The 60,948-nt window shown below is 48.4% G+C and overlaps 1 long non-coding RNA gene across 4 annotated transcripts; it reads left to right on the forward strand.

Annotated features, from left to right (window-relative positions):
- The first annotated feature begins 12,850 nt into the window (after positions 1 to 12,850).
- On the forward strand, positions 12,851 to 59,189 carry LOC147916375 (uncharacterized). Of its 4 annotated transcripts, XR_015553041.1 has the most exons (8): positions 12,851 to 14,407; positions 24,318 to 24,426; positions 27,254 to 34,406; positions 35,387 to 35,518; positions 40,185 to 40,319; positions 40,983 to 44,633; positions 46,253 to 46,420; positions 58,946 to 59,189. It is a non-coding gene; the product is annotated as an uncharacterized LOC147916375 (long non-coding RNA). The 4 variants fall into 4 exon arrangements; XR_015553038.1 differs by having other exon boundaries at positions 24,318 to 34,406; XR_015553040.1 differs by having other exon boundaries at positions 24,318 to 34,406; positions 46,253 to 46,394.
- Positions 59,190 to 60,948: the final 1,759 nt, after the last annotated feature.

Here is a 60,948-nt window from a genome sequence, read left to right on the forward strand (position 1 = left end):
TTCTGTCCTGAAAATGCACATATAAGAAAAGTGGAAAAGAAGAAAGATGGGAGAGCAGTTATCTCGGGGTCCAACTCAGGAAGTTAGAAAAGGAATGGCAGAGTCAACCCAAAGAAAGAGGAAGGAAGAAAACAAACAAGGAAGACTAAAGAAATGATTCATGGGATTAAAAACTAGAATGAGAGGGGGCCAGCCCCGTGGCTTAGTGGTTAAGTGTTCGCGCTCCGCTACTGGCAGCCCAAGTTCGGATCCCGGGCGCGCACCGACGCACCGCTTCTCCGGCCATGCTGAGGCCGCGTCCCACATACAGCAACTAGAAGGATGTGCAACTATGACATACAACTATCTACTGGGGCTTTGGGGAGAAAAAGGGGGAAAAAAAGGAAGAGGATTGGCAATAGATGTTAGCTCAGGGCTGATCTTCCTCACACACACACACACAAAATAAAATAAAATAAAATAAAATAAAAATAAAAACTAGAAAGAGAAGCCAATATCAGGATTAATGAAACCAGAAGCTGGCTCTTTGAATATCTCCCTCCCACTCTCTCTCTCTCTCTCCTCTCTCTTCTCTCTCTCTCTCTCTCTCTCCTTTCTTCTCTCCTTCTCTATCTCTCTCTGTCCCTGTCTCTGTCTCTCTCTCTCCTCTCTCCTCAATCTCTCTCTGTCTCTCTCTGTCTCTTACCTTCACTCTGGGGAAAGCAGCCACCATGTTGGAAGCTGCCCTACGGAGAGGCCCAGGTGGGAAGAAACTGGTGTCTCCAGTCAACAGCCAGGTGATGGAGCCTGGAAGTGGATCCTCCCGGAGTCGAGCCCGCAGATGACTGCAGCCCCAGCTGACACTGACTGCAGCCCTGAGGAAGAAGCACCAAGCTGAGCCACACTTGACTCCTAACACACACAAACTGTGAGATGATACAAGTGTGGTGTTTTAGGCTGTGAAATTTTGGGTTAATGTGTTATGCAGCAATAGATAACTGATATAAACTACAAAAGTCATCATGTGGCAAGATTAAAGAAAAAATGAGGAAAGAAGGCATTATTAAACAATATTAGGAATGAACCAGTAGATATAACCACAGATAGAACAGAGATTTTAAAATCAATAGAAAGCATTATAATCAATTTTTGCCAATAGATTCAAAGCTTAAATAAAATAAACAGTATTTTATTAAAAAATACTAAGCTTTGGGCTGGCCCCATGGCTTAGCAGTTAAGTGTGCGCACTCCGCTGCTGGTGGCCCGGGTTTGGATCCCGGGCGTGCACTGACGCACTGCTTCTCTGGCCATGCTGAGGCCGCGTCCCACATACAGCAACTAGAAGGATGTGCAACTATGACATACAACTATCTACTGGGGCTTTGGGGAAAAATAAATAAATAAATAAAAATTATAAAAAAAAAAAAATGCTAAGCTTAGGGGGCTGGCCCAGTGGTGTAGCAGTTAAGTGTGTGCGCTCTGCTGCTGTGGCCTGGGGTTTGTGGGTTGGGATCCCGGGTGCACAGTGATGCACCGCTTGTCAAGCCATGCTGTGGTGGCGTCCCATATAAAGTAGAGGAAGATGGGCACAGATGTTAGCCCAGGGCCAGTCTTCCTCAGCAAAAAAGAGGAAGATTGGCATTGGATGTTAGCTCAGGGCTAAATCTTCCTCACAAAGAAAAAAAATACTAAGCTTAACTAAACTCACTCAAGAAAAAATAGAAACCCAAATAGCCCAATAACCACACACAAAAACTGAATCAGTAGTTTAAAGATCTACCCCCACCCAAAACACCAGATGCCGATGGTTTAAAGAAAAGTTCTACCAAATATTTAAAGAGCAGGTAATCCAAATCTTATAAAAAGTGCTTCAGAGAGCTACCTAAATAATCTTGAGAGATCAAACCAGATAATGTTAAAATGAAATTTTTACAAATATAGACTAATCACATTTAGAAACAGAAATACAAAACTATCAAATAAAATATGAGCAAATTGAATCCATCAATATGTACAAAAATAATAATTATGCCAAATTAGGTTTATTCCAGGAATGTAAGGATGACTTATCATTGGAAAATATATTAACCTTTAACACGTTAACAAAGCAACGAAACTTTTCCATTGAATCATCACAATATATACCACAAAAAATCTAACACATTTTTTTGTTGAGTTTAAATTGACATAACATAAAACTCTCATAAAACATTTCAACCATTTTAAAGAGTACAATTCAGTGGCTTCCAGTGTATTCGCAATGTTGCGCAGCCCCCACTCTCCGATTCTAGACTATTTCCGTCACCCCAAAATGAAACCCCTTACCCATTTAGCAGTCACTCCCCACCTCCCCTCCCCTCAGACCCTGACAATCATTCATCTGCTTTCTGTCTCCATGAATTTGCCTATACTTAACATTCCATATAAACGAATCTTACAATATCAGCTTTTTGTGTCTGACTGCTTCCACCAAGCACAGTGTTTTCAAGGTTTGTCCATCTTGTAGTGTGTCAGTTCATCATTCCTTTTTATGATGATTAAAATTCTACGGTATAGATATACAATTTGTTAGTCCACTTATCAGTTGATGACATTTGGGTTGTTTCCACTTTTTTGGCTGCTTTTTTTTGGCGAGTTCAAGCCACTTATCTTTAGAGTAACTGCTGATGAGGAAGGACTTCTGCCGTTTTCCTGTTTGTTTTCTTTACGTCTCACGTGCTTTTTGTTCCTCGATTCCTCCGTTGCTGTTTCTTTTGCTCAGGTAGATATTTTCTAGTGTAACATTTTGATTCCCTTCTCATTTGTTTAACCATATATATTTTTAGTTTTCTCCTTGGTAGTTGCCCTGGAGATTAAAAGTAACATCTTAATTTATAATAATCTAGTCTGAATTAATACAAATTTAGTTTCAATAATTTATAAAACTTTGCACCTATATAGCTGCATCTCCCTTATGTTGTTTTTATCACAAATCACATTTTTACATGCTGCATGCCTGTCATGGCTTTTAATTAGTGGTTTACATAACTGTCTTTTAAATCAATAGGAAATAAAAGAGGACTTAGAAACCAAAAGCACAACCATACTGCTCTTACACTTGGGTTTACCAGTGTCTTCATCTCTTCATGTGGGTTTGAGTTACTCTCTAAGGTCCTTTCATTGCAACCTGAAGGATTCTCTTTAGCATCCCCTGCACGGCAGGTCCACTAGTGATAAATTGTCTCAGTGTCTGCTTATCTGGGAGTGGCTTAATCACTTTGCTGGGCATTGGATTCCTGGTTGACAGGTCTTTGTCTCAACACTCTGAACGTGTCACCCCACTGCCTTCTGGCCCCTGCGTCTCTGAGGAGAAGTCGGCTGTTATTATTACGGAGGACCCTGATGTGAGTCAGGATTCTTGCGACGCTTGGTTTCCAGCAGCTCGATTATTCTGTGTCTTGGTGTGGACCTCTTTGAGTTTGTCCTGCTTGGAGTTTGTCAAGCTTCTTGGACGGGCACATTCGTGATCTTCATCAAATACTGCTCAGCAGGGCCGGCCCCGTGGCTTAGCAGTTAAGTGCGTGCGCTCCACTGCTGGCGGCCCAGGTTTGGATGCCAGGCGCGCACTGACACACCGCTTCTCCGGCCATGCTGAGGCTGCGTCCCACATACAGCAACTAGAAGGATGTGCAACTATGACATGCAACTATCTACTGGGGCTTTGGGGGGAAAAAATTAAAAAAAAAAATACTGTTCAGCAGCCAAACTAACTAATACACGTAGAATCATATATGGGATGTGACCCACAGGCAGAGGAGCGCAGCCCTGGACAGTGCTGTGGGCCTGCAGCAGCATAAGCAAGAAAGACATCCTTTTGTTTTAAGCCATTGATATTTGGGGCACAATATAACCTGGCCTGACTATTGTCATTTATCATTTTCCAATGTTGTTGTTCTAATCAAAACATGAACAAAGTATGGGGCTAGTGATGGGAGAACTGAGGGGTGATTGGGGAGCAGTTTCCGTAACAAGAAGGAGTTGCCTGGACAGGTCCCTCTTGACAGAGGCTCTGGTCCTTGTTTGAGGACGAAACAGCCCAAGGTGACCCCGTAGGACCCTGTAGGGAGGGGGTTAGGGCGACCACGGAGGCAGAGATGGGAGCGATGTGGCCACAAGCCCAGGAACGCCAAGTGTTGCCAGCCACCACTAGAAGCTGAAAGAGGCAGGAAGGACCCTACCCTGGAGCCTGCAGAGGGAGTGCAGCCCTGCCCACACCTTGACTTCAGACTTCTGGCCTCCAGACTGTGAGAGAATAAATTTCTGTTGTTTTAAGCCCCCTGGTTTGTGGTACTTTGCTGCGGCAGCCCCAGGAAGCTCAGACAGACTTTAACCTCTTTTATAATCTTTTTTCTTAATTTGGAGGGATCTTTTGGGAACAAATATCTCTTGTAGTAAAAAACCACATGTGTGGATTTCATCAGCCCTCTTCATTTCATGGTTTCTGTTTCTTCTGTGAAAATCACGGAGAAGTGAAGGCAGCACTATTGAACCAGCACCTGCCTTATGGCTGCTGGTGGTGGCGTCACTTCTGGTTCTGCATGTGCATGTCTTCACTGCTCTGTGTCCCTCAGCATCACTTCTCTCCCTGAATATGTGCCGAGTGACGTCCACAAGGACGGCCACCAGACGGCCCGGCGAGATGCAGACAGGGGACAGTGAGGGATTTGTTTGTTGCTTTTCCAGTTTTTTGTACTTTTCTATAGTTCTTGGGTTGTTATTATAAGATTGCATCATTTTTATAAAAACAATGCCATTTAAGCCGATTTAGAGAACTAGAACAGCACTGAGTAGCTACAAGTGTGGAGCATAGACCTGGGGGAGGCAGTCAGTCATTTGGGAGCGAGCTCCGGCAGAGGCCCCCTCTCTCTCCATGGTAAGTATTATTTTGTAACATTTCTTTGATTCAGGAATCTTGAGAGAAAACCACCTTTAGCTGGTGTTCTGGTTTCCTAGGGCTGCCATAACAAAGTATCCACAAACCAGGTGGCTTAACACAACAGAAACTTATTGTCTTACAGTCTGGAGGATGGAAGTCTGAGCTCAAAGTGTTGGCAGGGCCGTGCTCCCTCCGGAGGCTCTGGGGAGGGTCCTTCTTGCCTCTTCCAGCTTCTGGTGGCCCCAGGCGATCCTGGCTTGAAGCTGCAGCACTCCAAGCTCAGCCACAATCGTTATATGGCCGTCTCTCCTCGTGTGTCTCTCGTCTTCTTATAAGGACACCAGTCACACTGGATTAAGGGCCCCCCCTTTTCCAGGGTGACCTCATCTTAACTGATTATATCTGCAATGACCCTCTCTCCAGTTAAGGTCACTTCCTGAGATCCTAGAGGTTAGAACATCAACACATCTTATTAGGGGACACAGTTCAATCCCCAACACCTGGTTTGGGGTCAGGCGTGTCAGATACCCTTCTTGCTTTCTCAGCTCACCCACCTTCCATTGGAGCTGGTGGAGACGACTGAAGACCCACTCTCGAATGATCCTTCAGCTGGGTGTGGAATTCTAGCTGCGTGTTCTTCTCCCTCAGCACTTGGAAACACTGCTCGCTTGCCATATTCAGGGTTCCTAAGGAGAAATCTGCCATCAACGGGATTACAGTTCATTTGTGGACAACGTAACTCTTGTCTATAGTGGCTTTCTTAGATTGAATATGTAGCCTCAGTTCATTCATTAAAGAACATTAATTGGGCACCTATCATGTGCTGGGCCTGCTCCAAGGGCTGGGTGTATAGCCGTGAACAAGGAAGACGAGCCCTGCACGTGGAACTGACAAGCCACAGGGCAGAAACAGGAGAGCCACACCAGTAAACCACGTCATGCCAGGCAGAGACAATGGCCATAAAGAAAAGATGGTTGGGAAAGGTGCCAGAAAGAGACCAGGTAAGGCAGGACAGTCTCTCTGAGTAGAGCCCCACACGGAGTGAGTGATGGAGCCTTCCAGAGCCAACAAAGCTCCTTGAGGGAGGGCTCATGGCATCACATCGGGTGAGAGGTTGTTCCTATGCTCTTTGCTCGATTATGAGCTGTCCTGTACAGTCAGCAGGTCCTGTCAACCTGCCGATCAGGGTTTAGGAGTCTCAGAGGACCTGGTTCCTTCAGGTCCTGCCCCTTCGTGCAGCCCAGTCCTGGCAGCATGCCCCGTGTGTGGATGCTGGAGCCACTTTGTCTGTCTTACTTTCCACCTCTTTATCTCCACATGTTGGGTTCTAGAGACATTTCTCAGGGTGATTGTCTAGCTCACTGCTCTGCTCTCAGTTACAGTCTCCGATCAGCCCAGCTCTTTTCAAAAAATAATTTCCGTAGACAAAGGATTCTTCACCATGCCAACCTGCTCTTGTCTTGCAGGCGTAACTCCTCCTGTTGAACAGCGTTTGGGCAGTCGGGGTGGGAGGTGAGTTAGCACCCAGAACACTGGTCCCTACGGCATGGATGCTCCCAGGATCCCAAGGGTTTCCAGCTGCAGCATTCTGACTGTCTCTCCAACCCAAGCTTCCCCTGGCCCAGTGGAAGGAAGACCCCTCATTGTGATCTTGGCTGGCAGAGGGAGCACAGAGATCAGCTGGCCTGGCTCTCAGTCGATGACCCTGCCATTCCTTAGGCCCTTCCTACTCCAGGCTCAACCTCCACCCACCCCTGGCAGAGACACCTTCTGACTTGCCTCACTGTCTTGGCCAACTCGCTCATGCCCATCCTGGGCTTTGCCTTCCTGCAGCTATCCCCCTCTGCAGCTTCCACTGGCTTCCTAGGACTCCTTGGAGTTGGTGCTTCACAGAAAGTGGCCCATACTGTTTTTTGCCACAGTCCATTCAGAGGGGACCCAGAAAGGCTGAAAAGCATGGGGTTGAGGACGCAGTGGCACTGACCAGTGGAGGGCCAACTTACGGAGCATGGAGGATGGCAGGTCAGGCCTTGGCCAAAATGAAGAGGGTGGAGGGTCCTCCAGAGCCTCTGGGGACCATTGAGGTTGGTCTGGTGGGAGGGTAATGGGTTAGGTGGAAGCCCTTTCTCACTGAGCAAAATTGGCCTCTCATCCTCAAACAGGAACTGTGGGGAAGCGATGCATGCAAACGGCCTGTGAGCATGATGTCAGGTCTGACCAGGAACAGAGAGCCACTGGGTCCCTGATGTTAGGAAAGAAGTGAATCTACAGACTCAGGAGAGCTGGGAGTGCTGAGGAAGCTTCCCCAGGTCCCTTGAATCCTCACTTCCCCATTTGAAGCTTAGACTGTTACTTGAGATAATATCTGAGCCTTCTGTGCAGCAGTGAGGACCAATTTGACCAAAAAGGATGCTTACAATGCAGGGAGCACTGATGATGCTGAAATCTCTGAAGAAGGGCCCTAGGGGCCCTAGGGCCCTAGGCCCTAGGGGAGCAGTGTGGCTCCCAGGAAGCTGTCTTCCCTGGGTGGACTTCAGGGTCTGGGGTGGATGGGGGTGTAGCCAGCTCTGGTAGCCACTTCAGCAAACGAGCAGGGTCCAAGTAAGAGCCTCTCTCACCAGAGCCCGTGTCTGAATGAAATCCTCCACGTGCTCCCCACTAAGCCTAAGGTCTTTAAAACTGTTACTTCTCATCTCTGCTCCCATTCTCAACTCCAAGATTTTGCCCAGATGATTTTCCACTTTTCTTTACAGCACATCTACATCCATTTTCTTAAGAATCCTATGGAGCACTCCTGTCACCAGGAGGCTGTGGATCACGGACTCCGAGCCCGATGCCAGGTTTGGTTCTAGAGCCTCCACTTACCAGCTGGTGCCCGTAGCAAGGAGCTCATCTCTGCACCTGCTTCTCCTCGCTTGGGAAATGGAGACTCTGGTAGCACTTTCCTCTTGGGTAGTTGGAAATTAAGAGAACAGATGTAAAATGGAGATTATGCTCAGCCTTCCTCATGGGTGATATGGAGGGTGAGATCAGTTATGGAAATGGAAGTTATCACAATCTCTTCCCTGTGGATTATTGGGAGAGTGAAGCTGATTGATGGAAAATGGACAGATTACAATGGCTCCCCCACCAATGGGACGGTGAAATGGGTTGATGGAACACTGAGATTAGGATATGCCTTCTCTGTGAAGGCTTGAGTGGAAGAAGTGGTTTGACGTGTAATTGGGATTATGGTACATCTGCCCTGTGTGGGGTTGGGAGGTTGAATTAGATTGATGGGATAAAGAGATTATGACTTGCTGTCCCCGTGGAAGGTTGGGAGGATGAAGTACATTGATGGAAAGTGGAAATTATGACAAACCTCTCCAAGGGCATGGGGAGGATGAAGAGGGTTGAGAGAATATGGGTATTTGATGGTGACTTCTTCGTGGTTGGTGGAAGGTAAAGTGGGTTGATGGAAGATGAAGACCCTGACAAACTCTTCCCTGTGGGGGGTTGGGAGGGTGAAATGGAAAATGTAGGTTATGACAATGCCACCACATGGAGGTTTGGTAGACAATGGAAATGATGACACTTTCCCCCTGGGAGAATGGGAAGGTGAGGGGGGTTGAAGGAAAATGGAGATTATGACCACACCTCTCCCCACATAGCCAGGGAGTGGCAGTGGTGGAGAGAATGTGGTGACTTGATCCCCACAAGGCCCTGAGTGGGGTCTACACAGGACCGTATTGACCTGCTTGGAATGTACAAGATAGGGAGAGCAGGGAGGAGGGCTGTCTGCACTGAGGCTTGAAAGATCAGCAGGAGTCTTTGCTGGTCCAGACACAGAAAGGCCTGTAGGGGGTAGGGAGAGCCCACTTACGCCCTGGCATGACTGGCCCCCAAGGCTGCTTCTCTTCTGCCTTTTGGCCAGTCCCAGCTGAACACCAGCATCCTCACCTCAAGCCCTCCAGTGCTGCCCAGTGACCCCCAGTCTCTCTCCTAGGGTCCACCCACACCAGCAGCATCTAGAGACCACCTACCAATCCCTGATGTCTCCCCCACCCACCGCCTAGCTGTGGTTGAGCCAAGTGGGGCAGAGCTTAGACTCCTCATGGGGCCCCTGGGTCTGCACCTTCTCAGACTGTGCCCACAGTCTGTTCCACTTGAGAACTTCCTTGCTACTCGATCCCCCCTCCTCAGTCATCTCTGCCCACCTCAAGCTCTCAGCACCTATCCTAATTGCCCCATATGCAGCCTCCCCTAATAGCCTCACCCGTCTGGGGCCCAGCCCCATAGGATCTGCAGCCTGTGTCTTCTGGAGGAGGGGATGGGCATCTCCAGCCAGCAGACAGGAAGGTGGGGTGCAGTCGCTGTGCATCTCCTGAGCCCCTGCTGGACACTGGACAGGCTGGCAGACTGCCCCATGACCACTTTCATCAGCCACCTCCAAGAATGGAAAGTGGAAGAATGTGCTCAGCTAGCAAGGACCTGGGTGAAAGGAATCCGGAGTTACTTGTGTGTCCACCTTGGGGCCGTGATGGGCAAGGAAGTGGCCTGTGGATGGCAGGGAGCCAAGCATTTTCATGTGCTCTTCATGGGGTTCTCTCCACGGCCCCTGGAGCTGGGTCTCTCATTAGGCCCACTTTCAGGGTTGCAGTGGTCACCTGCCTGAAATTATACAGTTGAGCAGAAAATCTATGCTAGGGCCTTCTGGCTGAGGCCCTCACCCTTGCTTGGCACTGCCTGTGCTGACCAAGAGCATCTTGACCTCACAGAAGCAGAAACACCAAGGCTCATGAGGCTACCGCTCAGCACGCGTGAGCATCTTCCATGGGAGGGGACCATGCTCAGAACTGGGGATACAGAGGGGAACACAAACGGGGCTGCCTGCTTTCAGGCTGCTCGGTGTCATGGGGAAGGGAGACACAAATCAGATGGACCCACAAACACATATATGATTACAATTGTGATAGGACAGTGAAAAAGAAGTCAGGGGGTCTGAGCCAGTGGGGGTCTAGGAGGGCACTCTGGAGGAAATGACCGAGAGTGGACTGAGGGCAGGACTAGCCAGGAGGCCGACACTCCAGGGTGAGGGAGGAGCACATGCGTGAAGGAGATGGGCCGGTTCTGGGAACTGGAAAAAAGCTACTGCAGCCAAAGAGGAGTGGGCTTTAGAAGTTGTGAACGTGGGCAGGTGAGGAGCCCCATTCCTGGGACCACAGCAGCTGATCGGGAGATGCAGACCTAGCAGACCCCTTCCCTGGGGAGCTGTGGAGTGGGGAGGGAGCCCTGGATAGTCGGGGATCAGTGTATCTGCATATAACAAAAGTCCACATAACAATGAGAAAAAAGAACGTGAAGTTCTTCTCTCTCACGTAAAGAAGTCTGGATTCTGTGTGCCAAGATTAGGGCCCTGTCTTCATCTTTCTGCCCCATCACCCTCTGAGGCTTCCATCCTTTATTTATTTTTTTTTTTTCTATTTCTTTCTTTCTTTTTTTTTTTAATTTTTTGTTTATTGCAGTAACATTGGTTTATAACATTTGAGGCTTCCATCCTTGAGGCGCCACCTGAGGGGGTCCAGCCATCACATGCACTCTCCACATCTGCAGGAGGAAGAAGAGATGGCAGCGAAGGGGCTGCTGCCTCACTTCCAGATCCTCCTCAGAAATCCCACAAGGCCCTTTACTCAAAACTTAGTCACATGGCCTCACCAAGGCTCAGGGGAGCCAAAGACTCGTCTTCCTAGGACGGGTGTGTGGCTTTGTAAGGAAAAGAAAGGAGAGAATGTGTGCATCAATACGACAGAGCTGCCTGAACAACTGCCAACACTTTACTGGCTTATCCCAGGACAAACTCATCTGATAGTTTGTAGAGGAATTCCAGGTCTGTAGCCAGGCTCCCTCCTGCAGGGATTGGGGGAAACACAGGCCCTTCATCTTTGGGAGCCACCCTCCTCTGGGCCAGGCCTAGACTTGTCCTCTGACTGCTTTCACAGCAGTGACCACAAGGCGTACACTGAGTCGTTCAGGTTCTTGATCTCTCTCTGGCTCTAGTTTCTGTTTTTGCTTGTTTTGTTCTATTTTATACTAGTAAAGATATTGGCCTGGGTGAAGGGCTATGCTCTGTTGATGGCCCAAACTATAAACCATTCATTACACACTTTCATTCCTTACACATGTTTAGCACTGACTATGAGGTAAGCAACATGCTAGGACACTGGAGGATACGAACGGAATGAGATATGACTCTGACCTACAACGGCTGATGTCTCATCAGGATAAATACAAATCTTGGTAGTTAGCAAGTGGAACTGGAGGGGCCGGCCCTGTGGTGTAGCAGTTAAGTGCACGCACTCTGCTTCAGCAGCCCAGGGTTCACAGGTTCGGATCCCGGGCGTGCACCAATGCACCGCTTGTCAAGCCATGCTGTGGCAGCGTCCCATATAAAGTAGAGGAAAATGGGCACAGATGTTAGCCCAGGGCCAGTCTTCCTCAGCAAAAAAAAGCAAAAAGAGGAGGATTGGCATTGGATGTTAGCGCAGGGCTAGTCTTCCTCACATACACACACAAAAAAGTGGAATTGGAACAAGAAATATTTAGATATTTAGATTATTCTGGGGATGAAATGGATCAGCTAGGGTGCCTTCAGCTTCATGGAACAGAATTGCTGGCCCAAAGTGGCTTCACCACAGGTGGCTATGATGTCACCAACCAGGAGTCCAGAGTCAGGAGGCTCCAGGGCTGATGGATTCATCCCGTCAGCAGGGGCTGGCCTTTGCATCAGCTCCTCTGGGATTCTCTTTACCTCTTTACTCATGGTCCCTCTTTACTCATGGTCTCACTTTGGCTGCTACAGTGGCTAACATCACATACTCACCCTACCAGGTCAAAGCCAGAGAGTGATGACTGATTCCTACCATTTGCCTTTCTTTAGTTAAAGAAATAAAACTTTCCCAAACACCACCTTTCTTCTACAGCAGGCATCTGCTCAGGTCCCACTGGCCAGACCTGGGTCAAATGCCCTCCTCACCTCCAACCAATGCTAGCAAAGAGGAAGGGGAGGACCATGACTGATTTCCTCCATTCCCTGGGAATGGGCCTATTTTCTCTGAGCCCATTGCATCGGGAGACCAGAACAATTTACATTTTATTTATTAGTATTACCATTATTTAGCATAAAAAAAAGAAATGACTGCTGGGGAAAATACCAACAATGTTTGCAACAAGAGGCAAGGAGGTCAAACACCAAAGTCCAGGTATAGAACGGATTGTTGTTGTGGAAGTAGAGGTCACAGAAAATACGACAGGGGGGTAGTGGTGCCAGCAGTGAGCAGGGCTAAGGTCTTCAACGATGACCACAGTGATGGGGAAGGGACAGATCACTGCATAGGAGGGGTGGCAGGTGCCGTCCAGGCACAGCACTTCCACATTCTCAGATGGGTAGCCTACTGCCTCTGTTGCCCTGGACCCCTGACTTGAGGACCCTTCCTCTTAGAGTCTTGCCTCCTCTGTCCTTGCCCCAGGCCGCCTGCGGCCAGCCCACTCTGCACTCCATCTCCCTTTCCCTGAGGTCCGGTCCTCAGAACGAGCTATCAGATGGGAGAAGCTGCCAAGTCAAGAGGGCAGTTGCAGCGTCAGGATCCAGGCCTCTACGGATTACCATGGCAACCCCTGGGCGGAGCTTCAGTGATGGGCAGGCCCCAACCCGTGCCACGTGACGAACAGCCCTCCCCCTGCTGGCTCTCAGATGCCCGTGGGTTCTGGCAGCGCTGGGGAGGGTTGCCTTACGTGGCTGGTGACTGTCCCGACCCCCAGGGGCTCCACCTGTGAAATGAAGGCTTGGCAATGGGGGACAGGGAGCCAGACACCGCAAGCGGCAAAGGCCGGCGTGGGCGTCGGCGGCCGGTGATGACGTCAGGAGGCCGCGGTGAGAGCCGCCTGGTGATTGGCCAGCCGAGTTGTCTGGTGATTGGCTGCACAAGCAAGACCCAGCTGAGAGCCGCCTGGCCATTGGCCAGGGTTGTGGCTGTGACGTCACCAGGAGGCAGTGTGACGTGCGGGGCGGTTATAAAAGCCAGGGCACCGCGCGCGGTCTCGCTGCGGGGAGGCGGCGCTTCGGTGGCGGTTCGTTTTGCGCCGTCGGTGTCGGTGAGCGCGCCTCGTTCTGCCCGGGCCTCGCGCCTGCGTCCCGCGCTCCGTCTTCGTCCGTCTTCGCGTCCCTCTGTGACCGAGGCCGCGCCCCGCACTCGGCGCCTCGTGGACCCGCCGTGCGCCTCGCCTCCGCGGCCCCGTCGGCGGGGGAGTCAGAGTACGGAGGACCGTCGCCCAGCCGAAGGGCCCTCCCAGGCCTTCCGGGGCAGCACAGGGTGGTGAGGGTGCCCCGAGGGTCCCCTGACCCAGCGCAGCCGCCGACCCCGCTCGCGTGTCCGGCACCTCCCCGCCCCCCACGTGCACAGCAGGTCCAGCCCCAAGGTTTCCCTGGACGTTCCCGAGTCCTCGCCTGCCCTCGGCGGCAGCGCCTCTGCCGGGCCCGGAGGTGGCTGGAAGAGGCTGCTCCCTGGTAGAGGAAGACGACCTCGTTCCAGGCTCGTGCGCCGCCGCCAGGCGGCCCTCCCGGACTCTGAGCCCAGAAGGTGCAAAGAGTGAGGAGCGCGGCCTCGGAAACCTCCCATCGCCTCCTGGCAACCCTGGCCCCAGCCGTGTCGCCCCAGGTGGTGCCCCAACCGCCGGAAGGGGGAGAACCAGTCCCCGCCCCCCTCCCGCCCCCCACGATTCAGTCTGTAGAACAGCCGGGAGGCCAGGAGACGGGGCAGGAAGGACAACACGAACACCGAAAAGTGGAGCGTCCTGACCCAGACACGAGACGTCCGAGGCCACCAGTCCTGGCGGAGATCCATCTCCAGCGTAGGGCCGCTCAGGGGCCCTCTGTGAGGGCGGGTTGCTGCCTCTGTCCGAGGCGGTTCGGAAAGGTCAGTGTGCCTGGCAGGTGCCGAGGCCTGGCCGGGGCTCGGAGCCATTCAGAGCGCAGTCCCCCTGTCGGGTCACTGGGCCGAGGTGTGGTGGCCTCCTGGCCTGAAGAACTTTGGCCTAGGACTAACTCCAGCCTGATGTGCTGGCGGCATGTCACTTGGGGACCCTCTTTCTTCCGGTTCAGAGGGAGCAAAGGCTGCCGCAAGTTAGAACAAGAGGACAACGGGAAGTGGAAAGAGCTGTCCATGGAAACCCAACTTATGGAGGAAGGCTTGAAAGGCTCTGAGGGAAAGCTGGAGTTGACCGAAAACAGCTCTGAACACCAGCCAGGAAATTGATGAACTTCGTCTAAGGAGCATCTGAGCTGAGAGATGCCGTGAGACCCTGTGCAGAAGAAATCAAAGCTGAAAAATCTGCTTGTCAACTTGGCGCCACAGGAAGGACAGGACTTAAGAACTTGCCGGAGGACCAGGCCTCCCTGGACATGGCGGGAGGTGAGGACAGGTGCGCCCCATCCCCAGCAATGGCTCCTCAGTTCCCAGGCCTGTGGCTGGAGCTCAGGTGAGGTGCGGACCCCAGTGAGTGGGCGACGGGCAGGTCAGGTCTGGGTGGAGGAGAAGAGCCTGGGCCCGGGTGGTGCTCCAGGCACAGCGCTCGTAGCGACTGGGCCTACAGGGAGGAGGGTCCTCGGAAGGCCGGGTCGGGGGGTGGGGGTATAGGGGGGACCTTGAGGAGGTCATGGATGGTGTGAGCGTTTCCAGGCAGTGGGAGGGCTAGTGGAGTCCAGGTAGCTGGGAGCTGAGGGGAAGTGGCTCAGAGCTGGTGTTAACATGGTAAATGCTGGCATCAGATGGTGAGGACGAGAGGATTTGAAGAGGTTTGAGGAGGACGTTTGCTGAAGGTCTACAGTGGGTTGGGCACTGGGCCTCTGGGCCGGCCCTCCTACCCGCAGAGGTGGCATTCCACACCCCGTTCCTATTAGCTGGGGACCCCAGGTCTCCTGCACTGGGTGGGTTCTGAGGGCAGAGATCAGAAGGTGTATGGGGCACTTGTGTGGTCCCAGCACTGGGAACCTCCACTGCTCAGCTGCTCAGACCTGGCTCACCCACACCCCGCATCCCTGGACACAGCAGCCTCCTGGAGGCTGGAGGGGCCGGGACCCAAGTTTGGGGTGTGATCTGGAGTTGCTCATCTCTTCCAAGCCCCCAGTTCCTTCATCTGTAAAATGCAGACCATGTGGGCAGGGATGGGGTGGGTTGAGCAGGAGGTGGGAGATAGCAGGGGATGGGGAGGGGGCATCAGGGACAGGGGACTGATGGAGTCTCATGGAGGTAGGGAGGGTCCGCTGGAGCCACCTCTTTGTCCTGGCCCTTCCTTCCAGAAGGCGGAACATCAGCTCAGGGATGAGAGCACGCCGGGTGCTGCCTATGCCCCACCCCCCGCCTTCTCTGCCCCCTGGGCACAGGCTGCCACGGCCCAGCACCTGCGTCCCCAGACCCCTCCTGTCTCCTCACCCAGTTTGCCCCAGTGGTAACATCTTATGTCGCTGTGAACAACGTTGACGCCAGGAAACGGACATTGGCACAATGGGCATGTCTGGTTCTGTCTTTTTATCATGTGTACGTTGTCCTACCCAGCAGCACAATCCAGGTGCGGGACTGCTCCATCAGCACAAAGATCTCCCTCGTGCTGCCCACCCCTGCCCCTGCATTCCCGCTGTGTCAACCACCAACCTGTTCTCTGTCTTGGAAGTTTTGTCCGTTTGAGAATGTTGCATGAATGGAGTCATACAGCTGTGACCTTTTTCCTCTCAGCCTCACGCCCCTGAGATCCATCCAAGCTGTGTGTATTAGTGGTTCTTTCTTTTTTATTGCTGAATAGGGTTCCCTAGTTTGGAAATACCACAGTCCATCCATTCACCTATTGAGGGACATTTTGGGTGTCTCCAGGTTTTTGGCTATTACAAATAAGCCAGCCATGAGCTTTTGTGCACAGGTCTTTGTGTGAACTTAAGTTTTCATTCTCTAGGATAATCCAGGAGTGTGATTGCTGGGTCGTATGGTCTGTTCATGTGTAGCTTTTCAAGAACCTATCAAATTGTCTTCCCAGAGTGGCTGTACCATGTACATCCCCACCAGCATTCTTGCGAGATCCGCATTCTTGTCGCCATTTGAGGTTGTCACTATCTTTATTTTAACCAGCTGTTCTGAGAGGTGGGTCATGGTGTCTCATTCAGGTTTTCATTCGCATTTCCCTAATGGCGAGTGCTGTGGAACATCTTTTCAGGTGCCTCTTTGCCATTTGTATATTCTCTTTGGTCAAATGTTTGTTCACGTCTTTTGCCCATTTTCTATTTGGATAGTTTTTTTTTTTTTTTTTGGCAAGGAAGATCAGCCCTGTGCTAACATCTGCCAATCCTCCTCTTTTTTTTTTTCTTTTGCTGAGGAAGACTGGCCCTGGGCTAACATCTGTGCCCATCTTCCTCCACTTTATATGGGACGCCGCCACAGCATGGCCTGGCGAGTGGTGCCTCAGTGTGCGCCCTGGATCCGAACCCGGGCCGCCAGCAGTGGAGTGTGTGCACTTAATCACTGCGCCACGGGGCCGGCCCCATAAAGGTTAATTTATCAAGAGTTTTATTTTAGGGATTGTGCTTTTAGTGTCATGTCTAAGAACTCTTCACCAAGCCCTAGGTCCTGAAGATTTTCTCCTATGCTTCCTTCTAAAAGTTTTATAGTTTTGTATTTTACTTTTAAATCTATGCTGTGATCAATTTGAGTTCATTTTTGTATAAGGGGTGAAGTTTAGATCAAGGTATTTTTGTTCATTTGTTTTGGGTAGTTTTTTTAACCTATGGATGTCTAGTTCCTCTGGTACCATTTGTTGGAAAGACTATCCTTCTCCACTGAATTGATTTTCTACCTTTGTCAAGAAGCAGTGCGTCATGCTAGTGGAGTCCTCTTCTGGGTCCTCAGTCTGGTCCAGTGATCATGTGCCTTTTCCTCCACCAACACCTTAGTCTTGAGGTGGAGTACACTGAGTCCTCCATCTTACTCCTTTTCTAATTATTTTAGCTATCCTATTTCCTTTGCATTTCCACATAAACTTTAGAATAATCTTGTGTATGTCTATAAAAGAAAACTTTCTACGATTTCTATAGGAATTGTGTTAAACCAGCGTATCAGTCTGGGGAGACTTGACATCTTTACTATGTTGCATCTTCCACTGTGCGAACATGGTCTGTCTCTCCATTCATGTACATCTTTGATTTCTTTCATCAGTGCTATGTAGATTTCAGCATAGGAGTCTTGTACGTGTTTTTTAGATTTATGTCTAAGTTTTAATGGTTATAAATGGTATGTTTTTAAATTTCAATTTCTGTGTGTTCATTGCTAGTGTATCAAAATAAAATTGATTTTTGTATGTTTATCTTGTATCCTGAAACCTTGCTGAACTCATGTATTAGTTCTAAAGTGGTTTCTTTTGTTTTGTTTGCAGATTCACTGGAATTTTCTGCATAGCCGTGCTGTCCAGAAATAGGGACAAAAGTTTTGCTTCTCCCTTTCCAATCTGTATGCCCTGCCTTTCTTGCCTTGTTGCACTGGCTGGAACTTCCAGCAGTATATGGGATAAGAGTGGTGAGAGATCTCTTTCCTTGCTCCTGATCCTGGGTGAGGAGCATTCAGTGTTCCACTACATAATTCAGTATAATGTTAGCTGCAGGAGTTTTGTAGGTGCTCTTTATCAAGTTGAGGAATTCCCCTGTTTTGATTTTTTCTAAGAGTTTTTATCGTGAATGAGTGTTGAATTTTGTCAGATGCTCTTTCTGCATCAACTGATGTGCTCATGTGATTTTTTCTTTTTAGCCTGTTGATATAGTAGATTATATTAGTTGATTTTCAAGTATTGAAACTGTCTTGCATCTCTGGAATAAACCCCACCTGGTCGTAGTGTATGATTCTTTTTGTATGGTGCTGAATTCTATTTGATCATGTTTTATTGTGGATTTTTGGCATCTCTATTCATGAAGGATATTGGTTTGTAGTTTTCTTTTTGTGTACTCTCTCGGTCGAGTTGAGTATCAGGGTAATACTGGCTGCATAAAATAAGTTGGAAAGTGCTCCCTTGTTTCCTGTTTCTGGAAAATATTATGTAAAATTGATGTTAATTCTTCTTTAAATGTTTTGAAGAATTCTCCAGTGAAAACGATCTAGGCCTGGAGATATTATTTTTTGGAGCTTTAAAATTATCAATTCAATTTCTTTGATAGTTATACCCAAAGCAAGCAGAAGGGAGGAAACAATAAAAATAAGAGCAGAAATTAATGAAATTGAAAGAAGAAAAATAGAGAAAATCAATGAAACAGCCAGCCATCAGTAAAATTGATAAAAAGAAAAGACACAGATTAGCTCCTGCTGGTGGACGGTGGTGTGGAGTGTCTCCTGTGCCCTTGCTGCTGTCCTGTCACCTGTGGAGAGGGCAGCGCTCGTCTGCAGCCGGGCTCGTCTTTGCTCTTTCCGTTCTGTTGGCTTTAGCTTCGTGTGTTCTGCAGCCCTGTCGTCTGCGGCGTGCATGCTTAGGATTGCAGTGTCTTGCTGAAATTATCCTTTTATCGTTATGTAATGTTCCTCCCTGTTCCAAAGCCTACGTCATCTGATGTTAACATCGCCACCTCTGTCTTCTTTTGATTAATGCTTATGTGACATATCTTTATCCTTTTTCTTTCAACTTGCCTATGTTGATACAGTTGAACTGAGTTTTTTGTAGATGAATATAGCTGGGTTACATTTTTTAATCCACTCTACCCATCTCTTACTAGTTTTATTTAGACTATTTACACTTGATATAATTATTGATATGTTAGAGCTTAAGTCTGTGTATTATTTTTTGTTTTCTGTTTGTTCTCTCTGTTTTTTGTTTCTGTTTTTTTTTACCTTCCTAGGGGTGACTTGAACATTTTTTAGAATTCCATTTTGGTTTAAGCGTTTTTCAGTGTAGCTCTTTGTATAGTTTTTTGTGTGTGTGTTCTCCATGTGACATTTTATGTCTACAGCAGCACAGCCCACGGTCTCCATGTTTACAGCCTGAGTGATGTGCGGGAACCTGCCTCTCCTTAGGTCCACTTACCCGCCCCTGTTTGTTGTGTCGTTGTCTTCAATATTCCTTTACTTATACTGAGAACCACTATCAGACAAAACTGTTATAATTTTTGCTTTAATCATCAAACATAATTTAGAAAAATCAAGAGGAGAAGAAAAGTCTGTTGTATTTACTCATATTTTCACTCTGTTTCTTCTTCCTTTGTGATGTTTCAGGATACTTTTATTTTTTTAAATTTCTTTCCTGTCAAGAACTTCTTTTAGCCATTGTTTTAGGGCAGGTCTGATGGTGAAAAATTCTTAGTTTTTCTTTGTCTGAGAGTCTTGATTTCCTCTTCTTGCTTCTAAGATATTTTCACTGAATATGGAATTCTGGGCTGACAGTGCTTTTCTTTCAGCACATGAAAAAGATTGTGCCCCTTCTGTTTTCTGTAGTTTCTAATGAGAAATCCACTGTCATTCAAGTGGTTTTTTACCCCTGTAGGGAAGATGTCATCTCTCTCACTGCTTTCAAGACTTGTTTTTTGTCTTTATTTTTCAGAAGTTTGATAATTATGTGTGGTCTTAGCCTGCTCAGGCTGCCACAGCAGAATACCACAGACTGGGTGCCTAAACAACAGATATTTATTTCTCACAGTTCTGGAGGCTGGAAGTCTGAGGTCAGGGAGCCAGCATGGTTGGGTTCTGGTGAGAGCTCTCTTCCCGGCTTGTAGACGGCAGCCTTCGTGCTGTGTCCTCACAGGGTGGAGAGAGAGAGAGAGGTCTCTGGTGCCTCTTCTCGTAAGGGCACTAATCCCATCACGAGGGTCCCACCCTCATGACCTCATCCAACTCTAATCACCTACCAAATGCCCCACCTCCAGATGCCATCACATGGGGTTAGGATGTCAACATGTGAATTTTGGGGGAACAAAATTGAGTCCATAGCGTGTGTGGATTTCTGGGTTTGTCCTATTTGAGTTTTGCTAATTTCTTGAGTCTCTGTGTCTTTTGCCAGAGTTGGGAGATTATCAGCCATTTTTTCTTCAAATACTTTTTAACCCCCACTCTTTTTCTTTTCTCATTCTGGGATTCTGATGACACAAATGTTAGATTTTTTTGCTGTAGTTTCACAGGTACCTGGGGTTCTGTTCTTTTTTTCAGTCTATTTTCTCTCTGTTGTTCAGATGAGATAATTTCTGTTGTTCTATCTTCCAGTTTATTGACTCTTTGCTCTATCTTCTCCATTCTGCTACTGAGCCCACTTATTGAATTTTTTTCTTTTTGTGAGGAAGATTAGCACTGAGCTAACATCTGCTGCCAATCCTCCTGTTTTTGCTAAGGAAGATTGGCCTTGGGCTAACATCCGTGCCTGCCTTCCTCTACTTTATATGGGACACCGCCACAGCATGGTTTGACAAGCAGTGCGTCGGTCCGTGCCCAGGATCCGAACCTGCGAACTCTGGGCTGCCGCAGCGGAGCACGCACACTTAACTGCTATGCCACTGGGCCAGCCCCTATTGCATTTTTAAAATTTCAGTGATTGTATTTTTTCAGAGACTCTCAGTTTTTTCATTTGTTTCAAGTATGTTTGTAATTGCTTGTTGAAGCATTTTTATGATGGTTACTTCAAAATCCTCATCAGATAATCCCCACATCCATGTCTTCTCGGTGTTGGGGGTCTTTTGATTGACTAACTTGTTCAAGATGACATTTGCCTGGTCCTTGGTATGATGAGTGGTTTTCAGTTATATCCTGGATATTTTGGGTGGTATGAGACTCTGGATCTTATTAAATCTTGTGTGTTAGCAGATAGGGGTCTATGAACGTATGGCCAACAAGTGCAGTCCCAGTTATGTGCCCAGACCTGGAGGAGCAAATTTAAGCCTGACCAGAACTACAGCTGCTCAGCCTGGTCAGACACAGCTGGGCCGTTTCGGGACGGATTGTGTGGGAACTCAGATCATCGAGGCGTGCTCCCCTGCAGGCAGTGATGAGAGCACGTGCCAACTAACAACACATCGTTTGCTGAATTTATTCCTACGGATGGATGAGAACTTTGTGGTGACCAGAACTCTGGTTGGCAGTGGGGAGCCCATGACAGGCACCTCAGGAAGCATCTGTTTTGTGTGTTGAACATGTATGAGAAGTTTGGTGTCAGCTGGTGGGAATCAGTAGGGACCAATTACTGGGATAGGTGGTCTTGATGTTGGGCTTGCTCAAACTTAAGTCACAGCGGCCCCTTCTTACTAGTGTCCTCGTCCTAAGCATCATCCCTTAGGACCCCCCAGGGAGCCCGGGCCAGGGGGCGAGCCCAGGGTGGGCCAACTCTGCCGACGGGCTGGTGCGCTGTCTGAGTGAGCGCTGACGGATCCAAGCTCTGAGAGGAGTCGCAGCACCACGCCCAAGTGTCCCTGCGGAGAAGGAGCGTGGGTGGCCACTGTGCGTTTAGAGTCCTTGAGCTGAGGCCTTGCCTTCCCACCGAGGGGTCCTCTCGATGCTTTATGGAGAGCCCTGTGCTGCTGGTACAGATCAGCTGGCTCTCTTGGGACCGAGGTCTTCCGGAACAAACTGCTGAGTGGAAAATCCAGTCCCTCTCCCCCACGTCTGGAACGGCGAAGACTTTCCTTGGGGTCGTGGTATAGGCGCCGTGGGCAGACAGGGTGCCATGCTTGCTGGTGACAGAATCAGCCGAATTTCTACACTTTTCGGCTCCTTTCCCCCATCTGTTGTCGGTGTTTAGATGCATGTGGCTTCCATTTATTTTTCGAGAACAAACAAGTTATTAATGTAAACAATCTTGGCAGCAAGAGCAAATGTCTCAACGTGTTGAGTTGTCATTTTATGCTCCAGGGCACGACTAGCTGAAAACGGGTCTGGGGGTCTGCTCCTCCCTCTCTGGTCCCCATCTACCCTCTGGGTCTCATCTAACAGAACTCTCTGCGCTGGAATCACGCTGGATTTGCGTCCTCCAGGATGCAGGGAGACCTTCTGTGACACTCGCTTAGAATTCTAAGCATAGTGGCCGTTTTGGCCACAGCTGGAGTCGTTGACAAGCACAGTCCAACAGGGAAGAGGAGAGGATAGAATGCGCCACTGCCTTCTCCTTTCTGGACCACACGCAGGCCAAGGTCATGAGGCCCCCAGGCGTGTCTGAGATGCTCCATCCAGAGTCTGTCCTGAGGACTCAGAGATGATCTCAACTAAATATTCCTGATGTTTAAAATATTGTAAATCCTTGTATTTTATTTAATGACAACATCACCAGGCCAGCGACACCTTTCTGAAGGTTGATGGCTGAGAAGGAACCCTGTGCCCATCCCTGCCCCCTGAGAAGGGGCCTAGCCTCATGGGCAGGGGTGGGCGCAGGGTGGAAATGAGGTCCTCCTCACCTCCAGGTCTGCAGGGCCAGAGTGCTCTCTGACACCTCACCGCTTCCTGTGACAGGGTCGCCCCGTCTGTCCCCACTCTACGCCTGGAGAAACGGGCAGGTGACGTGAGTCCACAGGTCACCCACAGTAAGTGGAGGAGCCTGGTGTGCCGGGGCCTCACTCGCACCCTGTGGCCCCCACCTGCCCACAGGTCTGTGCCAGCGCTTCTCAGCCCTGGGCATGCGTCCGCGATACTGATGTCCAGATGGAGCAGGGACGTCTGAGCAGGGACTCACCGGCCAGGGCTTCCCGGGGCTTCCACTCTGGTCCAGGGCTGGCACGGCCTCCAGCACTGGCCGTAATCTCCAGGCCCCCAGGTCCAGTTCCTCTGGCACTGCGTGTCTTCTCTTCTGGGGACTTACCTGAACCCACAGTTCTCCCCTGCCTTTGAGTCCTGGATTCTCTTTCGTTTTTTATTGAGGTGAAATTCGTATAACGTAATATTAGCTGTTTACAGCCTACGCTTACTGGCATCTAGCGCATTCACGGTGTTGTGCGACCACCACGTCTGTCTAGCTGCAGAACGTGTTCATCTCCCCGGAAAGGAGACCCCATGCCATTAAGCAGTCACTCATTTCCACGTCTACCAGCAGCCTCTAGTCCACTCCCTGTCCCTATGGCTTTATCTATATCATTTCACATAAATGGGGTCATACAATACATCACCTTTTCTGTCTGGCCTCTTCACTCCACGTCGTGTTTTCAGGGTTCATCCATGCTGTAGAATGTGTCAATACAGTTGTGCGTCACCTAACGACGGGGACACGTTCTGAGAACTGCATCATCAGGTGATTTCGTTGTTGTGCGAACATCATGGAGTGTCCTTACACAAACCTGGATGGTACAGCCTGCTCCACACCCAGGATATGTGGTGCTGATCTCACGGGACCACCCGTCGTACATGTGGTCTGTCATTGACGAAACATCGCTATGTGGCACGTGACTGTACTTCATTCCTCTTTTGGCTGAATAATATTTCGGTAACGCTCTCTTGTTACCCGTTCATCAGCTGATGCCGGTTGGTGGTGTTTCCACCTGTGGCTACTGTTAATAAGGCTGCTGTGAGCATTTGTGTAAGATTTTGGTTTGAACCTGTTTTCAGTTCTTTCGGGTATACACCTAGGAGTAGAATTGCTGGATCACATGGTAATTCTGTGTTTAACTGTTTTTGTGTGTGTGAGGAAGATCAGCCCTGAGCTAACATCTGCCAATCCTCCTCTTTTTTTGCTGAGGAAGACTTGCCCTGGGCTAACATCCATGCCCATCTTCCTCCACTTTATGTGGGACGCCGCCACAGCATGGCTTGCCAAGCAGTACGTCGGTGCACGCCCGGGATCCAAACCGGCCAACCCCGGGCCACCGCAGTGGAGCGCGTGCACTCAACCGCTTGCGCCACCAGGCTGGCCCCTGTGTTTAACTTTTTGAGGAGCCTCCATACTGTCTTCCACAGCAGCTGCCCCATGTTTCGTTCCCACCAGCAAGGTGGGGGGGGGGCTCCCACTTCTCCACACCTCACCAATGCTTGTGATTCTCCATTTCTGGATGATGGCCACGCTAGTGGGTGTGCAGTGGCATCTCACTGTGGTTTTGATTTGCATTTCCCTAGTAACCAACATAGGAGAGGTGAAATTTTTCCCTTACTCTCTCAGGGTTTCTGGCTGGGACTGAAATGAGACAGATTAACAGGAGAAAAGCATCCAAGTTTTATTTAATAGAAGTTTCCATGTACATGGGAGTCCTCACAGGAAAATGAAGACCTGAAGAAGTGACAAGGCCTAAGTGTTTATAAAGTGGGTTGAGCAAAGAGCAGCAATCGTGGAAAAGAAACTAAAATATCTGGGGAGACTAAGGGAGATGAGAGCAATTTTATTTATTTATTTATTTTTGGTGAGGAAGATTGGCCTTGAGCTAACATCTCTGCTGATCTTCCTCTATTTTTTTGTATCTGGGACGCCGCCACAGTATGGCTTGATGAGTGGTGTGTAGGTCTACACCCAGGATCTGAAACTGAACCCCGGCCACCGAAGTGGAGCGCGAGAACCCAGCCACTGTGCCACGGGGCCGGCCCCAGGTGAGAGCAATTTTAACAAGGTCTGTGTGCACAGAACTCGCTCGGCCTCCCCTCCCTGCCTCTCGTGAGCAATTCCTTCCTCCGGGGCCAGGCAGCGTGTCTTCCACACGGGCTTTCGTCTCCTGCTTTCAGGAAGCGAAGGGGAGTTCAGAGCCCCTCTTGCATCTGCTGTTCTTCAAGTGCCTTTAGCCCAAAATAACGTGCCAAAGCGGCCTGTTTTAGAGTGGCATGTCCTGATGCCTTCATTAGTGACGTTGAGCATCTTTTCCTGTGCTTATTGGCCATCTGTGTATCTTCTTTGGAGAAATGTCTGTTCAAGTGCTTTGTGCATTTCTTAACGGGGTGGTTTGTCTTTCTGTCTTTGAGTTGTAAGAGTTCTTTTATATTCTAGACACTAGATCCTTATCAGACTCTAGCTGGTGTTTTCACTTTCTTGATAATGTCCTCAGATGCACAAAAGTTTTTAATTTTGATGACGTCCCACTTTTCTAGTTTTTCTTTTGTTTCTTGAGCTTTGGTGTCGTGTCTAAGACTCCATTGCCAAATTGAGGCCTAGATTTCTTGAGTGAACTTTTGCCCCAGCCTCTGTGTCCTCGGCACTTGCCGGTCTGTGTGCAAGCTGATGTCCAGGGACTGTGCCACATCTGTGTCCCTTCCCTCTCGGTTCCGCTTAGCGTGGCCATGCCTGCATTTCTCCAGTTCCGGCCAGGTCAGTGTGGATCCTGAGCCACCCCCTCCCCCAGCTCCTTGGCCCCTCACTTGTTCCTCACACCCTGAGGGGGTGCCGGCTCAGGCGCTCTGATGCCTGCGGTGCTGGCCACTCTCCTCACACGCCCATGCTGAAGCTCTGGCTCATGTGTCTGGTGCCAGAGGAAACATCGCACAGAGCTGGCTCTCACTTGCTCACAGGCTCCCCGCTGACCCAGCTCCCAGGCTCTGTGGTGCCACGAGGATGGCTGCAGTGCCAAAGCATCCGATGAACACGTAATCAAGTCGCAGGAGGAGAGGAGGGAGTGAACGGGGCAGGAAGGGAGATTTAACGTTTTCCAGTTTAGTTACAGAAATGTGCAGACACAGGTGCTCGACACACAAGCAGTATTCCATCCTGCCATTTCCATGCAGTGTTCACGATGCCCCGTCAGCATAGAATTCCGGGGCCCCAGCGGGCGTGGGAGCTCAGCAAGACTCAGAGTGAGTACAGGGAGCGTGTGACGTCAGGGACTGAGGAGCAGGGGCCTTGAGCCCCAGAGACGTGGTGCCTTCTGTTCCACCTAGAACATGCTTCCGGCACAGAAGGGTGGCACCGGAGCTCAAAGAGACACCAACGGGCAAGAGAGCCTGCCATCGCTGTCCTGTTCCTGCTGCTGCTCCGTGTCAGCTGACCGCTGATGCCGGAAACAAGGCCAGACGACGAGAGAGATGGGCACCCCGGGGCCCCTCCTTTCAGAGCTTCCTTGTCCCATTGTTGGTGGGATGTGCTCAGAGCAGACAGGAGGTGTGACTGCTGCATCAGTTTGTGCAGCCTGCCCCTGTTCTGAGAAGAGGGAAATGCGCAGGCACGGATGAGCTATGACACACAAATTGTGTGGTTTCAGCCATTCTGCACGTGAGTTAAAGTTCTTACGTTTGCATGTAAAACTGACATCACACAATCTAAAGATGACAGTAAAATTCGTGCTGAGAATTTCTGCTCTTTCTTAGAATGACATTAAAGGTGAATAAAAAAATACCGAGATGAGTCGAGAGAGAGACTATGGGAGAAAGGAGAAGCTTTAGATTTTAGTGCCTTCAGTGGCATTTCCCCTTTTTCTGAACAAGGGGTCTACATTCTCATTTTGCACTGGGCCCCACAGTTTGTGTAGCTGGCCCTGCTCTGTCTCCTCAAGGCTGCAAGCAACACGGGGACCTGGGCTGTGTTGAGGTCCAGTGGTGTCCCACACACAGAGGTAGCCAAGGGGCACGTGGCGCCCACTCACACCTCCACCTAGTGAGCCTTCCAACTGTGGTGGCTGGAGAGGGGAAGCTGCCTCTCCCAGACCCCAGTGCAGCCGGGTCCAGGATGTGGATTCGCTTCTGCCCATTACATGTTGAACTGAAGATGACGGAACATAGCGGCAGGTACACGGAGTGTCAGTCGCTCTTCCAGAAGCTGTGTCTTTATCCTCTCATTTAATAGTCACTGCAACCTGTGAGGTAAGGACTGTCATCGTCCCTATTCTACAGATGAGGGTACTGGGTCCCAGAAGGCCAAGTGACCTGTCCAAGGTCACACGGAGAGCGAGCGGCAGGCTGGGATTCAAACCCAGACCATCTGGCTCTCGTCCAGGCTCTTGACCCCAGCATGACACAGCACAGCACAAGATGTGGTGGGTGGATGTGGCAGAGGCCTCTCCAGCGGCCTCCAGCAAGGTCTTGGGGAAACGTGGGTTTCGGTGTTGTTGTTCCGGTCCCAGCTTGGTGCATGTCGAGCGGTGTTTGCAGGGTGGGTTGGCAGGTCCCAGCCCTGAAGCCCAGACAGACTGGGCAGGGTCTAGGAGGTGGCAGTCTCAGCACTGTCGTGATTCCTCATGTCCTCCCCGTGCCCGAGGCAGCAGCGCCCCTGGCAGGCGTGTTCTGCACATCATCATCCAGGGCCCAGCCTCGAGCCTGCCCTCCTGTGCTTCCACACTGTACCTGCCTGGTCCACTTTGTCCACTGCGCATAATCCAGCTTCTGTTTCCCGCAGAGAAGTCTGTTTCTGTAGCCCCAGGATCTGGCCTATAGCAGGCGCTCAGTACATCTAAATTGGAAAAATCATTTACTCCAAGGCCCGTTCTCTCTGCCTTAGGCCAGCAGCTGCCCTCTTCGTGTCCTCGTGCAGCCCTTGCGTGTTCTGGCAGTTTTGCAAATGGAGAAACCAAACCTGGTGAGCGAGGACAGGCAGTTGCTGCCCTTGTCCACTCACTGGGGTGGAGCTCCCTGCGCAGGACGCCGCCCACTGCATCTGATGAGGGGCCAGCCTCTCAAGTCCTCTGTCCTGCTAAAGCCAGACGTTCCCAGGGACAATGCTGCTCCCTTGAGATGAAGCTCTGGTTGACTACACTGTTACGAAGTCTAAAACCAAAACCTGTGATTGCGACCAATACTAAATTCTGGGATAGTAGTTCCCACTGGAAACACGGGGGACTCCCAGATCAGTTGGTTTAGAGAAGGCGTCTTTCGTCCTTTGCTGGGAGCAGAGAGGTCATCAGGGTGTCTGCTGGTGTCTACGATCAGGAGTCTCGTCCATCTGACCAGGTGTCTCTGTGTGTCTGGGACAGCTGTCCATGGCCATCCTGGTCCCTCACATTTGTGGAGCTTGGGCCAGGGCACAGAGAGGTCCATGTATCACAGGCCTAGATATTTAACACTATAATCAAGTCAACACACTGCTAAGAATGTTCTATCCTACCTTAATATATATCCCTTCATAAGGACTAGACAGGCCAGGTCAAGTGGAGAATTCTGGAACTCTTGGTGTTCTAGGCAGGAACCTAGCAGCACAGAGAGAGCCCCTCCTGGCCCCGGGCCTGCTCACTTTTCATCTCCCCACCCTGGCTCCTTCCTGCTCTTTGGGGGAACCTCACGTGCATGGATGTGGACACTCCAGCCTCGTGTCCAAGTCTATCCACACTCCTAACAGCTGCCCCTTGGCCTCCTCGAGCTTATGGGTGTGCACACCCACTGTGCCGTCCCACTTCAGGAGGACAGGTTGGCGTCAGCCCCCATGGGCCCTGGGAGCAGGCTCCAGCCTGGGTAATGGGACTCTGAGGCTGCAGGCCCGTGGAGCAAGGTCTCAACAGGGAGGTGCAGGCATGGGCATGGCCCCTTGGCCCTGCAGACTCCTTGCCCAGTGGGGACAGACGTGGCTGAGATGGACGCCAAGGACGGTCTGCCTCTGATGCATGTCCTTTTGGTGATGCAAGTGCTGGCCACGTTGGGAAGCAGTGTCACACAGCCTCAATTCTCCCATAAGGAAAAGACACAGGTCTGCTGTGGGCTTCATGTATTAAAATGTTGGCCCTGCGTACACGAGCGCTTAAACCCCCACAGGGAGAATCCTGGAGGCTGTTTTGTCCACGCAACTCTTTCCTTCTTTGTTTCACTGTATTTTCTACAAAAGAATTTAAAATTATTAGTAGTGCTCTAACAGGATTTCCTAATTAAAATTCTGCCTATGAACTTACATGAATAAAATAAACAAACCTGTCAGAGTCCATCAATGATTTGGCATGAAAATATAATCAGAATTCAGAGGGTGACAGTGTGAACTGTGGAAAATCTAGAATGAATAACTTTCCTTAGAGAGTAAAAGGGACTCTCAGCTGCAGATGATGATAAATTTATTTTTAGTGTAGTAAAAAAATCATTAGAACCAAATGATTTGAAAGAATCAATCAGAATATTATTCTTCGGACGTGTTGGATGGGGCACCAGCCATCACACCACAGCACCAGCGGTGAGACCAGAGGCGTGGCCCACTTTACCACGGTCTCTCCTTTTGCATGGACATCGACTTCTGGAGGGGATTTCTGCCTCCACGTGGGACTGTCACTCCAGCCCTGACTTCAAGAGCTCCTGGATTTGCTGCAACATCATCGTCGTTTTGTTTGTGTGTTTAAACTTCATGAAAGAGCTAAGGATGGAAGATAAACTAGAGTCCAGAAAGTTACACGTCTTTCCTGGGAGAGAAGAGACCACGGCTGCTTTCACTTCTCAGAGTGGCAGGTAGAGGAATCGCCACAGTCAGGGGGAGAAGACACTGGGGGACCTTTTAGTTAGGGCCCCGCGGAACTGCACGTGGCCTGGCACAGTCACTAGCACGATCGTTAGTATGCTGAGGAGCCGGGCCACAGCGGGGTCTGCACCCCCTCCTCCTCCTCCCTCTGGCCCTTTTTTCCCCCCAATTTTTTGTGTTAAAATACACATGATAAAATTTATTATCTTAACCATTTTTATGTGTACAGTTCAGTGGTATTAAATACATTCACATTGTTGAGCAGCCATCACACCATCCATCCCCAGAACTCATTTATCTTGTAAAACTGAAACTCTGTCCCCAGTAAACAACAACTCCCCATGCCCCACCCCCCAGCCCCTGGCACCCACCATTATACTTTCTGTCTCTATGGATTTGACTATTCTAAGGACCTCATATAAGTGGAATCATACAATAGTTGTCTTTTTGTGATTGGCTTATTTCACTGAACACAATGTCTTTAAGGTTCATCCATGTTGTAGCATGTATCAGAATTTCCTTCTTTTTTAAGGCTGAATAATATTCCATTGTACGATGGACCTCGTTTTGTTTATCCTTCATCCATAGATGGACACTTGGGTTGCTTCCACATTGTGGCTATTGTGAATAGTGTTGCAGTGAACATGGGTGAGAAAATATCTCTTCAAGACCCTGGTTTGAATTATTTTGGGTTTACACCCAGAAGTGGAATTACTGGATCATATGGTAATGCTATTTTCATATTTTTGAAGAACCACCATACTGTCTTTCACAGTGGCTGCACCTTTTTTCATTCCCACTAATAGTGCACATGGTTCCAATTTCCCCACATCCTCACCAGCACTTACTATTTTCTGTTTTTTTGAGAATAGCCATCCTCATGAGTGTGAGGTGGCATCTCATTGTAGTTTTGATTTGCATTTCCCTAATGACTAGTGATGCTGAGCATCTTTTCATGTGCTTGTTGACCATTCATATATCTTGTCTGGAGAAATGTCTATTCAAGTTCTTTGCCCATTTGAATCGGGTTGTTGGTTTTGTTGCTGTTGAGTTTTAGGAGTGCTCTATATATTCTAGATATTAATCCCTTATCAGACATATGATATGCAAATATTTTCTCCTATCCTGTGGGTTGCCTTCTTAACTCTGTTGATAGTGTCTTTTGATGCACAAAATTTTTAAATTTTCATGAAGTCCAATATGTCTATTTTTTCTTTTGTTGCCTGTGCCTTTGGTGTCATAACCAATAACCATGATGAATATGGTAGAGAATCTAGTAGAAAAGATGGACAATATGCATGAACAGATGGGAAATTTCAGCAAATAAGTGGGAACTATAAAAAAAAGCCAAATGGAAATTCTACAAGTAAAAAATATATCAGAAATGAAGAATTAATTGGATGAGCTTAACATCAGAGGAAAAAATCCATAAACTTGAAGACAGGAAAATATAAATTAAACTGAAACACAATGAGAAAGATGAGTTTAAGAAAAGACACCTGTGAGTTGTGGGACCATGTCAGTATGTCAGTAGGTCTGAGGAATGTGTCACTCAACTCGCAGAAATCAAGGAGGGAGACAAAGGGAACAAAATACTATTTGAAGAGATGAATGGTCAAGAATTTTCCCAAACTGATGAAAGGTAACCCACCAACCTATAAAGCTCATTGAACCCCAAGTAAGACAGATTCAAAGAAAATCGCACCTGGGCACATCGGAGCTGAACTGTGGAAACGCAAGGAGAAGAAAGTGTAGATGCAGCTGTAGCAAAGTGGGGACCAAGGAAAGGAATTCTCAGGATGGTGACGAGGGGACCAGGAAACGAAGTCTCTGAAGTGCGAGAGAATTAAAAGGTTGACTCAGCATCTTTATCCACAGAACCGTCCTTCAGTGATGACGGTGAGCACGTGGACTTGGAGCCGAGAGGGGTCGTTCCCGGCGCCCTCCCCACAGCAACGCGGGCAGAAGCTTGTCAGGCCGAAGGAGCTGGGCCAGGAGGCTGGGTTTGTATGAAGGGGTGAGAGAAGGGCCGCACGTGCCAGCAAATACACAGTCCTCTTCCCTTTGTACACAGATGGAGAGGGACGACCTCCGTCTACTCGTCTGTCTTTCTCTAAGCCTATTGCCAGCTTACGGCAAAAATAACAGTGTTCTGTTGGGTTTATGATCCCATAGAAGCAAGAAAAAACAGGAGCAGGAGGGTGAGAGGGATGGACGGGAATCCCACTAAGTTCTTACTTTGGGATGGGGCCTGAGACGGCGGGAGGCGGACTGCAGTGGTCAGAGATGCAGTCTCCAGAGCCCCCTGGACAGCAGGAGGACTGGAGCGCAAGTCAGCAGGAGGGCTGAGATCCTAACAACACCGCGAACAACCCCCTAGGTCCTGCCTAGGCTCCCTGCCGAGGCCGCCTTGAATTTCTGAGTGTTGTGCAGCTTTCAGCCCTGCAGTCTGGCGCGCCTGTTGTGAACGGCAGGGCTGTCGCTGCCATACGAGAAACACGGTTGATGTTTAAGTCCCGACGGTCCTCTCTCTTGCTGCACAACCAACGACCCCAAAGCAGCCGTTGGCCAGGACGCCCTGCGGCCGGACGTCAAGGTCAGGCCCGGTGCCGGCGGCGGGGTGGGGGTGGCCCCCCTTGCCGCCCCGGTGCCCCGGGGCCGGGCCGCGGCCCCTCCCCTCCGCAGCGGGGCAGGACGGGGAGCTGGAGCGCAGGCCCGGCCGAGCGCTTTCTGCAGGCGGGCCGGGGCGGGCCGGGGGCCCTCCCTCAGCCGGGGGCGGGGAGCGCCGTGACCCCGCGCTGCCCTGGCCAGGGGGCCGCCCGAATCCTCCCCAGGACGGTGGGCGGATTCGAACGCCAGCCGCAGAGAAGCGGCGGGTGCGTGGACGTTTGATCTCGGGGCTCCGCCCTGCGCCCCGCGCCGTGTCCTGGAGCCGCGTGGACGGAGCCGGTCACGGCCAACCTGGGGGGAGTGCCCCCAACCGGTGCAGTCGGTTCTGGTCCCCGGTCGGTGTGAGTGCACGGGAGACCCGAAACGAGAGACTTTCGCGATCGGATCCCGTGTCTTCGAAGCCGGGGAGGTGGACGCTGCTCCTCCGAGGGGCCTCTCCGGCCGTCCCTCCGCCCGCGGACCGCAGTGCTCGGACACCAGGGTCGCGCGTGGCTTCCCCTGCTGGGAGGGCCCGCCCGGGGGTGCGCGCCCCCTGCTCAGCGCCTCCCGCGGACAAGGCGCGGGCCGCCGTGGTGCCCAGGCGATGTCTGCGCGGTGAGACCACGCGACCCCACCGTCGTCGCAGCGCGCGGGCATTTCCCGCAGGTCGGGACGCGCGCGTCTGGATGCCCAGGCGCCGCCTCTCCGCGCAGGGCCCGCCGCGGTGACAAAGGACGCCCCCGCGTCTGGGGCCCGTCGCCCAAGTGACGCACCGCAGTAATAGTGCAGACCAGACGCATGCGTGTTCATTAAAGGGTAGTTTCCTGACAGCCGAGTAACGGGCAAGCCTCCAAGCACAAGACTGACGGACAGGCTGAGCGGATCTGGCATTTTGTGATAAACTGCAGATTCAGGCTTTCTGCGACAGCTGGGAAGGACGGTGCTGGCAGCATGTGTCCCAGGCTGTGTGAAGCGGCCGCCCAGATGGCAAGGAGACCGCGGCGCTGCGCCTGCACCGGGGGACGCCCTCCTCGGGGATCTCCGTGCGCAGGGACGGCTTCGCCAACACCTCTGCTGCTCACGCCGCCGGCTCCTCCGTTTACTCTTATCCTGTCGTGGAGAATTACCTCACAGGAAATTAAATCCTCCTTCTGGCTTCTTGAAGATACATTATTTTGGGTTTAACTACCTTTTTCTGTAGTGTGGACAGGATTGTAAATATTTTAACGTAGAATATCAATATTGTGCACTAAACGTATGATATTTATTCGTTTTTTAACTACAGCTATATCAAAATGCACCGTCATCCAAGCATTCTAAAAGAAACGCATTTGAAGGCTGGTCATTCTGTTCTCCCTCCAGACCTATCCTGCCATTCGCTGCTCAGAGCAGGAGGCTGCCCCTGGCCCCTTGCGTTCTCCTTCCTGGGGAGGCGCCAGCAGGCAGCCAGAGGTGGGAGCGGGAGGGGGTCAGCGGTGGGCAGCGTGGCTCCTTCCCGCCTGGGGCGCAGACAACCTCGCGCATGCCTTTTTCGGGTGCACACCTCTGTAAAGAGCGTCTTCCTTAACCTGCCCAGCTGGTCCCTCTGTCACCCAGGGAAGTCCCTGAAACATTTTCATGTCTAATGCTTTGTGTTAAAGTTGTGCTTTGCTCAAAAGAACCAAGGCAGGATAATGCCAGGTGGCCAAACGGCAGAACCAGTCCAAACCAGGAAGGTCTAAGATGCCGATGGGGTGCCATGCGCAAAAGGAAACGTGCGCAAAAGGTGCCGTGTGCAAGAAGAGAAGCTCTGCGCATGCCCCAGATGGCCCGCCCCGAGTGATGACACGGAGACCCCTGCCCCTCCACGTCGCGTAAGAACCTGCTCGCCTTCCCTTCCCGGGGAAGGTGTTCTAGAGCACGAGCTCTGCTGCCTCCGTTTGAAGCCAGGTACCTGAGATTACCCTAGATATTCAGTAAGAACGTGCTTGCCTTTGACCTTGTTATGAAACTTGTCAATTTTCTGCCTCCTTCTTTAAATTGAGGGATGACTGGGGTCTCGGGGATTTATGAGTTTGTTTTGCAGAAGAAAGAATGCCTCCCAGGAGGTTATGATCACCATATGACTGGTCCCCAGCAGCCGTTGCAGGTTGTCCAGGGCTTACCAGGAGTGACCCCTGTGTTTCTCCGAAGCTCCTCCTGCCAAGCCCCTTAGCTCTATAGAACACCCCTGCTTTTTGCTCTGGTGAAGGCAGATTTGAGTGAACCTGTGCTGCCGGGTTCTCATCTTGGCCAACTTGAGTGGGGCCATCCTCCATCTCCAAGCAACCACGTGTCGTTCTGGCTTGCTGCGAATCAGACACACGAACTTGAAATTAAGAGGTTCGGTATCAATTTTGGCGAGCCAGCCAGGAGTCTTGTGCCCGTGGCTGGACGGCCCCAGTTGAGGGTTCGAGCGGTTGGCAGTACCTAGCAGCTGCCAGGGCATCTTTCCCTGGGGGACTTCCCCTGCCACTCCCTGCCTTCCCACCAGCATCGCCGCCCTAGGTGCTACCCTCGCTTGGAGTGGAGAAACACATTGGACTTCGGTCTTTGTGTGAGTATGTGTTTGTCTTGTATGTGAGTCTGTTGTCAGTCATGAATTCCCTGTCTCTCCATTTGCATTTTGTGTGTTATTGGAAATGAGGGAACCTCGTTGGGAAGAGATCCAGGGGATTGTTGGATCTCTCACCTTCTGTTTTTGTCCTGCAGGAGTCAGATTTTATCTTGTGTGTGTGTAAGTTTGTTGGTTTGATTGAAATGGGCGTGTCCTCAGATTTATCAGTAGCGGCCGTGGCATGGAGGGGAAGATGGTGCAGAGGGCAAGGACACGCGGAGGGGAAGGTGACCCGGGGTGGGGGAAGGAGGCGCGGAGGGGAAGGTGATGGGGGTTGGGGGTCGGGGGGTAGGCACGGAGGGGAAGGGTGACTTGGGGGGGAAGGAGGCGCGGAGGAGTAGGGGGCGTGGCGGGAAAGGCGGTGTGGATGCGGCGTGGGCGGCCAGGTGCCCCCTGCCCTGTCACAGCAGCAGCAGCAGCCCCAGCTGCGGCAGTGACTGTGGTGGCCGGAGGGGCAGCCTGAGGGCAGGCAGGCGCCCAGTGCAGGGGCTCTGCGCTCCCAAGGGCCATGAGTGGTGGTGGCAGAAGAGGCTCAGCACCCAGTTGCCTTGCTGCGGGCTGGACACCAGGCTGGAGCCAGAGAAATATGTCCCTGGGTCAGAAATTCACAGGCCCACTGGGAGAGCTGGGCTGGGGACTGACCCTGGGTGGGATCTCAATGACCCTGATGATCAAGGAAAGCTGAGGTATTTTCGGGGTCTGCTTTTGAAAGCCATGCAAATAGTAGGCCAGCTACCTATTAACTGCTCTAAATTAGGAGAGGTCCAACAAAGCCCTGAGGAAAAACCCTCTGCCTTTTTTTCCCCGGAGGCTACAGGACTGCCTCGGACCATATACCCTGAGGTCCAGGGCAGTACAGTGGTTCTTTTTTTTTTTTTTTTTTTTTTAAAGATTTTATTTATTTATTTTTCCCCCCAAAGCCCCAGTAGATTGTCGTATGCCACAGCTGCACATCCTTCTAGCTGCTGCATGTGGGATGCGGCCTCAGCATGGCCGGAGAAGCGGTGCGTCGGTGCGCGCCCAGGATCCGAACCCGGGCTGCCAGCAGCAGAGTGAGTGCACTTAACCGCTAAGCCACGGGGCCGGCCCAGTACAGTGGTTCTTGATACCTGTTTCATATCTGAAAGTGATACTGGACCTGGGTAGGACTGGGGTACTGGGTGAGACCCAGCTCTCACTGTGGGTTCTTGACCTCGCTCAGGAAGGAATTCAAGAGTGGGTCAGGAGAGATTATGCAAGTTTATTGAAAGGCAAAAGCCATCCTGATTAGAGAGAAGCTACCCACTCTGGGTCCTTTCTGGCTGGGCTACAAATTAAATTGATATGAGACCAAATAGCAGGAGAAAATCAAACAAAGCTAGCTAACATGCATACATGGGAGAGACCCAGGAAACCGGGTAACTTGACAAAATGGCAGAGGTTCTCCTCTTAAATAGCATATTCAGCTAAAGAGAAAGGAGGATGTTGGGAGTGGGGGGAGTCAGCTATGGGAGATTACCAGAAAAGCACAGTAAACAAGAGTAAGGTTATTATGCAGATTCAAGTCGCCTTCTGCCCTGATAAGTTTCTAGAGATGAGGTCATCCCCCCTTCTTCCCGGTACAGAGAGGGAGATACCTTTACAGATGGAGATTTCTCTTACAAATGTAGATGTTTTTTACAAAAGGTAACTTCTACTTTTACTTGGTTTCCAGAGCTTTGATAAGAATGGGCTTTAGCAAGGACCTTCCCAGTCTATCCATACCCAGAGTTATATCTATGGTGATGGCCTGTCCTGGAGACAAGACTTCTATCTTAAATCCTTTTAGGCAGTTAGTGGGCCGGGGGAGGTCAAAGTTTCTTTCCAAGTCCGCTGAACCTTTATTGTCTTCAGCTCGAAATAATCCACATACCAGAGTGGCACATTTTGGGGCGGCCTACCCTGAACCCCATCACCAATCAGCCCCGAGTGGGGGTCTGGGGTCCTGATTTATAGTGGTTGAAATGGACAGCTGGGGATTGGTCAGTTTGGAATGGGGAGTCAGGCTGATAGCTAGGGAGCGGTCAGTCTCCAGACCAGGCAGCCATCTCCTGCAGACCAGGTGCCAAGGTTGTGACCAGACCGCTGATTGGCTAGGCACGGGGAGGGGGATGTCCATGGAGCATGGAGTTCCTGGAACTTGTGAGTCTCAGGAGACGTTAATCCTGGATGCTGGGTGCCAGCTGCCTCCTGCTGCTGCACTGCCTGCTGCTCCAGAGACAGTTTAGTGCTGCCTTTCCCTGTCTCAGAAGTGCTCCAGACATCGTAGGAAACCCCAAAAGTTGGGCTAATTCTGCACAGCTAGTAGAGGATGCCTTTAGGGTGTTCAGTAACTGGAATGTAACTGAGGGTGAAAAAGAAGACAAGATGAAAAGGAAATCGCCTTGCTAGCTCTGGCCCTGCAAACTGCTCACGGTAACCCGAGGGAGGAAGACACTATGGGTGAGTGATCCCGGCCCCCACTGAGGGACCATAAGGCCGCCAACAAAGTTGGGGGCTGATCAGTGCGCGTACTCCTGGCAGGAAGGGCATCGGCCGCAGGACTGTCGGAACTGTCCCCAGAGAGGGAGGCGATTGAGCAGGACTGGGTCATGCCAACTCCGCTTGACTACACATGAGATGTGATGGGGCCCTGGGGCTCCCCACCTGGCTCCAGGAGCCCCGGGTGACCTTGGCAGTAGGAGGAGAGCGTGTTGAATTTTTGCTCAATGCTGGAGCCATATTCTCTGTGTTGAATGCCCGAAAGGGAAACCTTTCTAAAGGAAAGTGTGACATAAAAGAGGTATCAGGAAAAGGAGAGACCAAAAGATTTCTGGAGCCCTTGACCTGTGAAATAAGATCAAAACACTGAAGCATTCTTTTCTGTGTGTACCAGAATGCCGTGTTCCGCCTTTAGGGAGGGACATGCTATCTAAGTTAGGGACCTCAATAAGCTGGGAACAAGATAAAATAGAGATCCAAGTCCCCAGAAGTCGGGGAGTTGAGCTCATGGCCCTGTTGCAAGATACACCAGCACCTGAGAAGAAAGAGATTCCCCTAACTGTACTGTGGGAGATCAAAATTGGGCACCCTGCAATATGTCTCTTTACCTTGATTATTTTCTCTGACAGACATTTGACCTCCCCCAAACTGCCTGAAGAATTTGACATAGAAGGCCTGTTTCAGGAAGGAGCCACTCCCATATGATGGCTGTAATATAATGTAAAATAGATGTTACAAAAGGAAAGGCACCAACAAGCCCATCTTATCAGAATTCTGTCTTTCGCCAGCCACATTCTCTAGGTGGCCCTGAAAAGAGTTGTCAGACAAACATTTGCATTTCCATCTCTGTGTGAATTGTCTTCTTCCTCTCTGAAATCCCAAACCACTATCCCCCAACACCTGCCATGCCTTTAGCTAAAAAATACGTACGTGAGCAGCTTAGAATGACGAGTTGCTCAGTTCTCTTTCTGAGTTTCTCCCATGTATACATGTTATTAAACTTTGTTTTATTTTCTGCTGCTAACCTGTCTTTTAGTTATTTGGCCAGTCATAAGAACCTTAAGGGAAGGGGCGGAGCGGCTGTGGGAGATCAAAATTTGGCCACCCTGAAGTATGCCTCTTTACCTTGTTTATTTTCTCTGATGGACATTTGACCTCCCCCACTAACTGCCTAAAGGAATTTAACTCTGGGTATAGACAGACTGGCAGGGTCCTCACTAAGCCCATTCTTAACAAAGTTCTGTTTACCAAATATTTATATTTGTAAAGGTATCTCCCTCTGTTTAGTGGGAAGAGGAGGGTATGACCATATCTGTGAAAACTCTTATCAGGACGGAAGAAGAAGTCTTAAATATACGTATTCTTGATTACTATAGTTCCTGTCTCTCTGGCCACATACTCTATAGGTGGTCCTGCAAAGCATTGTCTGACAAACATTTACATTTCCCTCTTCGTGTAAATTGTCTTCTTCCCCTCTGAAATCCCAAAATATCACCCACCCCCAACATCCTCCTTTGTCTTTAGCTGAAGATAGTATTTAAGACGAGAATCTCTGCTATTGTGTTGAGAAACTCAGTGTCCCTGGTTTCTCTCATATATACATGTTATTAAACTTGGTTTTATTTTCTCCTGCTAACCTGTCTTGTTAAGTATTTGGTCAGCCATAAGAACCTTAAGGGAAAGGGCAGAGGGGGATTCTCCTTTTTCCCTCACAGGGCCTTAGTACTATTCCCCAATAGTACTAAGCTGAATTAACTCAGAAGTGTGGGCACCAGGAGAGGTGGGACGAGCAGCCACTGCCACGCCAGTAAAGGTAGAATTGAAGCAGAGAGATCACTGGCCCCAGGTGAAATAATACCCCTTGAAACTAGAAGCCATAGGAGGAATCTTTCCTGTAATCAATAGGATTTTGGAACAGGGATGGATCAGGCTGTGGAGATTCCCATGGAACACACCCATTTTACCCATTAAAAGGCTGGAAACAAGGGGAGTATAGATTTGTTCAAGACCTTAGGGGCTGTCAGTGCTATACGGTGCTGGATTTAAAAGATGCTTTTGGATCCTCATCCCCCACCACTCCCAGGTGATGTCAGATTACCCTGCCCTGCCTTCAGCAGGAATCCTCTTAGGTTGCTGTGATGTTGTGATTTATAATAAGAAATATCTTCATTTCCTTTCTGGCACAGAGGTCCTAAAACCCTTGTAATTCAAGAGCCATAGGGGCATCTTTTGTTATAATAATTACTTTTGTCTTCAGTTCTGAAATAACACCAGAGCAATAAGGGTGAAATGGGTATCTTTTGTTATTCATAACAAACCCCTTTAAATCACACCTGAATTTATGTTAATAAGGTGACTTTTGGAGAGCCCCTCTGTGTGGTGGCTGGTTGCCAGGGGAACCAATTGTGTGATTGGAGGGTTGGAACTTTCAGCCCCACGCCCCTCCCCATACCTCTGAGTTGGAGAGAAGGGCTGAAGATTGAGTTCAATATGGAGTTCAGAGAGCTTCTGGGTTGGTGAATGTGAGGAAAATTTGGGAAGGGTGGCATGGCCAGAGGGAGCCCAGGAACTCCACGTCCCTGCCCCACATATCTTGCTCTATGCATCCCTTCCATCTGGCTGTTAAGTAAAATGTTTTCCAAGGGCGGGGGTCATGAGAATCTCTGGTCTGTGGCCAGTTGGTTAGAAGCATAGGTGACAACCTGGACTTGCAATTGGCATCTAAAATGGGAGGTGAAGGGTAATATTGTGGGATCTGATGCTATCTCCAGGTAGATAGTGGCAGAATTGAGTTAAATATGTTGACGGTCTTAGCTGTTAGGGGATATAAAGTATCTAAAGGGAAGACACAAATATCTAAAGAGACTGTAAAGTATTTGGGGTTTATCATTTCAAAAGGGCAACACAGCCTTCCTCAAGAGAGAGAGATGGTAAAAACTTGTAGGCAACTACGAGGATTCTTGGGGATGGCTGGCGTTTACCACATTTGGATCCCTAACTTTGGGTTGATTGCTAAGCTTCTCTATGATAAACTACAGGGACCAGAAATGGACCCCTTTGACTGGGAAGCTATGTGACCAAGCTTTCAATAAGCTTAAAAACTCCTGGCCTTACCAGACCTGAGCAAAGCATTTGAAATGTACATCTTGGTAGATCGTTCCCAGGTACAGACTCTCACTGTCGATCCAGAATGACAACAGAGCCACCTTTATCTCCCAGATAACCCAGGATGTATCGAGAGCCTTCGGGCTCACTTGGAAACTCCACACCTCATGGCGGCCCCTGTCAACAGGAGAGACTGAAAAGATGAACCAGGAAACGAATTTAACCTGGGACAAGATGTTGCCTGTGAGTGTAAGTGAGGCCATCTTGTTACGCTAAATGGCCCCAGCCCCTCCTCTGTGTGACTGCTTGCTGCTCTGCATGTACTCTAAAAAATTCACATGCTCTCCTGATTTATGGCCTCTGCTTACATATGTACTCCCAGATAGCTTGATAAATTAAAACTTTGTTCTATGAGTTTCTCTCCAGGAACAGGCTCACCACAGGTGGGCAACACACCTACAAGGTATCCATCACAGCTGACAGAAGAATGGAACAATGTGATTCCTGGAGACCAACATCTCTGAACCCCCTCCTCACTACCCATCTTCCCTGTATAACTACCTTAAGATTCTGTAATCTTTGAAGATGGTTTTTTGAAACATTAGTCTACCATCTTCCTGATTATGCTGGTTAATTGAATTAAAACTTCCTTTCTCGATCCCTACTTTGTTGTGATTGATTGGCTCAGATCACGGCGAGCAGAGTGAGCACATTGCTCGGTATCATTGCCCTCTGCCCTGTTGAGGGTCCGTGTAGCCCCTGAAGTGGGTTTCAGTTGAGCCCCTTTGAAATGAGGTACGGGAGACCATTCTCAGCTTCACCCGTGGGGGGAAATTACATACAACAGAAGGAAATAGCAGTCAGGCAGCACTGAAAAGTTGTAAATGCAATTCATGAGTTTGCCTCTCACAGGTCCCCGTTCTCATCAGATGTTCCACTCCACCACATCAAGGCAGGTGACCAGGTTCTTCTTAAGTCTTGGAAGGAGCCTGGACCAGAGGATCAACTCACCCTCAAGGCGACCGGTCCTTATGAAGTCCTCCCAACCACCCATTCAACAGTCAGATTGGCTGGAATCAAGCCATGGACTCATCACACCCGGGTGAGGCCTGCCCCCCCATGACCAGAGCACTCAGAAGCTGAAAAGAAAAAACTGCTCACGTGAGCCACTGAAAGTCCTTAAGCTGCTGTTCCAGGTTAAGACCACCAACACCAAACAGTCAGATAAGTAAAATAAATTGGGTTCTTGCATTTTGGGTTCTGGCAATTTGGGTTAATCAAATATGGAATAAGGTGCTGTTCTAACACTGTAGACAGAGGCACTCAAATAATGATAATGCAAAATATAGCCCAGTACCTAAGAGTATGTAAAAAATTTCCTTCCTCAGTTTCCTCATCCTGGCCCCTTTACAGCAGGAAGTAGCTAGAACGATTGATGCCCCACTTCCCACAAGAATGAGGAAGGGAAAAACAACAGTGGGGATTGAAGCCGGGTACCTGAGGGTTACTGTAGATGGTCAATAAGAACATGATTGCCGGGGCCGGCCTGGTGGCGCAGCGGTGGAGTGCGCATGCTCTGCTGCGGCGGGCCGAGGGTTCGCAGGTTTGGATCCCGGGCCTGCACGGAAGCACTGCTCATCAAGCCATGCTGAGGCAGCATCCCGTATAAAGTAGAGGAAGATCGGCGGGGATGTTAGCTCAGGGCCAATCTTCCTGGGTGAAAAAGAGGAGGATTGGCATCAGATGTTAGCTCAGGGCTGATCTTCCTCACACAAAAAAAAATATGGTTGCCTTTTGATCTTGTTATGAATCTTGTCAGTTTTCTGTTTTCTTATTTAAATTGAACTTTGAAGTTTTGCTAGGTTAAATTAAATGATAAAAATTCATTGAGTATCTGGATCATTTCCAAATAAGATAAAATATTAGATGTTAATTATTAAATATACATCTGTCTACTTTTGGCTTCTCATTACAGAGAAACTAGAAGATGTTTGGGTCTATTAGCAAACATGTCCTGTATTTTATTTAAAAAATTGTACTATAAGGTGACAAGAGATTTTTACATATTGAGATACATGGGGTAACTATTTGGGTTCAAAACTGATTTGGCTTGAGCTAAAGAAGCCTGACTTATGGCCTATCAAACATACATCGTACGTCTGCTTAACCGTTAAAGAATGCACTCTCTTAAGATAAGAATGTGTACTGCCCCTCCTACACCCTATTGGTAACACCTGTATTAGTCCCTTTCCTGACATTAGGGTCATGTTGACCTGCTAATTTGCAAGAAATACCTCTTTGAAACTTTGATGAAAATGTATCCTGGGTGTGTTTAATGTACTTTGTTCTAAAAAGATATAAGACTGTAGTGAAAACCATGCTTCTCTGGAACGCTTTCTAAGGCCCTCCCAGGTTATAATCCTCACTCTGGCTCAAGTAAAACTCCCCTTATTTCTCTTATCTATAGAATAGTTTTTGGTTATTTTGCATTGACAAAGGTAACTTGTTTCTAGAAATTATAAAAAGTAGTTATGAGTTTGCCAAGTCACAGAATGCTAACGTAAAGGACAGTTCGTAATTGCTTGCTTTTTAGTTTTCACTAAAAATTAAGGTCTGTGAGGGTTAAGATTTCTAATTAGAGCCAGCCCTGATGGCCTAGTGGTTAAAGTTCAGCGCTCTCACCACTTTGGCGGCCCGGGTTCGTTTCCCAGTCACAGAACCACACCACCTGTCTGTCAGTAGCCATGCTGTGGCAGCGGCTCACATAGAAGAACCAGAAGAACTTACAACTGGAATATATACAACCATGCACTGGGGCTTTGGGGAGAAAAAAAAGAATTCTAATTATTATATGTAATTGAAACTACTAAAAACTTAATAAGGAAAACATCTTTGTATTCAAGGAAAGTAAGATATGTGTTTTCAGTAAAGAAAGTGTAAATAATGGAAATTTTTTTGTTTGTTTGGTTAAAAAAGGTAAATTTGTCCTAAAGTACTAGGAGGAAAAAAAACGAAGGCATGGGACAAATTCTGAATGTAAAAAGTGAGTGACAGAAGGTTGATGGAAGTAAAACCCTGAGGAGTTTTGTGCATGGTCAAGTTGGCTAAGATTGAAATGAATTTAATTAAGTAAATGACTTTGAATATAGAAAATAAACTGGTGCAAAAATTAGAATTTGACTTTCTCTCTTAAAAAGATAATTTTCTTGAACTTTTGGTATGCTCTTGATAAAGGGGTAATAAAAGGTTTTTCTTTGCCTTTGAGTAAATCTACCAAAAAGACAGAAAATCTATGTTTTGCTAAAATAATTTCCTATGTTCAAAAAGGCTGAAGTTTCTCTCTATTAAAGATTTTTTTGGCTATTTCTGTTGTCACTTTGATTGAATGGATAACTAAGCATTGTTTGCTATTTGACCAAGTGTTTTAAAACTTTTTGATATTTTTTGATGAACCTCCCACAGAATTAAAGTCTTCCTTTTGACTTAAATAAAAAGGAAACTTTGAGAATTTCCAGTCAGCCCTGAAAATTCTCACAGAATTTGTTCTCTCTTTCTATAAAGAGGAAGATGTTAAAACTAATTAAACTTATTTGGTATGTTAAAATTACATGAGAAACATTATCAAATAAATGATGATAAACTTTCCTAGGTTATATTGTGTGGGTAAATGTTATTAATATAACTGTTTGTAAAAAATTATATAACATTCCAAAAATTCTGATCTGTCCTGGTTGTCAGTTATAATTCTAGTTATTATCTCAAAGTGTTGTATGTCATAGAAATAGCCAAGTTTCTTTGTCAATTGCCATTTTTGAATGTTTTGTTATTTGCACACAGTTGTTTTACTCTGATACTTTTGCAAATATGTTTCAACTTCAGAGAGATTCATGGAAAGGACTCTTTCCAGGACTTGATCTAGAATACAGATTTCTGATTAACTTTCAGATCATAAGACTGAGTTGGGTAATAAATCACAGAACTCTAATGGAGAAACTGATGACTTCGTGAAACTGCTAACAAGAGATCAAGATCAGGGGTTGGTGGGGCTGGCCCAGTGGTGCAGCAGTTAAGTGCAAGTGCTCTGCTTTGGCGGCCCGAGATTCGAAGGTTCAGATCCTGGGCACGCACCAACACACCACTTGTCAAGCCATGCTGTGGTGGCATCCCATATAAAGTAGAGGAAGATGGGCATGGATGTTAGCCCAGGGCCAATCTTCCTCAGCAAAAAAAAAAAAAAAAAAGAGGAGGATTGGCATCAGATGTTAGCTCAGTGCTGATCTTCCTCACCAAAAAAAAAAAAGAAAAAGAAAAAAAGGAGTCTTTATCCTGATCATGGTGATGATTGGTCAAATCTACACGTGACAAAATTTCATAGAACTATACACCAAAAAAAAAAAAAGATCAGGGGTTGGTTACATGAGACTGAATGAACTGTTGAGGATGATTATAATTTCTATGACTTTTCACTTGAAATATTGCTGATTTTTTTAATATTTTGCTTTTCAGATGTAAGGAAATCTTTTTCTCTTTTCTCTTAAGCTTACTATGACTTATGACAATTTGGTAAGTTATATTTTTGTAAGCAGAATGGAAACATTTATCTTTTTCTCCCTATCTGATTCCTCTAGAATTTGGAAACTCTTAGTGAGTGAATGTTGTTATTTTCATGGCAATACAGTTATTTGCATAAGTTCAATAAGAATCTGTTCTCCTTATAGCAGGACACAATTGGAAGCATTGGTTATATTACCAAGGCTTTGACTGGAATGTCATATTTGAGAGAAACATACAGACTCAGATATGACAAGACAGCTTTTGAGGAACAAAGGTTGACTTTATGGAATAAAGCCACCTGGAAATATTGGCCTGATACCTTCTTTACAGGGTTCCCAGCAACCTTACCAGATGAGTAAAGAAGGTCACTTCCCTGGCAGGTGCAAGGAACCTCAGGATATTTTGGGGATCCTCAAGAGAAGAGAGGAGTTCACCCAAATCTATAGGTATTGCAGGCAGAGTCTGATGACAAATTCTCGACTTGGCTTTTCTGGCCTCGAGAGGCCTTTCAAGTTCAGTCTGAGATTCCTTATGACAAGTTCCAGCAAAGCAGATTTAAAAGAGCCTATATGATCAATTACTATTCTTTTTGTACTTATGTAAATAATTGGGCCAAATTTATTGAAACTTGACTTATTTTGCAAATCAGCTAGTCTTAATTTGGCTATCTTTGGTAAAAATGTGGGTGATTTTAGAGAGAAAAATTATGTTTTGGTCAGGACTATAATACACATTTGTGGATATTAAATTCTAGCTCTGTTAATTGTCTTTAAGGTTTTTGTTTCCTACCAGTAAACTGGACTGGATCTTAAATTCTTCTAGTTTCCTCAAATATCTGGCTACAAATCTCCAACCCAGAGATGTAATATAGTCACAGTATCAGGGGCTGCAGAGAACAAGCAGTTAATTGAAACTTTAAGCTGCAATTTAGGTGGAAAACAGTTAACCCGTTTGTTTCTATACATGCCAGAATGCCCTATTCCTTTGCTGGGTAGGGACCTACTGCATAAAGTAGGAGCCTCTGTTTATTGAAAGAGGGACCAGTTGGAGGTAAACATCCCCTTAGCCTTTGGTCACCACCTAATTATGCTCCCAACAAAAGGGCCTGAGTCAAAAGATTCAAAGGGAAACTTAGTAGAATTACCAGGGGTAAATCTGCGAGTTTGGGCCCAGGGAAAAGTGGGGCATGCCATCCAAGTGAACCCCATGATTGTCAAACTAAAACCTGGGCACAAGTGCCCAAACGTTAAACAATGTCCTCTCAGACAGGATGCCCTAAATGTTCTGGCCCCTTCATAAAGAACTGGATCGATCAAGGCCTCATCAGGCCATGCCAATCAGCATGCAGCACTCCAATTCCCCCAGTCAAAAAGCCAACAGGGGAATACTGGAGGTACAGGAGAACAACTAGGTATGCCCTCCAGATAGGGGAAACGGTGAACGCACTCACAGCGTAAGGCAACCAGGTCCCGCCCGGCTGCACGGACCTGGCCCTCCGTTCCTTCCAGCCTGGTGATTGGGTGTACCTAGAAACATGGAAAACTGGGAGCCCACAGGCCCAGCTCACTCACAAGTGGAACGGGCCTTATCTGGTGATCCTAACCAATCACTCTGCCCTAAAATTACAGGGAGTCACCCTCAGGTGCACCATACCCAAGTCAAGAGAGCCCCCGAACTGGAAGACTTGGAGACTCCAAGCCATCCTGACTCTTCCTGTGCCCCCTCTGAGGCCTGAAGCTCTTATTCCAGAGACGGAAAGATGAGTCCTTGGTGAGCTGGCATCCACCCCCGTGGAGGTACTAGTACTCCTTCTGTCATCTCTCATGACATCCTTACCCTCACCCTGACCTGTGCTGCCCCTGCAGTGCCCATATCTACAGCACCACTAGGCTGTCTGGAATGGGGTTGAACAGGCTCTTCCCACCCTGACGTGGTTTCTAACACTTTTTGGGCCTCGGGGGGCTATTCTGCTTCTTTGCTCTTTGGGCCTTGCATCATGAACTGTCTGGTTTTCTTTTCTATCAAAAGACTAACTAGATTCCACATGGTATTAACCAGGGATATGAGAGGTTGGAAGTCCAGCCGGATGACAACCAAACTTATCTAACAGTTACTGGGAGTAAGTTCTGCTCCTCTACAGACCCCTATGACAACGCCCCTGGTTAGCTGGAAGTAGTTACAGAAGACATCCATCGCCCCTCAAGAATGAGGAACAGGACATTGTCAGGAGGGATGTTGTCACCCAGGGAAGACCGTAAAACGTTTTCCATGTCTAGTGCTTTGTTTTTAAGTTGTGCTTGCTTATAGGAACCAAGGCAGGACAATGCCAGGTGGCCAAATGACAGAACCGGTCCAAACCGGGAAGGTCCAAGATGGCCATGGGGTGCCGTGCAAAGGGTGCCGTGTGCAAGAAGGGAAGCTCTGCACGTCCCCCAAATGCCCTCACCCCCAGCGATGAGGCGGAGACACCTCCCCTGTCACATCCTATAAGAACCTGCTCACCTTCCCTTCCGGGAGAGGTGTTTTAGAGCACGAGTTTGGCCTCCTCCATGCATTGATCAATGAATAACATTTCTGCTCTGGTATTCTGAACCCGGTCTCATTCTATTGGTGCAGGCAGCTCCAGGCAAAAGGATCCACTTGCGGGTCACTGGTCCCTTGGGGCTCAGTAACACCTCATCCACATGGCAGTGGTGCCAGATGGACCCGGGTACAGAAGAGCACATGGCCACCTGCTTGCCATGAGGTCACAACAGCCCAGAGTGCCTCTCGGGCCCAGGGTGGAGTCCTGTGGAGGACAAGCCAGCTCAGGGGACGGTAGAATGAGACGCTATGGCACCACTAGTGACCAAAGATATTTGAGTGGGCTGGTGCCGCTGACCACGCTGGAGGCCACCAGGAAAGACAGACAGTAAGCCTTCCCTTCCCAGCTCAAGGCCCTGGGGCATGCAGAGAGCCTCCAGTAGAGCCTCAAGGGTCCTTGGGGGTCAGGGCCAGCTGGGGGTCAGGGCTGCAGGGTCACACTGGTAGATACGCAGCCTGGCCGGGCAGCACTGAGTGGGACGAGGGAGCCTGAGATGGGGTGTGGGGACACTTGGGCAGACACGGAGAGCTGACAGCGTTACCCCCAAAGCCCCTGGACCTCCCTGCCGGGAAGCAACCTTGCCTTCCTCAAAGCCTGTCAATGCCCCACTTCCAGGAAGTGACCTGGAGGGCAGCGCTTTCCCCTCCCCTGGATCCATCACACTAAAGGCTCTTGCTACAAGTTCATCTGTGTGAGCAGCAGAGGAGCACGTGCTCTGGCGGGACTGGGAGCGTGGGTGAGCGTGCAGGCGCCAAGACTGAGGAAGATGAGATGCAGTGCTGAGCCAGGAAATGGGGGCTCAGCTGACACAGAGCCAGATTTACAGATGAGGAACCCACCCAGGGTTTAGAATTTAACGATGCTTGAAGGCGTGGAAGAAGTGATGTCCTACAGTGATAAGGCAGATGCCAGCGCTGCCATGGAAGACGACAGAGGAAGGAGCAAAGGCTCAGAGGAGTGGGCCAGCCAGAGGGATGGACTGTGAGTGCTGGACACCCACCGTTGGCTCTGTAGGAGGGACAGGAGGTGCCGCCTTCACCAGTGCAAGGAGAGGGTGCTGGTGAGAAGCTTGTGGTGGCCAGTGCGATGTGCAGTTGGGCTCCCAGAGAGCAGGGGGGTGACAGGACCAAAAATGTCAGAGCTGGGCGGTGGCGCTTTCCCTCAGAAGCAAGGCGGGGGCAGCTGGTTACTCAGAGTGGGAGAGGGATGGGTCCCGACAGCCAGCACAATGCGGTGTCGAGGGGCTGAGGGCAACAGTCCAGGAAAAACCCTGGTCTTGAACTTGAGCCCATCTCAGAGCTGGGACCCGCTGGCTGATGGAGACACTGGGGCTCTGAGGAAGGACCGGGAACATCCTGGCCACGTGTGCAGTAACAGCTTGCCGGACCTTCTCCAAAAGGGCTTTGGGCATTTACTCGGGGTGGGGAGACACTGGTATTGGGAGATCCCCATGTCTGGCTTGGCTCTGGGGACCCAAGCTTCGTGAGGGTCCCTGAGAGAGTGAGGGTCCATGGTGTCCTGGTGTCGGTCCAGCTCACAGTGGAACCTTGGTCTCAGAGCCACTGAGTGGTGGTTGGCAGGCCCCTTGGCTCCTCGGCTGTGGGGCAGGAAGCTAAGTAGAACCCCCAGGAACTCCCCCACCTTTGGCCTAGACAGTCAAATGAAACCAAGTGGCACTCTTCAGGGAAGGAACATCAGCTGTAGCTCCTGGTCCCGCCCTGGCCAAGCCAGGGGTCCTGTGGGATGACAGCGAACCTACTGCAGGTGACTGAGTAGCGGTGGCTCTGATGGATGCGGAGTATTGGCCTGCAGCCGGCGGTCTCGGCGTGCCTTCCTCTGAGTCTTGCCCAGGGCTAGGTTCACTGTCTCCAAATGTGGCCAGACATTCTGCAGACGGTCAAGTTGGTCCACTATATAGATGGTGTGTTAGTCACCTACGCTGCCATAACAAAGATCCACACGCTGGCAGGCTGAGACGGTTCTAGTCCGAGGGCCCGGGGTGGGCAGGCTGGTTTCCTCTGGGGGCTCCGAGGAGAATCTGCCCCAGGCCTCTCCCCTTGCTGCTGGGGCTCGCTGGCATCTTTGGTGCTCCTTGCCTTGTAGACGCGTCACTGCATCTCTGCCTCCGTCTTCACATGGCGCCCTCCCTGTGTGCATGTCTGTGTCCAAATATCCCCTTTTTATAAGGACACCAACCATTCTGGATTAGGACCCACTCTAATGACCTCTGCTTAACGGATTACATCTGCAAAGACCCTGTTTCCAAATAAGGTCACGTTCCGAGGTTCATGATGTTAGGACCCCAACATAGGAGTTTTGGGAGGACGCAGTCCAACCCACAGCAGGTGATAGAGGACGAGAAAGGAGGGGCAGTGACTTTGGAGGCCTTGGTAAGAAACATGAGCTTCAGAGATGGAAACAAACCGTATAGGGGCTGGGGGCCAGCACACCAGAGGAGGTCCAGTCGGGCAAACGGGGGCACCCGCTTCAGAGCAAAGGACAAGTATTGCGCTTTGCACCCCCACACACACTAAGAGAAAGGTACGACATCTGACGGCCTCTCCTGATTCTGGAAGCAGGGCGTCCCCCACCACAGACACCACTCCACCTGGTCACCCGCGGAACCTGGAGAGCCGGGTGTGCAGGGCTTGGCAGGAAAGGGCCCTGCAGCTGGGCCAGGCGAGGGTGGCGGCCCTGCCAGACCCCACAGTACCGGGGGCATCCATTAGGGTGCTGGAGGATGGAAAAGCACCACGGAAAGTACGTGGCTGCCCCACAGAAGAGTCGGGATGCGCCTCCACAAGCTGCATGGAGCTGCGCCATCACCACAGGAACGAGCTGCTGGAGCCTCCGTGCTGGGCAAGCCAGCGGGCTCTGGCCAAGGCAGAACTTAGGCTGTGGGACATCGGGGGATGCCTGCAGCCAGACCCCCCATGTCACGGACCAGGCCTGTCACTGCCAGGACAGAAGCGGCCCATCCAGGGCTGGGTACGTTCAGAAGTCTGGTCCCGACTTGCAGTTGTTCGAGTGGGAGGTGAGGCCATCCTGCTGGTGTCCTGGCTGGAAGAGGAAGTCTTCCCTTTTTTTGTCCCATCATTTTGTAAAAGGATTTTCTCAAGAACCGAAGCTTCAGGAAACGTCTGTGTTACGTTGGGTGTATCCTAGAGCCGAGTCACTGTAAGAGAATCGACTGCTCGGAAGGTGGTCTCGGGGAGTGAGCACTCTGGACAGCTGACCATCAGGGAGCCATTGGAAGCCCTTCCTGTCAGAAGTCAAGTCAAATTCGTTCTGGACGCAGGGAAAGTGGCATCTTTTCCAGGAAGAACAATGCCTCCCTGCCTCCTGCGACCTCCCCGCCTTCCAGAGGCGCCGGCCTTGGACACAGGACACGCAGCCTTCCGTGAAAGGGGTGGCCGTCCAGGCGCCGCCCACCCAGGTGCCTCTGCTGCCTCCACATGTGAGGACGTGATCCTGGGCTGCTGTGCTGGGCTGTCCAGATGTGCGTCTTCAATGCCAGTGTCAGCCGGGACCCAGCCCACCTCTTCGCTGAGGACGCAGTGGAGAAGCCCAGGTGGCCTCACAAGGGCACAGATGGCTGTCCACCTCAGGCTGCCCTGTGCCCCACACTCCGCACTTCAGCCTTGCCTCTCGGTGGACTCCTTCTTGGAAGAAATGTCTCAACACATCTCCTCCTGTCCCACGTTCCTCCAGCCATCACCACGGTTAGTCTCCCCTCGCCTATGCCAAACGTTGTGAAAGGCGTGTCACTTCCTCTCACTCTCCTGGCCACCCTCTGCAGCCAGCTTCACAGGCGCTCCATGTCCGGGGGTCACCGCAGCTGGGCCTCCTAGGCTCCGGCCAAGTGCCCACTGACTGCCACTCACCTCCACTGGGTGCTACGCACAGTGCAAGTCCAGCGTGCCCAGGATTCAACTCACTTCCTCCTCCCACCTGCTCATCCACCTGGGTGACCAGCCCCCCAGTCCCACCCCACCTGCAGCTTCCCCTGCCCAGTCCAGCTCCCCTGAGCAGGCACAGTCATCTCATGCCTCAGTCACTCCCAACAGCCTATTACAAACATTTGATATTTTGGTTGCATTTTCCTATTAATATAAAACAAAGTTAATAAAACTCAGAAATTACAGAAATGCACAAGTTAGAAGAGAAACCACCAAATCTCACCCCCAGATAAACTTTTTTCTTGTACCCAATCTGGTTAATGCCATTATTTATTTAAAAAAAAAATGAAATCACACTTTCCTAGGTCAGCTGTGACAAATCACCACAAAATTGGTGGCTTAAAACAGCAGAAATTTATTCTCTCGGAGTTCAGGAGACCAGAAGTCCACGTCAAGGCGTTGAATCTGCCTCCCAGCTTCTGGTGGCTGCAGTTGTCCTGGGCCTGGGGCTGCCTCACCCCAATCTCCGCCTCCATTTTTACGTGGTCTCCTCCTGGTTCTCAAATCTCTCTCCCCTTTCCCTTCAAAGGACACTCATCTTTGTATTTGGGGCCGGGATGATCTCAAGATCAGTCATTTAGTTACATCTGCAAAGATCCTATTTCCAGATAAGGTCGCGTTCACAGGTGTGTGGTCAGGACTCGGACATCTTTCTGGAGACACCTTCCAGTCCACTCCACACTCTGGGCAGGTCGTCAAGCACCTTTTTTTTCACCTAGTAATATATTTTGGATAGTTTTATGCCAATACTTGCAGTTCTACCATATTTGTTTTTACAGGGTTTTTTTTTTTTTAATCAGGTGAGTACTTTATTTTTATTTTTTTGTTTGTTTATTGCAGTAACATTGGTTTATAACACTGTATAAATTTCAGGTGTACATCATTATACTTCTACTTCTGCACAGATCACACCATGTTCACCACCCAAATACTAATTACAACCTATCACCACACACCTGTGCCGAATCATCCCCCTCGCCCTCCTCCCTCGCCCCCCCCACCCCGGCAACCACCAGTCCAATGTCTGTCTCCATGTGTCTGTTTATCATTGTTATTATCTACTACTTAATAAAGGAAATCATACAGTATTTGACCTTCTCCCTCTGACATTTCACTTTGCATAATACCCTCAATGTCCATCCATGTTGTCACAAATGGCTGGATTTCATCGTTTCTTATGGCTGAGTAGTATTCCATTGTGTATATATACCACATCTTCTTTATCCATTCGTCCCTTGATGGGCGCTTAGGTTGCTTCCAAGTCTTGGCTATTGTGAATAACGCTGCAGTGAACACAGGGGTGCATGTATCTTTACAAATTGGTGTTTTCAAGTTCTCTGGATAAATACCCAGCAGTGGAATAGCTGGATCATATGGTAGTTCTATCCTTGATTTTTTGAGGAACCTCCATACTGTGTTCCACAGTGGCTGCACCAGTTTACACTCCCGCCAGCAGTGTATGAGAGTTCCCTTCTCTCCACATCCTCTGCAACACATGTTGTTTCCTGTCTTGTTAATTATAGCCATTCTGACGGGCGTGAGGTGATATCTCATTGTAGTTTTGATATGCGTTTTCCTGGTAGTTAATGATTTTGAACATCTTTTCATGTGTCTGTTGGCTATCTGTATATCTTCTTTGGAGAAATGTCTGTTCAGGTCTTTTGCCCATTTTTTAATTGGGTTGTTAGTTTTTTTGTTGTTGAGATGCATGAGTTCTTTATATATTTTGGAGGTTAAGCACTTATCAGATGTATGGTTTGCAAATATCTTCTCCCAATTGTTAGGTTGTCTTTTAGTTTTGTTGATGGTTTCCTTTGCTGTGCAGAAGCTTTTTAGTTTGATGTAATCCCATTTGTTTATTTTTTCTATTGTTGCTCTTGCCCGGTCAGACGTGGTGCTTGAAAATATGTTGCTAAGACTGATGTCCAAGAGCGTACTGCTATGTTTTCTTCTAGAAGTTTCATAGTTTCAGGTCTTACATTCAAGTCTTGAATCCATTTGGAGTTAATTTTTGTGTATGGTGTAAGGTAAGGGTCTGCTTTCACTTTTTTGCATGTGGCTGTCCAGTTTTCCCAACACCATTTATTGAAGACACTTTCTTTTCTCCATTGTATGTTCTTGGCTCCTTTGTCAAAGATTAGCTGTCCATAGATGTGTGGGTTTATTTCTAGGCTTTCGATTCTATTCCATTGATCTGTGTGTCTGTTTTTGTGCCAGTACCCTGCTGTTTTGGTTACTATAGCTTTGTAGTATGTTTTGAAATCAGGGAGTGTGATACCTCCAGCTTTGTGCATTTTTCTCAGGATTCTTTTAGCTATTCGGGGTCTTTTGTTGTTCCATATAAATTTTAGGATTCTTTGTTCTATTTCTGTGAAAAATGTTGGAACTTTGATAGGGATTGCATTGAATCTATAGATTGCTTTAGGAAGTATGGACATCTTAACTATGTTAATTCTTCCAATCCAAGAGCACGGAATACCTTTCCATTTCTTTGTGTCTCCTTCAATTTCTTTCAGCAATGTTTTATAGTTTTCCGTGTACAGCTCTTTCACCTCTTTGGTTAAGTTTATTCCTAGGTATTTTATTCTTTTTGTTGCAATTGTAAATGGGATGGTATTCTTAATTTCTCTTTCTGCTACTTCGTTGTTAGTGTACAGAAATGCAACTGATTTTTGTATGTTGATTTTGTATCCTGCAACTTTACCATATTCGTTTATTAATTCTAAAAGTTTTCTGGTGGATTCTTTAGGGTTTTCTCTATATAAAATCATGTCATCTGCAAATAGTGACAGTTTCACTTCTTCCTTTCCAATTTGGATCCCTTTTATTTCTTTCTCTTGCCTGATTGCTCTGGCTAGGACTTCCAGTACTATGTTAAATAGGAGTGGTGACAGTGGGCATCCTTGTCTGGTTCCTGTTCTTAGAGGGATAGCTTTAGTGAATACCACTCCCCAGTCTGGGTGCCCCCCAATTTAGATGCACCCCAATTCGGATACACCCTTGCTTGTTGAGCCACCGCCTGCTTCATGAGTGCTGGGCCAGGTCTAATGCACCACTGTGACTGACGATCCTCAGTCAACTCTCGTATCCGGCTTTCTCCACACTCCTGTGGGGCATTGATGCAGAATGAGTCTAAAAAGTGGGTGTGCTGGGGCAAAAGATGCCAATGTTTACAAATTCTAGTTACTGGTAAAATAAAGTAAAAAGGAATAATTACTATAGAAAAATCCAAAATAAATTAAAGTTAAAATGTAAATTTAAAGGTACGATCCATGAAAGAAAGAATTGATAGTTAGACTTCATTAAAATTAAATGTTTCTCTTTTTATGGTTTTGATCTCCTTTACCCATTTCCTCCACCCCACTTCTGGCAACCATTGATCTGTTCTCTGTATCTAGGGGTTTGGTTTTTTGTTTGTTTGTGTTTTAGGTTCCACATATAAGTGAGATCATACAGTATTTGTCTTTGAGTTATTTCACTTAGCCTAATGCCCTCGAGGTCCATCCATGTTGTCACAAATGGGAAGGTTTCCTTCTTTTTTATGGCTGAGTAATGTTCAATTGTATATATACCACATTTTCTTGATCCATTCATCTGTTGATGGACACTTAGGTTGTTTCCATATCTTGTCTATTGTAAATAATGCTGCAATGAACATGACGGTACAAATATCTTTTCAAATCAATGTTTTCATTTTCTTTGGATAAATACCCAGAAGTGGAATTGCTGGATCATATGGTATTTCTATTTTTAATTTTTCGAGGAATGTCCATACTGTTTTCCATAGTGGCTACACCAATTTATATTCCCACCAACAGTGTAGAAGGGTTCCTTTTTCTCCATGTCCCCACCAATACTTGTTATTTCCTGTATTTTTGATGATGGCCATTCTAACATCTGTGAGGTGATGTCTCATTGTGGTTTTGATTTGCGTTTCCCTGGTGATTAGTGATGTTGAGCACCTTTTCATGTACCTGTTGGCTATTCATATATCTTCTTTGGAAAAATGTCTATTCAGTTCCTCTGACATTTTTTAATCAAATTTTTTTTTTTAAATTAAAAATTTATTCTCTGTGAAAGACACTTTCAAGAGAATGAAAAGACAAGCTACAGACTGGAAGGAAATACTTGCAAATCGCATATCTGATGAAGGACTGGTATCTAAAATATGGAAAGAACTCTTAAAACTCAACAATAAGAAAACAATCCAATTAAAAAATGGGTCAAAGATCTTAAAAGACACCAAAGAAAATATACAGGTGGCAAATAAGCATATGAAGAGATGCTCCACATCATATGTCATCAAGGAAATGCAAATTAAAACAACAAGATACCACTACACACCTGTCAGAATGGCCAGATCTGGAACACTGACAATACCAAATGCTAGTGAGGATGTGGAACAACAGAAACTCTAATTCATTGCTGGTGGGAATGCAAAATGGTACAGCCCCTTTGGAAGACGGTGGTTTCTTACAGAACTAAATATACACTTAACATACGATCCAGCAGTCCCACTCCTTGGTATTTACCCAAGGGAGTTGAAAACTTATGTCCACACACAACCTGCACACAAATGTTTATAGCATTTTTATTCATAATTGCCAAAACTTGGAAGCAACCAAGATGGCCTTTCGGAAGGGGGATGAATAAATAAACTGTCATTCATCCAGACAATGGAATATTATTCAGGGCTAAAAAGAAATGTGCTATCAAGCCATGAAAAGACGTGGAGGAACCTTAAATGCATATCACTAAGTGAAAGAAGCTGATCTGAAAAGACGATATACTGTATGATTCCAATTAGATGACATTCTGGAAAAGGCAAAACTATGGAGACCGTGAAAAGATCAGTGGTTGCCAGGGGTTGGGGGAGGGAGGGATGAGTAGGCGGAACACGGAGGATTTTTTAGGGTAGTGAAACTACTCTGTATGATACTGCAGTGGTGAATACATGTCATTACACATTTGTCCGAACCCACAGAATATGCAACACCAAGAGTGAACCCTTATGTAAACTATGGACTTCGGGTGATTATGATGTGTCAATATAGGTTCATCCATTGTAACAAATGTACCATCTGGTGAGGAATGTTGATAATGGAGGAGGCTATGCATGTGTGGGGGCAAGGGGTATATGGGACATCTGTGTACCTTCCTTTTGATTTTGCTGTGAATCTAAAACTGCTCTAAAAAATAAAGTCTATTTCTTTAAAGTAAAACTAATATTAGGTTGAGCCACCCAAAATTGCTGATATTTTACAATTTTTGATCTATAAAAACAGCAGATTCATATAATTTAACCAATTAAAAGAGAGTTTGGTCTTTAAGAAAAACAGGCGAACTTCTGGCCCATCTGGGTTTTTTTAAAAAAATGAAAAACGAGAACAATAAATATTCAGATTGAAAAGGGTGTTATACAGTAGTTATGGATTATGAGGGAATTCTATGAACAATTGTATTACTCCAGATTCTAATGTTACCGCACCAGGTCCATTTTTGCCCGCCGCCCAGAAGGCCAATCACCGAGATGACGAGATTGCAGAGACAGAGAGTTTATTAATCACAAGGCAGCCAAGTGAGGAAATGGGAGAATGAATCTCAAATCCGCTTCCCCAAAATAGGGACTCAAGGGTACTGAGTAAAAAGTTTCTTCTTATTTGGGGGTCACGTTAGTGGAATCAATCCACTCTTTCCCTAACTCTCCACAACTGAGCCAGCAGATAATTAGAGGGTGCTCACAGAAGAGTCACTAAAATTGTCCGTACATTAGGTCACTATGAAAATGACAGTATATAGCAAAAAGCAGAAGCAGTACCAATGACATTCTTGATCAGGTTGCACCCAAGCTAGAAGAAAACAAAGTGCTCCCACCCAGAAATGGAGAAACCTCTCCCTCGAGGCAGAGCGGAGACAGAAACAGACACCGCAGAATTTCTAGAAAACAGTAATAAAACCGTATGTAGATGAGCACTAGTGGGTACTGCTCACAGCGGTGCTGAGAGGAAAGGTCACAGCTCTGAAGAGCTGTGTTAATCACAAAAGGAAGAAAGAAAGAATAACCTACGCATTCTATTGAAAATATTTACAAAGACAACAACAACAAAAGGAAGCAGAAATAAGAAAGATACAATCAAAAGAAAGGTTGGAAAATTTTGCAATGGAAGAAGCAGTGCAAAAATGTAGTGTAGAAATGCAAATGTGGTTGTTCAAAAACAAAGTAGATAAGGGGCCGGCCAGGTGGTGTAGTGGTTAAGTTCACGAGCTCTGCTTCAGCGGCCCGGGGTTCGAAGGTTGGGATCCCTGGTGAGGACTTACACACCACTCCTCAAGCCATGCTTTGGCGGCGTCCCACACACAAAATAGAGGAAGATGGGCACAGATGTTAGCCAGAGCTAACCTTCCTCAAATAAATAAATAAATAAACGAATGAATGAATGAATGAATGAATAAAGTAGATAAACCCGCTAGCTGACCTAGATGTCAGAAATATGGAAAATAAGAAGAGACAGAGGGAAAACCGCCAGGAAATAAAAGGAGTTACAGGAATCACAAGAGGTCAGAAGCTTCTAGAAATGAGCAAAACCCTGCCTTGCACCCCTAATCAGCACCCTGGGGCCTGGGAAAGCTGTGTGGCAGTGTGCTCTGGTTGCCACGCCTGGCTTCCACTGTCAGCTGAGTGAGTGAGGGCAGTCACTTCTCACCAGTCTGTAGCCAACCTGAGAGAATGCAACAATCTCATCTATTTCCTATATTTAAAGTCATTGCTCAAAACAGTTTAAATTATTATTTTGATCTTAAATGGGAATATAATTTACATGCAGCAAAATACCCAGAGCTTAAATGTACTATGTGATGAGTTTTGACAAACATATACCCCAGTGGTAACGTCACCACCTCCAACATCTTGATCCCTTCCCTTGGAAAGCTGTGCGTTGTCTTTCCACTCCATCACCAGCACCACGGAGACGCCGCTGCTCGGGTTGCGACGCACAGGTTAGTTCCGTTCGTCCTTAAATCAGAGTTAAATGGAACCACACGATGTGTAGACTTTCTCACCTGACTCCCATCATCAAGCACAGTAGGTGAGACCCCCCCCCCCTCTTGTGCAAACCAGGGCTTCCTTCCTTCTCATCGCCAAGTGTATCCTCTCCATGGTGACCCCAGCCTGTTCATCCATCCGGTCTGGGTGGGTGTTGGTGCGGTTTCCAGCTTGGGGCTCCTACAGATGAGGTAGTTTGAACTCCCCTGTGCCAGTCCTCTGGTGTGCCAGCACTCATTTCTCTCAGGAAATGTCTACAGGTGGACTTGCTGGAGTTTAACTACATTAGAAACTGGCAGACTGTTTTGCAGAGTGGTTGTCCCATTGTGCATGCCCACCAGCAGTGTGAGAGTTCCAGGCGCTCAACTCTCCCAGTCTTTTCAATTTTGGCGGTCTCGGTGTCTTTAATCCACATTTTACCTCGCTAGCGACGTTGAGCACCTTTCGTGTGCTGATAGTTTTTTCCTACACGTTCTTTTGTGAATTCTGTTCAAATGATTTGCTTATGTTTAAATTGTGTTGTTTGCCCTCTTATTGCTGATTTGTAGGAGTTCTTCATATATTCTGACTACAAATCTTTTGCCAGGTGTATGTTTTGTGACATTTTCCTCCCAATCTGCTTGCCTTTTTATTTACTAAATGAACCTTTCAACGAGCAGGAGATGTTAATTATACTGAAGTCTAATTTATCCAATTTTTTTCTTTTATGGATCATGCTTTTTTTTTTGTTTTCTAGGAAATCTTTGACTGCCCACAATGATAAAGCTCTCTCTTCTGGAAGCTCAGTAACTTCAGTTTGTACACCGGGGCCTCTGACCCACCTTGAGTTAATTTTGTGAGTTGTGTGATGCAGTGGTCAACGCTCATTTCTACGCAGATGTCCAGCTGTCCCAGCACGGGGTGTTCAAAATGTTGTCCTCTCCACGTTGGACTGCATGGGCAGCCTCGTTGAAAATCAATTGATTGCTTTTGTGCTGGTCTATTTTGGGCTCTTGTTTCTGTTCCATTGATCTGTCTGCCTATCCCTACACCAAACCATGCTGTCCTATTTTCTGTACCTTTATAATAAGTAAGTCTTGAAATCACAGACTGTAGGTCCTCCAAATTTCCTTTTCCCTTTAAGATTGTCTTGACTATTTTAGATCGTCTTCATTTCCATTTAAATTTTAGAATCAGTTTGTCGATTTCAAAACAAAAATAGTCTTGTTGGGGTTTTGGTTTAGATTGCATTGAATTTGCTGATCAGTCTGAGGGAGAATAGACATGTTAATGATATTGAGTCTTCTAAACCACGAATATGGGATAGCTCTCCAGTATTCAGGTCTTCTTCATTTCTCCCCAGTTTTGTGGGTGCTATGGACCAAATGTGTGTGTCCTCCCCAAATTCACACGTTGACAGCAGCTATTTCTCCCAGCTGCTGAGGCCCTCCTGACTCTCCAGGTGACCCCTCGGACAGGACCTCAAACAAGGCCCCGCCACTCTCCGCCACAGCCCCAGCCCATGTCAGCTCTGCCCGCAGCCCTAACCAGCTCTGCAGAGCAGCCAGGGGAAACCCAGCCTCTTCTCCACTCGCTGCCATCAGAGCAGCCAGCCGGCCACTTCTCCGAGGTCCACTGGTTCTGCCAGGTTCCTGGACTGGCAGTGGAGGTGGTAGGTGGGGAGAAGGGAGGAGAGGCCGCGAGGGCCCTGGCAGGCGAGTGCGGTCTCCAAACACCTCCCAACCTCTGTCTTCTGCCTCACATACACGCTGGGGCTGGGAGGTTAGCGCAGAGTCCCAGCCCTGCTTCACATGGCCTGCCTGGGTCCCACTCCTCCCGTGGGAGGGTGGCGTTTACTGTCCTCAGCCCAAGTGGAGACTAAAATAGCTCCTCATGAACCTTCAGTCCCAGTGGTTTGCTTTCCTGGACAGTCATTCACTTAATCTGCTGTTGGTGAAACCGGGAATTAGCCATTGATGATTAAGCAGCTAGTAACTATGGGGGATCGGGATTGGCCACCTCTAAATATGTCTCTGCCTGAAAGACATTTTGACCACACCCCCCACTAACTGACCAAAGGAGTTTGGGATGGGAGGCCTGCCCCCAGAACAGGCCATCACCATAGACATCTCTGGGTATCTGGGAGGGTCCTGGCTAAGCCCATTCTTAGTTCTGGTTACCCTCCCTTTGTAAGAGATATTTACATTTGTAAAGAAAATCTCCATTTGTAAAGGTATCTTCTTCCCTGTACCAGGAAGAAGAGGGGGATGGCCTTACCTAGAAACTTATCAGAACAAAAGGCGAAAGGCGAGGACTTAAATCTGCATGATAAACTTACTCATTGTAAACCGTGCTATTTGGGCAATATGCTATCTGATTCCCACTAGGTTCCTATAGATGACCTCTCCCTGGAGCCTGGGTCACCATAGTAATGGGTGTTTGAGCTATTTTTTCAGGAATTGGAACCCCTTGGCCACTTCAGGCTGGTTGAGACCACCAACCTATCAATTGGGGCCACGAAGACATATGTCTGATAAGTGACCTTTTGATGTCAAGAGGTTAAGACTCCAGCCTCAGGGCATTCTAATGCAGCCATTGTGTGGACATGCCTCCTGTGAAGAGGCATGAAGCCTGACTGTGCTTGCGCAGATCATCAATCACCTCATCTCTCCTCACCTCCAATCATTTCAGACCACCTCGCCCCCTACCCTTGCCACAGACATTCATTCTCCCCCCCCCGTCACTGTTTTCTCCTGCCCA

This window comes from Ceratotherium simum, chromosome 8, assembly GCF_057802395.1.
Source record: "Ceratotherium simum simum isolate JZ-2026a chromosome 8, ASM5780239v1, whole genome shotgun sequence".
NCBI classification, from domain to species: Eukaryota; Metazoa; Chordata; class Mammalia; order Perissodactyla; family Rhinocerotidae; genus Ceratotherium; species Ceratotherium simum.